This window comes from Pristiophorus japonicus, chromosome 8, assembly GCF_044704955.1.
Source record: "Pristiophorus japonicus isolate sPriJap1 chromosome 8, sPriJap1.hap1, whole genome shotgun sequence".
Taxonomy (NCBI): Eukaryota; Metazoa; Chordata; class Chondrichthyes; family Pristiophoridae; genus Pristiophorus; species Pristiophorus japonicus.
In genome coordinates this window covers 64,479,518-64,551,606 of record NC_091984.1, presented here as the reverse complement: position 1 = coordinate 64,551,606, position 72,089 = coordinate 64,479,518, and the positions used below count along the sequence as shown (strand labels likewise).

At 46.1% G+C, this 72,089-nt stretch overlaps 1 protein-coding gene across 3 annotated transcripts; it reads right to left on the bottom strand.

The window, feature by feature from the left end:
* Nucleotides 1–11,662: 11,662 nt before the first annotated feature.
* LOC139268558 (calreticulin-like) lies at nt 11,663–40,461 on the bottom strand. Of its 3 annotated transcripts, none has more exons than XM_070886879.1 (9): nt 40,227–40,461; nt 34,070–34,171; nt 32,628–32,831; nt 24,428–24,522; nt 15,641–15,850; nt 14,068–14,181; nt 13,204–13,347; nt 13,020–13,112; nt 11,663–12,050 (listed from the first exon to the last, which is right to left on the bottom strand). In XM_070886879.1, the coding sequence occupies exons 1-9, from the start codon at nt 40,315–40,317 to the stop codon at nt 11,919–11,921; spliced, it is 1,185 nt and encodes a 394-aa protein (XP_070742980.1). In that variant the 5' UTR covers nt 40,318–40,461; the 3' UTR covers nt 11,663–11,918. The 3 variants fall into 3 exon arrangements, with proteins under 3 accessions (XP_070742980.1, XP_070742982.1, XP_070742981.1); XM_070886881.1 differs by lacking the exon at nt 40,227–40,461 and adding an exon at nt 36,872–38,567; XM_070886880.1 differs by lacking the exon at nt 40,227–40,461 and adding an exon at nt 34,431–34,569.
* Between the last annotated feature and the right edge of the window lie 31,628 nt (nt 40,462–72,089).

The window sequence follows — 72,089 nt, the reverse complement described above, 5'->3', positions numbered from 1 at the left end:
TTGTTCTGTAGCCGTTGCATGCATAGTGCTTGAAGCGGCATTAATGGGCCCGATGATTACCTTCACAACGCCAACAAGGTGTTAACTGCCTCTCATTAACGATTGATGGCGGACTCTGGGTCATCTGACGTTGTGCAGCAGCCGCCGGCGTGTACGTTCTGCCATGTATACTCCTGCTCGAAAACGACGTAACGAAAACATAGTACTGGCCGACACCTCTTTACTCTGCAAAATCTTTTTGATGTTGTCGCTGGTGGACATAAATGCCTGGGCTATCGTTATGGCTTTGCTTAAATTCGGAGTTTCAACAGTCAATAGTTTGCGAAGGATTACCTCATGGCCAATGCCCAGTACAAAAAAGTCTCTTAGCATTTGTTCTAGGAATCCCTCAAATTCGCAATGTCCTGCGAGGCACCTTAGTTCGGCGACCTAGCTCACCACTTCCTGGCCCTCCGACCGTTGACACATATAGAACCGATATCTCGCCATCAAAATGCTTTCCTTAGGATTTATGTGCTCCCGGACCAGTGTACACAATTCCTCATAGGATTTAGTTGTTGGTTTTACCGGAGCTAGAAGATTTTTCATGAGGCCATAAGTTGTTGCCCCACAGACAGTAAGGAGGATCGCCCTTCGTTTGGCAGCGTTCTCGTCCCCTTGCAGCTCGTTGGCCACAAAGTATTGGTCGAGTCTCTCCACGAAGGCCTCCCAATCGTCCCCTTCTGAGAACTTCTCCAGGATACCAACTGTTCTTTGTATTTTCGCGCGGTTGTTCGTTACCTCGTCGCCAATTGATACACTCATAATAAAGGATGAAACTGAGTACTGTGAACAATGAGCAAGTGTGACCTTAGCTCCTTTAATAAGACTCCTCAGAGTGCAGGTACCTTATGGGTGGCCTGCTTGTATACCGTGCTCCCAAGGAATGCTTGGATCCCTTGGGACTCCAACAGGTAGGCCCTCTGGTGGTGGTGTGATACAGGTTGTAAAGGGTTAAATACATAACAAAAGGTGTCTTTGACAGTGATATCAAGTGGCACTTACTCCCTAAAGCCTTTGCACCATCCACAAGACACAAGTCAGGAGTGTGATGAAATACTCTCCACTTGCCTGGATGACTGCAACTCCAGCAACACTCAAGAAGCTCGACACCATCAAGGCCAAAGCAGCCCGCTTGATTGTCACCCCATCCACCACCTTAACCATTCACTCCCTCTACCACTGGAGCATGTGGCTGCAGTGTGTACCATCTATAAGATGCACTGCAGCAACTCGCCAAGGCTTCTTCAGCAGCACCTCCCAAACCCACGACCTCTACCACCTAGAAGGACAAGGGCAGCAGGCGCATGGGAACACCACCACCTCCACATTCCCCTCCAAGTCACACACCATCCTGCATCCTGGCCTAGAAGTATATCGCTATTCCTTCATCGTCACTGGGTCACAATCCTGGAATTCCCTCCCAAACAGCACTGTGAGAGTACCTTCACCACACGGACTGCAGCAGTTCAAGAAGGCGTCTCACCACCATCTTCTCAAGGGGAATTAGGGGTGGGCAATAAAATGCTGGCCTTGTTAGCGATGTCCATAGCCCATAAACAAATAAAAAAGTGAATCTTTAAGGTGGTGGATGGGGTGCCAATCGAGCGGGCTGCTTTGTCCTGGATGGTGTCGAGCTTCTTGAGTGTTGTTAGAGCTGCACTTATCCAGGCAAATGGAGCGTATTCCATCACACTCCTGACTTGTGCCTTGCAGATGGTGAAAAGGCTTTGGGGAGTCAGGAGGTGAGACACTCACCACAGAATACCCAGCCTCTGAACTTCTCTTGTTGCCACAGTATTTATGTAGCTGATCCAGTTAAGTTTCTGGTCAATGGTGACCCCCCAGAATGTTAGTGGTGGGGGATTTGGCGATGGTAATGCCATTGAATGTCAAGGGCTGGTGGTTGGAATCTCACTTATTGGAGATAGTCATTGCCTGGCACTTGTGTGGGGCAAATGTTACTTGCCATTTATCAGCCAAGCCTGAATGTCCTTCAGGTCTTTCTAAGTGCCAGCATGGACTGCTCCATTACCTGAGGAGTTGCGAATGGCACTGAACACAGTGCAATCATCAGCGAATATCCCCACTTCTAACCTTAAGATGGAGAGAAGTTCACTGATGAAGCAGCTGATGATAGTTGAGCCTAGGACACTGCCCTTAGGAACTCCTGCAGTGATGTCCTGGGGTTGCGATGATTGACATCCAACCAGGACAGCCATCTTCCTTTGTGCTAGGTATGACTCCAGCCAGTGGAGAGTTTTCCCCCTGATTCCCATTGACTTCAATTTTACTCGGGCTCCTTGATACCTTTGCACTTGGTCAAATACTGCCTTGATGTCAAGGGCAGTCACTTTCACCTCACCTCTGGAATTCAGCTCTTTTGTCTATGTTTGGACCAAGGCTGAAATGAGGTCTGGAGCTGAGTGGGCGTGGCGGAACCGAAACTGGGCATCGGTGAGCAGGTTATTGGTCAATAAGTGCCACTTGATAGCACTGTTAATGACACCTTCCATCACTTTGCTGATGATTGAGCAGTAATTGTCCGGATTAGATTTGTCCTGCTTTGTGGACAGGACATTCCTGGGCAGTTTTCCACATTGTTGGATAGATGCCAGTGTTGTAGCTGTACTGGAACAGCTTGGCTAGAGGCCAGCTAGTTCTGGAGCACAAGTCGTCAGCTCGTAACCTTTGCTGTATCCAGTGCTGTCAGCCATTTATGATATCACATGAAGTGAATAAAATTGGCTGAAGACCGGCTGCTGTGATGGTGGAGACCTCAGGAGGAGGCCGATATGGATCATCCACTCGTCACTTCTGGCTGAAGATGGTTGTAAATGCTTTCGCCTTATCTTTTGTACTCGTGCTGGGCTCCGCCATCATTGAGGATGGGGTTATTTATGGAGCCTCCTCCTCCCGGTAGTTGTTTAATGGTCCACCACCATTCACAACTGAATGTGGCAGAACTACAGAGCTTTAATCTGATCTGTTGGTTGTGCTATTGCTTAGTCTTATCTATAGCATGCTGCTTCTGCTTTTTAGGATGCATGTAGTCCTGTGTTGCAACTTCCCCAGGTTGGCACCTAATTTTTAGGTATGCCTGGTGCTGCTCCTGACATGCTTTTCTCCACTTTTCATTGACCCAGGGTTGATCCCCTGGCTTAATGGTAATGGTAGAATGAGGGATTTGCCGGGCCATGAGGTTACAGATTGTAGTGAAATACAATTCTGCTGATGATCCACAGCACCTCATGGATGCCCAGTTTTGAGCTGCTGGATCTGTTCGGAACCTATCCCATTTAGCACGGTGGTAGTGCCACACAGCACGATGGATGGTATCTTCAGTGTGAAGACGGGACTTCATCTCCACAACAACTGTGTGGTGGTCGCTGCTACCAATGCTGTCATGGACAGATGCATCTGCGACAGGTAGATTGGTGAGGACAAAGTCAAGTAGGTTTTTCTCTCACCACCTGCTGCAGGTCCAGTCTAGGAGTTACGTCCTTCAGGACTCGGCCAGCTTGGTCAGTAGTGATGCTACCAAGCCCACTCTTGATGATGGGCATTGAAGTCCCCCACCCAGTGTACATTCTGTGCCCTTGCTACTCTCAGTGTTTCCTCCAAGTGGTGTTCAGCATGGAGGAGTACTGATTCATCAGCTGAGGGATTGCGGTAGGTGGTAATCAGCAGGAAGTTTCCTCACCCGTGCTTGACCAGAAGCCATGAGACTTCATGGGGTCCGGAGTCAATGTTGAGGACTCCCAAGGCCACTCCCTCCCGACTGTATACCAATGTGCCACCACCCCTGATGGGTCTGTCCTGCTGCTGGGACAGGACATACCCAGGGATTTTGATGGAGGAGTCTGGGACATTAGCTGAAAGGTATGATTCCATGAGTATGACGATGTCAGGCTGTTGCTTGATTAGTCTGTGGGACAGCTCTCCCAATTTTGGCACAAGTCTCCAGATGTTGGTGCGGAGGACTTTGCAGGGTCGACTGGGCTGCATGTGCTGTTGTGTCCATAGACGGTGCTGAGGTCAATGCCTGGTGTTTTGTCTGGTTTTATTCTTATTGTTTCTCGTCGTGGTTTTTGTTACAACTGAGTGGCTTGTGAGGCCATTTCAGAGGCAGTTATGAGTCAACTACATTGCTGCAGGATTGGAGTCACATATAGGCCAGACCGGGTAAGCACGGCAGATTTCCTTCCCTAACGGACATTAGTGAACCAGATGGGGTTTTACGACAATTTGGTAGTTCTGTGGTCACCGTTACTGATACGAGCTTTTTATTCCAGATTTATTTAATTAACTGAATTTAAATTCCCCAGCTGTCGTGGTGGGATTTGAACTCATGTTTCTGGATCATTAGTCCAGTAACATTACCACTGTGCTACTGTTCTGTTCAGCACATAGATGTACAGCTTGTAGAATTATCTGACAATTAAAGGATCCATCATTGGATGGTATATCTTGATGGAGCAGAGGTATTAAGGCCAAATACTGGCCCAGAACTAATTTTGAAAAGGTATTCAGATGAGAGAGCTCCAAATGGCAACATCGCAGAAGAATATGGAGGAAGGTTGCTAGTTTTGTTCCAGTGAGTTTCTGCCATGTCAACCTACTCTGCTAACTATACCTAACCTTTGCCTAACATTTTGCAAAGTGGCAACGCATCTGAATGTTACCAGCCTGCACATTTTAATGGGGATTGTTAATGGCCTGATGAATTTGAGGTATAGGGGCCAAAATGCCCCTTTGCGCAAGGTCAGTTAGCGCCGACGATAAGGGTGTGCTAAAGAGTTTTCGCCTGAGCGCTGCGCACAGAGCACTCCCCCCGGAATTGCCCCCAGAGATCGGCGGGCGAAAAGGGGTTTGCACTGCGCCACAGTGATGATGTCATCGCCGTGTGTGCCGACCCCTTTGCGCCCGAGGTCTGCACTAGGCGATGCCACCAACAGCTTCGATGTCTCTGGCGAACCGGTCACCCTTAAAGGGGAGGTTCCGCTGTGGTGGCCGCCATCTTTTTTGTGTTGGCCCGTCAATGGCGGCCGCTGGGTCAGCCATCGCCTACCTTGGTGGCCCAGTGGGCGGCACAAAAAGTGCTGCTCAGATTGCAGCGGCCCTCCCCTTTAAAAGAGGGACGTTGCGATGCGGCGCTATGCTGATGTGAGTAGCGTGGCGCTGCACCACACGAGCGCCCTGGGAGCACTGCAAGAACGCACGGATACTGCCCCCACCATTTTTTTTCCTAAATGAGGGCAAATCCTGTGCCGATGGAAAACGAATCTCTAATTCGAATTATGTGCTGCAAATCCAGCGCGGGGCAATTTCGGCCCCGTACTATTTGGAGTCCAGGAACCATACTCCAGCACAAATAAGTGCCTGCAAAATAATTGGAAGAACAAAATAAAGGTTTAAAAATCTGTCTCTGTGGCGCAGCATGCTCCAATGTAATTTGATACAGGGTAAGAATAGGCTGACTAGGTTGTAAGCCCACAAATATTCACATGGAATATTCTATAACTTCAGCCAGGCAAAGAGAAAGAAAACAGAAAGTAAATCAAACTTGTATTTTTGTGAACTTCTATTATTTGTTGAGTACAGATTGGTATTGGCAAGGCCAGTTGCTCCCAGTCAGGAAAAGATAAATGCACAGCAGGATCAAAAGATGTGCAGAACTTGGGAATAATGTTGGCTGCAAAGGGAGTGAATTTTAAAGCTGGATGATTTTTTTTCTTTTTAATTTTCAGAGTTTTCATTTGTTCGCTATTGCAAGGTAATTGGCATCAGTGTTATACAGGTAGTGGTTTAAAGGAGCTTTTTGCATCTATTTTCTCTGATGATCTTGTGATATATTTATCTTATTCCTCATCATCTATTAGTTGGAATATCAATTTAGCGCAAACATTCAACCCTTGATGCTTTAGTCTAGTCAACTAAACTGTTGGTGTATAGAGCAGTCGTTCTCTCATCTCTCCTTTATGGATGTGAGACCTGGACACCCTACAGGTGTCACATCAAAAAGTTGGAAGCTTTCCATATGCGCAGTCTCAGACTATACTCCACATACGCTGGCAAGACCGGGTGTCAAACTTTGAGGTTCTGGAGAGAGCTCAATCAACTAGCATCAAGGTGATGATCATGCGAGCCCAGTTCCGGTGGGCTGGACATGTCATCCGCATGGATGAGTCAAGGATCCCTCATCAGCTTCTTCACGGCGAGCTCTGTGAAGGTCGAAGACACCAGGGGCGCCCCCGCAAGCGCTACAAAGATTGCATCAAGGCTAACCTCCAGTACTGTGGCATCCGACCAAAGGACCTCGAGAATACAGCAGCTAATAAAATCCAGTGGTGAACCCTCACGAGGACTGCCTGCCAGACCTTCGAAGAAAGGCGATGTCAACGCCTGCAGGACACTAGAGATAGACGACATCAGGTGGCAGTACTGTCAGCATCAGGCACATCGAACTTCCCTTGTCCGACGTGCAAGAGACTATGTGCATCCAGAATTGGCCCATACAGCCACTTGAAGACACATGCCATTGATGATTAGCACATCAACATCTTTGTTGGATACGACAGACTACCAATAAAGGAAGTGTCCATGTTCCTGGCAGTTTAATGAAGGCTGTAATTCTGATAACCCAGCAGGATTTAATGAAATATAAAATCTTCCCATATGATTAGGAAGACCAAATATATCCATATCTCTGCGACTTTTCTATAGTGAAGCGAAGTGGCATAAATTTCTAGTATTTAGCTAATGGCTGCTCCCTAGTGTTTGACCAAAATAGCTGGGCATAAGTATTGACCAACAAATAGCATAAGCAATTTGTTACATTACAGGAAAAATTGCAGTTCTCCCCTGCGCCCTTGGTCCCCATTTTGAAATTTTTTTTTTCTTCCCACTTAAATCTCCTCGAGTTATATCGAATTACTTGAACCATTAAATATATAATTTGTTTCCATAACTCTAAAAAAAAACCTGCCATTAGGAAGTGTTATACCTCTGCTTTTGTCTCGATAGTCGCTGTTTTTTCACTGGGTCAAAATCCTGGCATTCCCTACCTAACAGCACTGTAGGAGTACCTTCCTTCACCACATGGACCAGCGATGCTCACATCCTGTAAATAAATAAAATAAAACATCTTCTCCAGGCCTGTGATCTTGATGGCTTGACTTAGTACAGAATGTTTTATTTGTGTGAGCTTCCATGGTTTAATCAGCATTAGTTAACCCTTTCCTTTCATCGGAGTCGGTGGCTAGACTGAATCCTAAGACACATTTAATGCAACTCTTAAGGCATTTCTCCTACATTCATGTGTAATCTTCAACAGCAAATGTTCGGCTATTTCACCACAGGAGCATCACAACGAAGGTCAATCCTGTCCTCATCTGATGTCCACATGTGGATTTATACCAAATTATTGCCGTGCAGCAAATGTATGAACATAACCAGCCTACATGGCTCACCCATTCACTGCATAAACTCAACCATCAGGGAAAGGGGGAAGCCTAAGGTGACAAATTTGTTGCAAGTTTTTTGTTAAATCCTAATCAGAGGCTGCCAACTCATAAGAACATAAGAAATAGGAGCAGTAGGCCATTCGGCCCCTCGAACCTCTCCGCCATTTAATACGATCATGTCTGATCCGATCATGGACTCAGGTCCACTTCTTTGCCCACTCCCCATAACCCCTTATTCCCTTATCGTTTAAGAAACTGTCTATCTCTGTCTTAAATTTATTCAATGTCTCAGCTTCCACAGCTCTCTGAGGCAGCGAATTCCACAGATCCACAACCGTCAGAGAAGAAATTCCTCCTCATCTATTTGAAATGGGTGACCCCTTATTCTAAGATTATGCCCTCTAGTTCTAGTCTCCCCTATCAGTGGAAACATCCTCTCTGCATCCATCTTGTCAAGCCCCCTCATAATCTTATACATTTCAATAAGATCACCTCTCACTCTTCTGACTTCCAATGAGTCGAGGCCCAACCTACTCAACTTTTCCTCATAAGTCAACCCCCTCATCTCTGGAATCAACCTTGTGAACCTTCTCTGAACTGCCTCCAAAGCAAGTATATCCTTTCGTAAATATGTAAACCAAAACTGCACACAGTATTCCAGGTATAGCCTCACCAATACCCTGTACAACTGTAGCAAGACTGCCCTGCTTTTATATTCCATCCCCTTTGCAATAAAGGCCAAGATTCCATTGGCCTTCCTGATCACTTGCTGTACCTGCATACTATCCTTTTGTGTTTCATGCACAAGTACCCCCAGGTCCTGCTGTACTGCAGCACTTTGCAATTATTCTCCATTTAAATAATAACTTGCTCTTTGATTTTTCTTCTGCCAAAGTGCATGACCTCACACTTTCCAACATTATACTCCATCTGCCAAATTTTTGCCCACTCACTTAGCCTGTCTATGTCCTTTTGCAGATTTTGTGTGTCCTTCTCACACATTGCTTTTCCTCCTATCTTTGTACCGTCAGCAAACCTGGCTATGTTACACTCAGTCCCTTCCTCCAAGTCCAATATAGATTGTAAATAGTTGGGGTCCCAGCACTGATCCTTGCGGCACCCCACTGCTTACTGATTACCAACCCGAGAATGAACCATGTATCCCGACTCTGTTTGCTGTTCGTTAGCCAATCCTCTATCCATGCTAATATATTACCCCCAACCCAGTGATCTTTTATCTTGTGCAGTAACCTTTTATGTGGCACCTTGTCAAATGCCTTCTGGAAGTCCAAATACACCACATCCACTGGTTCCCCTTTATCCACCCTGTTCGTTACATCCACAACAAATTCTAGCAAATTTTTCAAACATTTGTCAAACAGTCATGCTGGGGTATTGTACTGCAGGCACCAGCTACTTTGCCCAAGTGGTCTTTTACATGTATAAGCCGAGTATAGCATTACACTATTCAATCACAGCAAAGCCAAATTTGGTCTTCACCTGAAAACATACACTTTCTAATAGGAGTTTGACAGTGCTGATGAGCAGTAGCCTTTGCTGATTTATCTCTCTAACCTAGCATAATACTAGCACCTCTACTGAGAGTGCAAACTCAGTACAGGTTAAGCATCCGAAATCCGGAATGTTCTGGAATCTGGACCGATCCGCATAAGGGTTGTCCGGAAAATGTTCCAGAATCCGGACCCGCCGCTGCCTCTCCCCTGCCTCGGGCTACTGACAACCTCTCCCCCTCCGACCTCTCTCCTGCCTCCGGCTACCGCCGACCTCTCCCCCGCCTCGGGCCGTCGCCGACCTCTCCCCCGCCTCGGGCCGTCGCCGACCTCTCCCCCGCCTCGGGCCGCCGCCGACCTCTCCCCCGCCTCGGGCCGCCGCCGACCTCTCCCCCGCCTCGGGCCGTCGCCGACCTCTCCCCCGCCTCGGGCCGTCGCCGACCTCTCCCCCGCCTCGGGCCGTCGCCAACCTCTCCCCCGCCTCGGGCCGTCGCCAACCTCTCCCCCGCCTCGGGCCGTCGCCAACCTCTCCCCCGCCTCGGGCCGTCGCCGACCTCTCCCCCGCCTCGGGCCGTCGCCGACCTCTCCCCCGCCTCGGGCCGTCGCCGACCTCTCCCCCGCCTCGGGCCGTCGCCGACCTCTCCCCCGCCTCGGGTCGCCGCCGACCTCTCCCCAGTTTCCGGCCGTCGCCGACCTCTTCCCCCGCCTCGGACTACCGCCGACCTCTCTGCCGCCGCCGACCTCTCCCCAGTCTCCGGCCGCCGCCGATCTCTCCCCCGCCTCAGGCCGCCGCCGACCTCTCCCCAGTCTCCGGCCGCCGCCGATCTCTCCCCCGCCTCGGGCCGCCGCCGACCTCTCCCCCGCCTCGGGCCCCCGCCGACCTCTCTGCCGCCTCAGGCCGCCGCCGACCTCTCCCCCGCCTCGGGCCCCCGCCGACCTCTCTGCCGCCTCAGGCCGCCGCCGACTTCTCCCCCGCCTCGGGCCGCCGCCGACCTCTCCCCCGCCTCGGGCCGCCGCCGACCTCTCCCCCGCCGCCGACCTCTCCCCCGCCTCGGGCCGCCGCCGACCTCTCCCCCGCCGCCGACCTCTCCCCCGCCTCGGGCCGCCGCCGACCTCTCCCCCGCCGCCGACCTCTCCCCCGCCTCGGGCCGCCGCCGACCTCTCCCCCGCCGCCGACCTCTCCCCCGCCTCGGGCCGCCGCCGATCTCTCCCCCGCCTCGGGCCGCCGCCGATCTCTCCCCCGCCTTGGGCCGTCGCCGACCTCTCCCCCACCTCGGGCCGCCGCCGACCTCTCCCCAGTCTCCGGCCGCCGCCGATCTCTCCCCCGCCTCGGGCCGTCGCCGACCTCTCCCCCACCTCGGGCCGCCGCCGACCTCTCCCCTGCCTCTGGCCGTCACCGACCTCCCCCGCCTCGGGCCGTCGCCGATCTCTCCCCCGCCTCTGGCCGTCACCGACCTCTCCCCCGCCTCGGGCCGTCGCCATTCTCTCCCCCGCCTCGGGCCGTCGCCATTCTCTCCCCCTCCTCAGACCGCCGCCGACCTCTCCCCCCCGCCTCTGGCCGTCACCGACCTCTCCCCCGCCTCAGACCGCCGCCGACCTCTCCCCCCCGCCTCTGGCCGTCACCGACCTCTCCCCCGCCTCGGGCCGTCGCCGACCTCTCCCCCTCCTCAGACCGCCGCCGACCTCTCCCCCCCGCCTCGGGCCGTCGCCGACCTCTCCCCCTCCTCGGGCCGTCGCCGATCTCTCCCCCTCCTCGGGCCGCCGCCGACCTCTCCCCAGTCTCCGGCCGTCGCCGACCTCTCCCCCGCCTCGGACCACCGCCGACCTCTCTGCCGCCGCCGACCTCTCCCCAGTCTCCGGCCGTCGCCGACCTCTCCCCCACCTCGGACCACCGCCGCCGACCTCTCCCCAGTCTCCGGCCGCCGCCGACCTCTCCCCCGCCTCGGACCACCGCCGACCTCTCTGCCGCCGCCGACCTCTCCCCAGTCTCCGGCCGTCGCCGACCTCTCCCCCGCCTCGGACCACCGCCGACCTCTCTGCCGCCGCCGACCTCTCCCCAGTCTCCGGCCGTCGCCGACCTCTCCCCCACCTCGGACCACCGCCGCCGACCTCTCCCCAGTCTCCGGCCGCCGCCGACCTCTCCCCCGCCTCGGAACACCGCCGACCTCTCTGCCGCATCGGGCTGCCACCACAAACCTTGCCCCTGCCTTGGACCTCTGCCTCGGGCCAACCCCCTCCTGCCGCCGCCACTTAGCCGCCCAACCTCCCATCCCCCCATCCCCTCCCCCACCTACCTACCTAGGCCCAGGCGTTTCCGGACTCCGGATGTCAGAAAGACGTTCCGAAGTCCGGAAATACCCGAACCTGGGCTCGGGTGTTTCCGGATTCGGGATATCAAAAAGAAGTTCTGAAGTCTGGAAATACTCAGAATGCGGAACGGCCTCGGTCCCAAGATTTCCGTATTTTCGACGTTGTACCTGTACAGACAAACCTAGAACTTTATGGACTGTTCAGGTCAGTTTCATACTGGCCAGCAATATTAACACTTTTAACAGGTATTGCATCGGTGATTGACCACAAAGAAACTGTCTATTCCAATGAACTTCTGAAAATCTATCCAATAACCACAAATTACCAAATGACATCTTAAATCAAAACTCTGGTTTATTTAATACTGTACATCAGAGTTCCAGATCTTTTGGTTGTGCATTTACTGCAAAAGGTTAAATTCCACCATCCCCACAAATATTATAGTACAAAATATATTAAAAAAATTAACGCTACCCTTCCATCTTTAAGACACGTTTTGTTTATGAAGGTACAACAGTGCAATTGTTTGAGATACAAGATGATCAATCTAAATGCAGACAAACTGTCGAGCTAAACATTCAAAATGATTGATTTACAATTCATCTTTAGCTGTATCCTTCTCCACGGTTTTTTCTTGTTTTTCCTCTTTTTCTTCTACCTCTTCAGTTTTTTCCTCTTTTTGATTCTTCAGTTCTTCCTGTTTTTTCATTTCCTTCTCACCAATCTATTATGAAACAGCTTAATGTGTTATTTTGTAAAATAAACTTTGCATTACAACTGTTGGTTATCAAAATCAATGCTGCTTCATTGTTTACAAGCTTATATCTTGCCAACACACACACACCAGTTGTTTATACACCAGGCATTTTGTAGTTCAGGAGACTGTATAAATCGGACAGTGGCGTCTACCTACACAATTATTCTAAAGCTGCTTTGATGTTTAAAAATGGCCAGTTGACTGCACAGTACTGGACAGTGTACAACTAATTGAAACTTATGTCGTGTGATGAACACCGTACATCCCAATATATGTAAGACAAACAGCTAAAACAATAATGTCAAGAATTAGTGCAACAGAAGATGCTGCAATTGAATTAACGTTAAACTGAAGAGTTCAGCAGTTTATCATCTAAACTGCTTGAATTATAGCTTTTCAACTCTTCAATGTTAATATATTTTCAGCAAAGCTTATTCAGTATAGGCTGAGGGATTGAGGTGAGGTGACATGGAATCATGGCCATATATGTTTGTGACATCTGATCTGAAGCATAATAGCATTATGTGACCAGTATAATACTGGGTTATACTTATGCTATTTCCTCCAACCCTACAACCTTCTGAGAATTTGGCATTACTCCAATTCTGGCCTCTTGTGCATCCCCAACTTCCTTTGCTCCACAACTGGTGGCTGTGCCTTTGGCGTTCTAGGCCTTAAGCTCTAGAATTCCCTGCCTAAAACCTCTCCACTTCTCCCTCCTCACTCCTCAAAACCTACTTCTTTGACCAAGCTTTTGGTCACCTGTCCTGATGTCTCCTTTGACTCGGTGTCAATTTTTATCCAATTATGCTCCTGTGAAGTGCCTTGGGACATTTTACAATATTAGAGGTGCTGTATAAATCCAACTTGTTGCTGTTTTTGATGGAAATCAGGCACTGGCCACAGTTTTTTTTTAAATTAAAATAAATCAGCTACCTTGGTTATTCCCCATGTTTGATTGCCGTATTCTTCTGCATATTTCGAATCATTTGTTATAAGGAAGTTGTCAAAGATTGTACCAGATTTCACCTGTGACAAGACAAAAGTTTAGAAAAAGTACAACGAATAATTTCTAGTTGGCTCACATCAATAAACTAGCAGTGATTCCTAACACACATACCTGCCACAGATCAAGACCAAGAGCACCAATGTTATCATACTTGTACAAGTTGGCGTCTGGTGTGTATTCAGGATTATCGATTTCTGGATGGACCCAATTTCCTTTGAAGTTAGGGTTGTTAATCTGTCGAGATTTCCATTCACCCTGAGCACAAGAATATTTATTTTTATTATTTTGAAGTTCATTTGGTCATTAAGACAATTGCAGCAGTTACAAATAGCAACAAAATAAATTATTTGCAGACAAACTGAATATTTATCCAAAAGGCAGAGCGAGAAAGAAAAACCTGGTAGCTCTCGCCTTAACAGATTCCTGAGAAGGAAAAATATTTTGCTGGACAATATATTGTTGCAAAACTAGTCAGCTAACTGATCAACAATTATCAAGCAATCCTACCAGTCAGCAGACTGCAAGATTAGAACAGCATACACAAATATATGTATAGAAAAAAAAAGTAATCAAATTTGTTTCTCAATGCATGCTGCTCTACTGAAAACAGTAGATTGCTGGAATTTTTTTCTGGGAATCCCTGTATATGTTTGGTAAAGATATATTCAACTTGCCACAGGAATATACTTTAACCCTTTTAGTTTATACATCCACATTTGTAGGCTTTCTGGAATAAATGTTTCATAGCTTCACTAATACAGTTATGAACCTATTTCCCTGGAAAACACCACCATACTGTTATGGTCTGGGATTGTGTTAACAGCCAATTTCTCTCTGAGCAATGTTTCAATTGTTGGTGACACATGCATCATAAATTGGTAAACAAGTTATTAAAAAATAAAGTAATTTAGAGATAGTGTAGCATGAAGGAAACATTCACCATGAAAAATAAATTGCAACATTTCCAATTTTCACCTTGTACTGTGGATTCCGAATCATAGGAGGCTCCCATTCACCATCCATCTCATTTTCCCAGTCATCTGGTTTCTTGGCATCAGGATCTGGAATATTTTCTGGCTTGTCCCAGCCCTCAAATAGGAAAGAAGGAAAAAAACTTTCTGAAAGTGTGTCCGGAGCCCAAGGATTGTAGACATAAACAAAATCCCCAGGTTTCTTTTGTTCGATTACAGAGCATTTCCCAAATAGCTCCTTCCCTGAAATACATGTTCAGAAGTAGATATTTGCCACTCACTGATCACAACACGTTTGTAGCTGCACCCTTCCATCACCAAATATTACATGGCTTGTTACTGTTAACTATCTGTGATCAGTCATATCAGCCTCAACCAGGAACTCATTCAGCTCCCTTTTGAAAGCTTGCAGCAAATATGCATTGACTGCACAAGCCACAACTTGTTCCAGACCAATGACCCTCTGCAAAAAGAGCATCCTGATAGCTAAACTAGCTCTATGCTAATGTGATTTATGCATGTCCCCTGGTTCTCCTCAACCTATCGAATTCAAATAGTCTATCCACAGATACAATCTAGTTCCATTATTTTTAAATACTTCAAATCAAATCTCCTAAAACTCTTTGTTTTTCTAAAGTAAAAATCTCCACACCTATTGTGATAACTATAGGCTTTTACGCTAGATATCAATCTTGTGGCCCACTTCTGAACTTTCTCCAGGGCCTTTACATCACCATGTAAGGGGTCCAAAGCTGGACACGCCCATAAAATGATTAGGTATACGAGTCTGCCACATGGTTAAAGGAGACGGATTTAGTAGTGTAAACCCCAGAACTGGCTTCAATTAACACACATTGAAGAAAGTGCATCCCCTCAGCTCTGGCACAATTAGACAATAAATGCAGACAAAGAACCAACAACAACTTACATGTAAGTAGCGCCTTTAACGTCCCAAGGAACTTCACAGAAGCGTTATCAGACAAAATTTGACGCCGAGCCACTTAGAGACATTAGGATAGGTGACCAAAAGCTCAGTCAAAGATGTAGGTTTTAAGAAGTGAGGTAAAGAGGAAGAGAGGTTTCGGGAGGGAATTACAGAGCCTAGGGCCTAGACAGCTGAATGCATGGACACCATTGGTGGAGTAAAGGAAATCAGGGATGTCAAAATTAGAGGAGCGCAGAGATCTGGGAGGGTTGTAGGGCTGGAGGAGGTTACAGAGATAGGGAAGGCCTTGCCATGGAGGGATTTGAAAACTAGGATGAAAATTTTAAAATCGAGGCATTTGCAGCTGGGAAGTTACCCAGAGCCAGTTTGAAAGGTGAAGCAAAGAATCATATTACTATAGTGATGACAGGAAGTGAACAGGCTTGAGTGGTTCATTAAGTTGTCCTGTCCTTGCTCACACAGTCCATCCATAACTTGTAAGCTCAGTCCCGAAGGAAACCTTAGTACAGTAACGGCATTCAAAATTTGAATGGCCTACTCAGTAGAATGCTGTTACATTTATTCAATTACTAAAAATTTGCCACTAGTTTTAAATTATTTAAAGTTTTTGGAATTAGTGATGTCCACTTACTTCTGGTTTTACATCATCAGGGTCATTAATCTTCTCTCGATCATCCCAGTCTTCAGGTTTCTTAGCATTTGGGTCCTTAAATGTTTTAGCACGCAGTAAGTCCCAGTCATCCTCCAGAGTCCCAGATTCAACTTTTTTGTTATCAATCTTCACTTCGTAAGTGTTATCAGAACGAAGTACTAGGGTGTAGAGATGCGTGTACTCATCGTCCTACGAGCAATATGTGATTTCAATTCAAAAAAAGCCATGACTTCTTCAATGAACAACCCCCACCCCAACTACAAAATAATCACCTCAACACATATAGTTTCCTTATATTTAGTAATATTACCACTGTTAGCAGAGCAAACCTTTGGCTTAGTGGTAGCAATTCCTTCTTCCGCCCCCCCCACCCTGGAGTCAGAAGGTGCAGGGTGTGAACCCCGCCCCAGACAATCTCGGTGAGTGGAGATTGAAGCTCCAGTTCTGAATTCCGGGTTGACAACCAGCAGGATACTCGCGTCTGGTGGATGTGGGTGGTCCCGCTTATTTGTATGGCTCATGGGAGCCCATAAGACCCTCCTGCCCTATAGGACTAACCACCCCATTGACTCATATAAAGATGGTTATGCTCATGAAAATAGCATTCACGTCACGGCCTGTCAGACTGTTTATCAGCCTGCAAATCCTTCTATTGCTTCATACTATTCTCCGAGGCAAGAGTGAAGATACAAAAACAACCACCACTGTTAGTGCACACAGATTTTTGGGGACATCTTAAAAAGGCAAGTAGAACTTTCCTGTACAAATCAATTCTGTTCTTTATTAACTTTTATGCTCAAAATGAAAGATCAGGAATGGAATACTTTTACATCTGGAGATCTGGTATCAGAACCAAGCACTCCTTGATCAGATAGAACATTGTCAATTTCAAGCAAAGTTCCTCCTCTACCCTATCTCAGAAGAGCACCATCTATTCTACCAGAATAAATTCTCCTTTCCCCCAATGTAGCTAGTTATGCCCAAGAGAGACTACAAGTTTAGAACAGTGGGCTTCTACTGAATTGCAATTGGGTAGCAATTTAGCCCAAACTAGTTTTACACAGAAACCCCAAGAGCCAGCAGAGTTGAATTCACCCTATCGGTCTGGACTAAATTCAAACCCAGATCTGTAAGATAGTATGCTGAGACACTGTCACCTGGCCCCCACTTACATAATGGAAACTATAACCATACCAATTTCAAACATGAACATAGAAGTGCACTGCAAGAAAAATCTGCATATACCAAGTTATTTTTAGAAGCAAATGATTTACCAAATATTTAAATAACAAATATGCTAATACTTGAGAACGGTTTTAAAGTTATATTTTTTCTGGTCAACAAAAATAAATCCTAGTACCCCCTTTAAGGTCTGCATTTCCTGTCAAAGTGTGGCATGCAACTTGATCCAAATTATATATCACTGATGCATCAATTGCTGGGATCTGCATAGGTGGAATCTGAAGTGACTCACCCATCTTTTTTTGGAGAAACATCTCTCAACATCAGCATGGCAGACATATTTTAATAACAGGCTAAATTATTAAGCAGGTTTATAAGAATTACGTAGAGGTAAACAGTATATGCAAGTTATTGAACAGTCCAATACAGTGCTGAAATACTCTCCGAATAAGCAATTTTGTTCCTCGACAAAAACAGAAGAGTCTTTGTAGGAAATACATAAGCATAAGACTCTGAAAGTACTCCATGGTAAGAGAAACCAAAATATTAATTCCTTTCAACAACAAACACTTGTTTTGAAATCCAGTCTGACCGAGGACAGTGATCAGCTAAACAATACCAACCTTTAAAACCAAAGACAAGGCAGGATTATGAGGACTGGGATTTTGGATGCATTGGTTGTAATTTACCAAAATTCCCTGGATTCTGGGGTGGTCCCAGCAGATTGGAAAACTGCAAATGTAACGCCCCTATTTAAAACAAAAAAGGAGGCAGACAAAAAGCAGGAAACTATAGACCAGTTAGCCGAACATCTATCTGTGGTTGGGAAAATGTTGGAGTCCATTATTAAAGAGGCAGTAGCAGAACATTTGAAAAAGCAAAATTTGGTCAGGCAGAGTCAGCGTGGATTTATGAAGGGGAAGTCATGTTTGACAAATTTGCTGGAATTCTTTGAGGATGTAACAAACAGGGTGGATAAAGGGGAACCAGTGGATGTGGTGTATTTGGACTTCCAGAAGGCATTTGACAAGGTGCCACATAAAAGGTTACTGCACAAGATAAAAGTTCACAGAGTTGGGGGTAATATATTAGCATGGATAGAGGATTGGCTAACGAACAGAAAACAGAGTCGGGATAAATGGTTCATTCTCTGGTTGGCAACCAGTAACTAGTGGGGTGCCGCAGGGATCAGTGCTGGGACCCCAACTATTTACAATCTATATTAACGATTTGGAAGAAGGGACTGAGTGTAACGTAGCCAAGTTTGCTGATGATATAAAGATGGGAGGAAAAGCAATGTGTGAGGAGGACACAAAAAATCTGCAAAAGGACATAGACAGGCTAAGTGAGTGGGCAAAAATTTGGCAGATGGTGTATAGAAACATAGAAAATAGGTGCAGGAGTAGGCCATTCGGCCCTTCGAGCCTGCACCGCCATTCAATGAGTTCATGGCTGAACATGCAACTTCAGTACCCCATTCCTGCTTTCTCGCCATACCCCTTAATGTTGGAAAGTGTGAGGTCATGCACTTTGGCAGAAAAAATCAAAAAGCAAGTTATTATTTAAATGGAGAAAGATTCCAAAGTGCCGCAGTACAGTGGGACCTGGGGGTACTTGTGCATGAAACACAAAAGGATAGTGTTATAGATGTGGACTTGTATTAACTCTGTACAGCCACCAGAGGGCTCATTCCCCGGAGTCCCAAGGGATCCCATAATCCCTTGGGAGCGCAGATATTTAAGGAGGCTTCACAGGTTGGAGAGGCACTCTGGAGACCTGCAATAAAAGGCTAAGATCACACTTTACTTTGAGCTCACAGTGTTCAGTCTGACTCTTTTTCCATACACTACAACTGGCGATGAGATACAGATAGCGAACCCAAAGATGCAGCGAACAGTGGGCATCCTGGAGAAACTTTCGGAGGGAGATGATTGGGAAACTTTTGTGGAGCGACTCGACCAATACTTCGTGCCAACGAGCTAGATGGGGAAGAGAGCGCTGCCAAACGTAGAACAATCCTCCTCACCGTCTGTGGGGCACCAACGTATGGCCTCATGAAGAATCTGCTCACTCCAGCGAAACCCACGGAGAAATCGTACGACGATTTGTGCACACTGGTCCGAGAGCACTTGAACCCGAAGGAAAGTGTTCTGATGGCGTGGTATCGGTTCTACACCTACAAAAGGTCTGAAGGCCAGGAAGTGGCGAGTTATGTCGCCGAGCTGAGACGCCTTGCAGGACATTGCGAATTTGAAGGACATTTGGAGCACATGCTCAGAGACTTTTTCGTACTTGGCATTGACCACGAAACCATACTTTGCAAGCTTTTGACTGTAGAGACCCCAACCTTGAGTAAGACCATAGCGATAGCCCAGGCGTTCATTGCCACCAGTGACAATACAAAGCAAACCTCTCAGCACACAAGTGCTGCTACAAGTACTGTGAACAAAGTGATGTTGTTTTCAAATCATAACGTACAGGGCAGGTCACACATACCTGCAGCTACACGTCCGTAGATGTCTCAGAGTCCACCATCAAGGGTGATGAATGCAAGGCCATTAACACCTTGTTGGCGCTGCGGGAGTGATCATCGTTTCCATTCATGCCAATTCAAAGGATACATTTGCAAGGACTGTGGAACAATGGGACACCTCCAACGAGTGTGCTGGTGAGCTGATAAGACTGTTGAACCTGCAAACCACCACGTTGCAGAGGAGGACAGATCCACGGAGGATCACTACGAACCAGAGCCTCAGATAGAGGAGGCAGAGGTACATGCGGTGCACACATTCACCAGGAATTGTCCCCCGATAATGCTGAATGTTGAACTAAATGGACTCCCGGTGTCAATGGAGCTGGACACGGGCGCGAGCCAGTCCATTATGGGCAAAAAGACGTTCGAAAGATTGTGGCACAACAAGGCCTCAAGGCCAGTCTTAACTCCAGTTCGCACGAGACTAAGAACTTACACAAAATAACTGATTCCTGCAATCGGCAGTGCTACCGTAAAGGTCTGTTACGATGGAGCGGTGCACAAGCTACCACTCTGGGTGGTACCGGGCGATGGACCCACATTGCTTGGCAGGAGCTGGCTGGGAAAGATACACTGGAACTGGGATGACGTCCGAGCGCTATCGCCCGCTGACGACACTTCGTGTGCCCAGGTCTTAAATAAATTTCCTTCACTGTTCGAACCAGGCAGTGGGAAATTCCAAGGAGCAAAAGTGCAGATCCACCTAATTCCGGGGGCGCGACCCATCCATCACAAGGCGAGAGCAGTACCGTACATGATGAGAGAAAGGGTAGAGATCGAGCTAGACCGGCTGCAACGAGAGGACATCATTTCACCGATCGAGTTCAGCGAGTGGGCCAGTCCTATTGTCCCAGTCCTCAAGGGAGATGGCACCGTCAGAATCTGCGGTTATTACAAAGTAACTATCAATCGTTTCTCCCTGCAGGACCAATACTCACTACCAAAAGCCAACAACCTTTTTGCAACGCTGGCGGGAGGAAAGACGTTCACGAAGCTGGATCTGACTTCAGCCTACATGACGCAGGAACTGGAGGAATCATCGAAGGCCCTCACCTGCATCAACACGCACAAAGGTCCTTTTGTTTATAACAGATGCCCATTTGGAATCTGATCAGCGGCAGTGATATTCCAGAGAAACATGGAAAGTTTACTGAAGTTGGTCCCGCACACCGTGGTCTTCCAGGACGATATCTTGGTCACAGGTTGGAACACAGTCGAGCACCTGCAGAACCTGGAGGAGGTTCTTAGTTGACTCAGCCGCGTGGGGCTCAGGTTAAAATGCTCGAAGTGCGTTTTCCTGGCGCCTGAAGTGGAGTTCCTGGGAAGGAGGATTGCGGCGGATGGCATCAGGCCCACCAACGCGAAGACGGAGGCAATCGAGAACGCACCGAGGCCACAGAACGTGACAGAGCTGCGGTCGTTTCTGGGACACCCGAACTACTTCGGTAACTTCTTACCGGGTCTCAGCACACTGTTAGAACCACTACATGTCTTACTACGAAAAGAGGGCGAATGGGTTTGGGGCAAAAGCCAAGAAAATGCTTTGTAAAAGCGAGAAAATTGTTATGCTCAAACAAATTGCTTGTGTTGTATGATCCATGTAAGCGTTTGGTACTAGCATGTGACGCATCGTCATATGGCGTCGGGTGTGTATTGCAACAATCTAATGATTTCGGGAAACTGCAACCGGTTGCTTATGCATCCAGAAGTCTGTCTAAGGCCGAGAGAGCTTACAGCATGATTGAAAAAGAAGCATTAATGTGTGTCTATGAGGTAAAGAAAATGCATCAATACCTGTTTGGGCTAAAATTCGAATTGGAAACTGACCATAAGCCACTTGTATCCCTGTTTTCCGAGAGTAAAAGGATAAATACCAACGCATCGGCCCGCATCCAGGGATGGGCGCTCACGTTGTCCGCATACAACTACGCCATCCGCCACAGAAAACTGCGCCGATGCTCTCAGTAGGCTGCCATTGCCCACCACGGGGGTGGGAATGGCGCAGCCTGCAGATCCAGCCATGGTTATGAAAGCATTTGAGAGTGAGCAATCACCCGTCACTGCTCGGCAGATCAAAACCTGGACAAGCCAGGACCCCTTATTATCTCGAGTCAAAAGCTGTGTGCTTCACAGGAGCTGGTCCAGTGTCCCAGTGGAAATGCAGGAAGAGATAAAGCCGTTCCAGCGGCGCAAAGATGAAATGTCTATACAGGCAGACTGCCTTCTGTGGGGCAATCAAGTAGTGGTCCCCAAGAAGGGCAGAGACACCTTCATCAATGACCTCCACAGTACCCACCCAGGCATCGTAATGATGAAAGCGATAGCCAGATCCCACGTGTGGTAGCCCGGTATCGATGCGGACTTAGAGTCCTGCGTTCACAGATGTAACACATGCTCGCAGTTAAGCAACATGCCCAGGGAGGCGCCGCAAAGTTTATGGTCTTGGCCCTGCAAACCGTGGACTAGGGTACACGTCGACTATGCAGGCCCGTTCTTGTGGTTGTAGACAAGTACTCCAAATGGATTGAACGTGAGAAAATGTTGGCTAGCACGTCCGCTTGCCACCACTGAAAGCCTGCGGCCCATGTTTGCCACACACGGCTTACCCGATGTCCTGGTGAGCGACAACGGGCCATGTTATACCAGTGCCGAGTTCAAAGAATTCATGACCCGTAATGGGATCAAACATGTCACATCTGCCCCGTTTAAACCAGGTTCCAATGTTCAGGCAGAGAGAGCAGTGCAAACCATCAAGCAAGGCTTGAAGAGGGTAACTGAAGGCTTACTGCTGACTCGCTTATCCCGAGTCCTGCTTAGATACTGCACTAGACCCCACTCACTCACTGGGATCCCACCTGCTGAACTGCTCATGAAAAGAGCACTTAAAACAAGGCTCTCGTTAGTTCACCCTGATCTACATGAACAGGTAGAGAGCAGGCGGCTTCAACAAAGTGCATACCATGATAGCACAAATGTGTCACGCGTGATTGAAGTCAATGATCCTGTATTTGTATTAAATAATGGACAAGGTCCCAAGTGGCTTCCCAGCACTGTCATGGCCAAAGAGGGGAGCAGGGTGTTTCGGGTCAAACTTTCAAATGAACGGAAACACTTGGACCAAATCAAACTCAGATTCACGGACTATCCTGAGCAACCCACCTTGGACCCTACCTTTTTTGATCCCCCAACACACACACCAGTGGCAACCGACACCATAGTTGACCACAAAGCAGAACCCATCATCCACAGCAGCCCTGCAGGGCCCAACACACCAGGCAGCCCAGCAAGGCCAGCTGCACAGCAGCCCAGCGAGGGCCCAACAAATGATTCAACAACACCAGCTTTCACACCGAGACGATCAACCAGGGCAAGAAGGGCCCCAGATCGACTCACATTGTAAATAGTTGCACTACTGACTTTGGGGCAAGGGGGGCAGGGGGGTGGGGGGAAAGTGTTGTTATATATGTGGACTTGTATTTACTCTGGGGACTCATTCCCTGGGAGCACAGGTATTTAAGGCGGCTTCACAGGTTGGAGAGGCACTCTGGAGACCTGCAATAAAAGACTAAGGTCACACTTTACTTTGAGCTCACAGTGTTCAGTCTGACTCTTTCTCCATACACTACAGATAGTATGCAGGTACAGCAAGTGATCAGGAAGGCCAATGGTATCTTGGCCTTTATTGCAAAGGGGATGGAGTGTAAAAGCAGGGAAGTCTTGCTACAGCTATATAAGGTATTGGTGAGGCCACACCTGGAATATTGCGCGTGGTTTGGTTTTCATATTTACGAAAAGATATACTTGCTTTCGAAGCAGTTCAGAGAAGGTTCACGAAGTTGATTCCGGGGATGAGGGGGTTAACTTACGAGGAAAGGTTGAGTAGGTTGGGCCTCTACTCATTGGAATTCAGAAGAATGAGAGGTGATCTTATCGAAACGTATAAGATTATGAGGGGGCTTGACAAGGTGGATGCAGAGAGGCTGTTTCCATTGATAGGGGAGACTAGAACTAGAGGGCACGATCTTAGAATAAGGGGCCGCCCTTTTAAAACAGAGATGAGGAGAAATTTCTTCTCTCAGAGAGCTGTGGAAGCTGGGACATTGAATAAATTTAAGACAGAAATAGACAGTTTCTTAAACAATAAGGGGATAAGGGATTATGAGAAGTGGACAGAGAAGAGGAGCTGAGTCCTTGATCAGATCAGCCATGGTCTTATTGAATGGCGGAGCAGGCTCGAGGCCTACTCCTGTTCCTATTTCTTATGTTCTTACAGATATACATGGTCTTCTGGGTTTGGACAGTTTGACCATTTCAGTCACAACAGATGTTTAGATACATTGCACACTGGGTTCAAAATATATTTTTTTAACTTAATTGATTTTCTCATTAGAAACAAGCAGGCAGCCACCCTCCAGCAGCCTGGCCATCTGGGATTACAGGAATGTTCTTCTGGACATGATCCTTAACAATTTATCAATCAAAATATTAGTGTGCCAAAATACTTTGTCCCCTTCAACAAAGTATTGTGGCAGTAAACAAAATATCTTGTCTACAAACAAACATGCTGACTTTTAACCTTCATTTTAAGCTGTGATCTTTAAAACTGCAATTTATATATTAAACAAAAATTTTAAAAAACAAAAAAAATTCAAATTTTGTCACACCTTCAACCTACAATGCGAAGCTATCTCAGCACACAATTTTAAGTCAGCAGTTAAACAAAAAAAACCCTGAATTGGTTAATAGCACACGAATGCAATGCTCGAGTCATTAATTGTGCAAAGCACAATGGGGGTCAAATTTGTACTGATGAAAGCAAACCGACAGCCTGTTGTACACTCCACACGATTTTCTTTCCAATTGAATTCAATGGAAAATACAAGTCGAACAGAGTGTAAAACGGGCTGACAATTCACTATTATTCGTTTTGCGTTACTGCCAAAGATGCATTTCACCCCCAATGCATTCGACATATCTAATTTTACCAGTTAGCTAATGAGATCTGAAGTGTTGTAAAACTCAAGCTCAATGAAGTTTGAAAAAATAATTACCTTGCATCTAATATCTTTTTTAATTAAGTAATTCTTTCCTTTGTAGTTGAAGATCACATGAACTTTTTTGGTTCCTGGTCCGCAAATATCTGGGCCTGAGGAATGTAATGACATTAAGAGTTTGCTATTGAATTCTTAAGCAAATTATAAACCTTTTGACGTTTGTCTGTTTATTTTATTAATTTAAACTTAACCTTACTGAAACTGTGGAAAAGATCAACAGAAAAATCTGTTCCCTTAAAAGCTTCCAAAGACTGGGCATGCACCCTGAATTCCCACGATATTTTAACATGGACCACATTGTAGCCCTCTGTTTAGTTCATTAAATAATATTAACAGAACTTTTCTTGTTCCCGAAAGAATTTCGATTCCCGTTTGGGAGGATAAATTCTAAATTTTTCAGCACACTAATTTACTCATTACAGTTCAATAACTCTGAACACGTTAGAGTTGACAAAGATCAAGGCCCAGAATTTCCTGTGAATTTGCACCCAAAGACATGTGCACTCGTGACATAAAACCAATTTCCAGTGTAAAAGATCGAGGAAATTCAGGCACAAGTGCATTACCGACATACTTCTAATACACCCGAATTTCTCCAATATTTTATGCCTGTTCACAAAGACCTTCGCATGGACAAATCAGGACTCATTATCATGGCTCTGTCCATCCATGATCGAAAGTGGTACCTTTGAATTTTCTGCAATTACACTGGTCCAAAATGGGTGTAAATTTAAGTCCAAAATTTTAGACACAGTGGGACCCAAAGTTATTTTTATGGTTTTTGTTTTCTCCTCAGAGTTGTGCACTGTATTTTCTGTTTCTTGGAATGGGTTTTTAATGCACCAGAATGAGTTGCATTAAAAACTGAAAAGCTTCCATGATTGCATTTACTTAATGTGCATAAATGACAGTTGTATGGCTTCAAACTTGAAATTCATAGTTAAAGAAGGAATGCAGGGTGTGGGCTTCGCTGATGGTTTATGCTGATTTTGACATTCTGGCATATCTTCATGATGGGCAGAAAATTTCGGCACCAATTACCATCGGCAAATTGGGTGTGAATTTTGCATACAATGTTAGCGTAACTTTCTGATTTTGGCGCCACAGGAAATTCCAGACCCAACTCTTAGAGAAGGCCAATTCTATAAAAATACCAATAAATGCTCACCACCAAATTTCTCTAAACCAAATGGACTCAGATTTTGTTAAGTTAGATTAACACAAAATTGAATGTAGTGAAAAAATCTCACTTACTATTTTCCAACCTGCTCTTAAAAAAAAAATCCTTTCTTCTTCTTTCTTCTTATTCACCTTCCCTAAAAGGGAATGATCTGATAAAGGACATCTAATCTATTTCCATAATTTCACTCGTGCTTGGTGAGTTTCAGGTACATCGAGTGACATACTAAGTGGTACAATTTTAAAGACAGGGGAAAGAGCAGTGGAGTGGGACCAATTGGATAGCTGTTTCAAGGAGCTAGCACAGGCACGATTGTTCGAATGGCTTCCTTCTGTGCTGTATGAATCTAATGCTTTAGTCCAATGATACTAAAAACTAATTGCAGGCAAGGGAGCAGCCATACCATCAGGGACTTGCCTTTTGGGCATACAGCAAATTGAAACTCTCCAACAATCTACATTAACAACTTGGAAGAAGGGACCGAATGTAACATAGCCAAGTTTGCTGACGATACAAAGATGGGAGGAAAAGCAATGTGTGAGGAGGTCACAAAGAATCTGCAAAAGGACATAGCCAGGCTAAGTGAGTGGGCAAAAATTTGGCAGATGGAGTATAATGTTGGAAAGAAGGAGGTCATGCACTTTGGCAGAAAAAAAATCAAAGAGCAAGTTATTATTTAAATGGAGAAAGATTGCAAAGTGCTGCAGTACAGCGGGACTTGGGAGTACTTGTGCATGAAACACAAAAGGTTAGTATGCAGGTACAGCAAGTGATTAGGAAGGCCAATGGAATCTTGGCCTTTGTTGCAAAGGGGATGGAGTATAAAAGCAGAGAAGTCTTGCTACAGTTGTACAGGATATTGGTGAGGCCACACCTGGAATACTGCATGCAGTTTTGGTTTCCATATTTACGAAAGAATATATTTGCTTTGGAGGCAGTTCAGAGAAAGTTCACTATGTTGATTCCAGAGATGAGGGGGTTGACTTCTGAGGAAAGGTTGAGTAGGTTGGGCCTCTACTCATTTGGAATTCAGAAGAATGAGAGGTGATCTTATCGAAACGTGTAAGATTATGAGGGGGCTTGACAAGGTGGATGCAGAGAGGATGTTTCCACTGATGGGAGAGACTAGAACGAGAGGGCATAATCTTAGAATAAGGGGCCACCCATTTAAAACTGAGATGAGGAGAAATTTCTTCTCTCAGAGGGTTGTGGATCTGTGGAATACGCTGCCTCAGAGAGCTGTAGAAACTGGGACATTGAATAAATTTAAGACAGAAATAGACAGTTTCTTCAACGATAAGGGAATCATCAGATCATAGATCATAGGCGGTCCCTCGAAACAAAGATTACTTGCTTCCACACCAAAAAGGGCCGAGTTCACAGGTGTTTCAATGAAGGACCCGAACTACATCCTGAAGGGTGGAAGATGCCTGTGCGTGAATTTTTTTAACGTGGAGTGGCCGTTGCACACCAGCAACCACACGGACTTGATAAAGCTAGATCTTAGTCCAATGGCAAGGATAAGGGAATAAGGGGTTGTGGAGAGCGGGTAGGGAAGTGGACCCGAGTCCATGATCTGATCAGCCATGATCATGTTGAATGGCGGAGGCTCAAGGGGCCGTATGGCCTACTCCTGCTCCTATTTCTTATGTTCTTATAACTTGTAAAAAAAAATAACTTTTACAGAAGTGTACTTGTACTCTCGAATGTTACTTTTCCTTTGGAAACTAAGATAAGCATTTTAAATGCACACAGCGTTTATACACAGCTACAGAACTTTCAAAAGTGAGTTGTGAAGTGGTGCTGAAAGTGAAGATTTGTTTTAAATTCAGGAAAACAGCAGAAGAGAAACTGAAAAGGTGCAGTAGATTAGTAATCTGTCCTTTCTTCTCTGGGAGTTGGATTCAAATTTAATTCATTCATCAAAGTCTCCTCTCTACCAAATATAAGGATCTCAAGTAGAATAATTTGGACAACTTCAAACTTAGATTCGAATGAACCCAAGTCCAGTCATAACATTTTCAGTAACTTATTTTTGGCATCCAATGCTTATTACCTTGCATATTCCACATGACATATTATTGAGTAAGTAACCAAGGTATTACCATTCAAAGGTTCATAGGATGTGCCTGTCCTGTGCAGTTGATGCATCTTAATAAAGCATATTTATATTCCAGATTAATTTTTTTAAAAATCATTGAGGGTTTCAGTTTTTTTTTTAAATATATTTGTTCAGGGAAAAACAGATAGGGATACAGAAGACATCACTTGTTGATTATGTTGATTTGTTGATTGCAAGCGCAAGTTTTTCTTCATGTTGTGTCACCTCATCCCCCAATGTATCCTTGCAGTAGAATTTCCCGGTTACCAATCACGGATTGCATTTCCCACAGGTGATGTATTGATTCTGAGGGAAACATAGAAACATAGAAAATAGGTGCAGGTGTAGGCCATTCAGCCCTTCGAGCCTGCACCACCATTCAATAAGATCATGGCTGATCATTCCCTCATTACCCCTTTCCTGCTTTCTCACTATACCCCTTGATTTCCTTAGCTGTAAGGGCCATATCTAACTCCCTCTTGAATATACCCAATGAACTGGCATCAACAACTCTCTGCGGCAGGGAATTCCACAGGTTAACAACTCTGAGTGAAGAAGTTTCTCTTCATCTCAGTCCTAAATGGCCTACTCCTTATCCTAAGACCATGTCCCCTGGTTCTGGACTTCTCCAACATCAGGAACATTCTTCCCGTATCTAACCTGTCCAGTCCCATCAGAATCTTATACGTTTCTATTAGATCCCCTCTCATCCTTCTAAACTCCAGTGAATAAAAGCTCAGTTGATCCAGTCTCTCCTCATATGTCAGTCCAGCCATCCCGGGAATCAGTCTGGTGAACCTTCGCTGCACTCCCTCAATAGCAAGAACGTCCTTCCTCAGCTTAGGAGACCAAAACTGAACACAATATTTCAGGTGAGGCCTCACCAAGGCCCTGTACAACTGCAGTGAGACCTCCCTGCTCCTATACTCAAATCCTCTCGCTATGAAGCCCAACATACCATTTGCCTTCTTCACCGCCTGCTGTACCTGTATGCCAACTTTCAATGACTGATGAACCCATGACACCCAGGTCTCGTTGCACCACCCCTTTTTCCTAATCTGCCGCCATTCAGATAATATTCTGCCTTCGTGTTTTTGCCCCCAAAATGGATAACCTCACATTTATCCACATTATACTGCATCTACCATGCATTTGTCCACTCAACTAACCTGTCCAAGTCACCTTGCAGCCTCTTAGCATCCTCCTCACAGCTCACACCGCCACCCAGTTTAGTGTCATCTGCAAACTTGGAGATATTACACTCAATTCCTTCATCTAAATCGTTAATGTATATTGTATAGAGCTGGGGTCCCAGCACTAAGCCCTGCGGCACTCCACTAGTCACTGCCTGCCATTCTGAAAAGGACCCGTTTATCCCGACTCTCTGCCTTCTGTCTGCCAACCAATTCTCTATCCACGTCAGTACATGACCCCTAATAACATGTGCTTTGATTTTGCACACCAATCTCATGTGCGGGACCTTGTCAAAAGCCTTTTGAAAGTCCAAATACGCCACATCCACTGGTTCTCTCTTGTCCACTCTGCTAGTTACATCCTCAAAAAATTCCATAAGATTCGTCAAGCATGATTTCCCTTTCATAAATCCATGCTGACTTAGACCGATCCTGTCCCTGCTTTCCAAATGCACTGCTATTTCATCTTAATGATTGCTTACAACATTTCCCCAGTCTATAATTACCCGTTTTCTCTCTCCTTTCTTTTTTAAAAAGTGGTGCTATATTAGCTACCCTCCAGTCCATAGGAACTGATCCAGAGTCGATAGACTGTTGGAAAATGATCACCAATGCATCCACTATTTCTAGGGCCACTTCCTTAAGTACTCTGGGATGCAGACTATCAGGCCCTGGGGATTTATCTGCCTTCAATCCCATCAATTTCCCTTACACAATTTCCTGCCTAATAAGGATATCCTTCAGTTCCTCCTTCTCACTAGACCCACTGTCTCCTAGTACATCCGGAAGGTTATTTGTGTCTTCCTTCGTGAAGACAGAACCAAAGTATTTGTTCAATTAGTCTGCCATTTCGTTGTTCCCCATTATAAATTCACCTGAATCCGACTGCAAGGGACCTACGTTTGTCTTCACTAATCTTTTTCTCTTCACATATTTATCGAAGCTTTTGCAGTCAGTTTTTATGTTCCCTGCAAGCTTACTCTCCTACTCTATTTTCCCCCTCCTCATTAAACCCTTTGTCCTCCTCTGTTGAATTCTAACCAATTTTTCTAGCCAATTTATATGCCTCTTCCTTAATTTCCCTTGTTAGCCACAGTTGAGCCACCTTCCCCGTTTTATTTTTACTCCAGACAGGGATTTACAATTGCTGAAGTTCATCCATGTGATCTTTAAATGTTTGCCATTGCTTATCCAGCATCAACCCTTTAAGTATCCTTTGCCAGTCTATTCTAGCCAATTCACGCCTCATACCATCGAAATTACCTTTTCTTAAGTTCAGGACCCTAGTTTCCGGATTAACTGTGTCACTCTCCATCTTAATAAAGAATTCTACTATATTATGGTCACTCTTCCCCAAGGGGCCTCGCACAACAAGATTGCTAATTAGTCCCTTCTCATTACACATCACCCAGTCTAGAATGGCCAGCCCTCTAGTTGGTTCCTCGACATATTGGTCTAGAAAATCATCCCTAATACACTCCAGGAAGTCCTCCTCCACCGCATTGCTATCAGTTTGGTTAGCGCAATCAATATGTAGATTAAAGCCGCCCATGATAACTGCTGTACCTTTATTGCACACATCCCTTATTTCTTGTTTGATGCTGTCCCCAACCTCACTACTACTGTTTAGTGGTCTGTACACAACTCCCACTAGCGTTTTCTGCCCTTTGGTATTCCGCAGCTCCACACATACCAATTCCACATCATCCAGGCTAATATCCCTCCTTACTATTGCATTAATTTCCTCTTTAACCAGCAACGCCACCCCGCCTCCTTTTCCTCTCTGTCTATCCTTCCTAAATGTTGAATACCCCTGGATGTTGAGTTCCCAGCCTTGGTCACCCTGGAGCCATGTCTCCTGATGCCAATTACATCATATCTGTTAACTGCTATCTGCGCAGTTAATTCATCCAACTTATTCCGAATACTCCTCGCATTGAGGCACAGAGCCTTCAGGCTTGCCTTTTTAACACACCTTTAGAATTTTGCTGTAATGTGGCCCTTTTTGTTTTTTGCCTTGGGTTTCTCTGCCCTCTACTTTTACTATTTTCCTTTATATATTTTGCTTCTGCCTCCATTTTATTTCCCTCTGTCTCCCTGCATAGGTTCCCATCCCCCTGCTATGTTAGTTAACTCCTCCCCAACAGCACTAGCAAACACTCCCCCTAGGACATTAGTTCCGGTCCTGCCCAGCTGTAGATCGTCCGGTTTGTACTGGTCCCACCACCCCTAGAACCGGTTCCAATGTCCCAGGAATTTGAATCCCTCCCTTCTGCACCACTTCTCAAGCCACGTATTCATCTGAGCTATACTGCGATTCCTACTCTGACTAGCACATGGCACTGGTAGCAATCCTGAGATTACTACTTTTGAGGTCCTACTTTTTAAATTTAGTTCCTAGCTCCCTAAATTCGTCTCGTCGGACCTCATCCCATTTTTTACCTATATCGTTGGTACCTAAATGCACCCTCCCTTTTCAGAATGTCCTGCACCCGCTCCGAGACATCCTTGACCCTTGCACCAGGGAGGCAACATACCATCCTGGAGTCTCGGTTGCGGCCGCAGAAACGCCTATCTATTCCCCTTACAATCGAATCCCCTATCACTATCGCTCTCCCACTCTTTTTCTTGCCCTCCTGTGCAGCAGAGCCACCCACGGTGCCATGAACTTGGCTGCTGCTGCTCTCCCCTGATGAGTCATCCCCCTCAACAGTACCCAAAGCGGTGTATCTGTTTTGCAGGGGGATAACCGCAGGGGACCCCTGCACTACCTTCCTTGCACTGCTCTTCCTGTTGGTCACCCATTCTCTATCTGGCTGTGTACCCTTTACCTGCGGCAAGACCAACTTGCTAAACGTGCTATTCACGTCATTCTCAGCATTGTGGATGCTCCAGAGTGAATCCACCCGCAGCTCCAGTGCCGCAATGCGGTCCGTCACGAGCTGCAGGCGGATACACTTCCCGCACACGTAGTCGTCAGGGACACTGGAAGCGTCCCTGACTTCCCACATAGTACAGGAGGAGCACGACATGTGTTCGAGCTCTCCTGCCATGTCTTAACCCTTAGATTAGCTTAATTTGGCAACAACAATGTTAAAGGTTACTTACTGAGGGAGGCATTGTCATGCATGTGTCACAGTCAGGCAGCAGTTGCTGCTGCTATAAAGTGATGCATTTAATATGTTGATAGAATTAGATGAATCCTAATTCATCTGATTCATCTAATTCATCTGCGAGGAGGCTCGTGTGGAGCATAAACACCAGCTTTGACCCATTGAGCCAAATGGCCACTTTCTGTGCTGTAAATACTTTGTAATACCACTAATCTTGCCTGGACTGAATTCCTGAGAAGAGAAATTAAGTATATATCTTTAAAGTCTTTTTGAGACCAAGGACTTCTAAATCAAATAGCAACTCCAAGACACTTGCTACATTGGGGCGAGTTTTGTCTATTGACTTTAACTTTTGCATGCACCACATGTGAATGTTGGAAGGCAGGAAATGGAGTTCATTGCTATGGGAAATAAAGAGCGGGGAGGTGCTCAAGCACATTGTTGAGGCAGGGAATAGAATTTTACTCTACATCCATATGTGCTAAAGTTGTTCTGGGAGTACTTGATGCTAAAAAGTAGAAGCATCTTGGTTCCCAAGCACTGTCTGTCCTAATTTTAAGTACAAGAAATCAACAATATTAACTAAAAAAAAGTTAATGTCACTACTTACCGAACATTATATAATAAGGAGAATCTCCATACATATCGTCTTGGTTCAGATCAACAGGAAAGAGCTTAATGTATCCTCCACCACAGTCAATATTTTGTTCGTGTTTTACAGTGAACTGTATGACTAGAGTTTGTCCTTCATTGTTGAATTGATTAAATCTAATTGATCTTGCATAGAACTTGGCATTCTGACTTGTCTGGATTCCTGAGAGGAGAAATAACGCATATATTTTCAGATCCTTTGGAGAGCAGACCGAAAATTTACTACAAGGAATTCTAAATCAAATAGGCATTCCAAGACACTGCTTCATTGAGTTTTATCGGCTGACCTTACTCCCTGGGAGAACACATGAAAAGTTGCGGGGGCCAAGGGCAGAGAAGGCAGGAAACAAACAGGTCATGTGACTGCACATAAGTCAGCCATATCATCTAACTCCTAAATGAAGGCCAGAGGCACAGAGATTTAGGGCAAGTTGTCATTCTTTTTTTTTTTAAAAAAGAGTTTTTTGTGTAGGAATATTTGTGATGGATGGATATCACTATTAGAAAATGGAATATTTCAGATCCTGGACAAGTTGTTCGGGTAAGGGACATTTCAGAAGGGCTGGAAAAGAATATAGAAGGAGAGGGAGAAGAACCAATGTGGTCCATGAGAGAGCTAAAGATATAGGAAGGCCTGAAATTCTGCAGAACAAATTTAGGAAGCAGGCTTTGGAGCAGAATACTTTTGATTACTTTCCCCATCACATGCTAGAATAGGGAAGGATAGAAGATTAGGGAACTCAACATGTGGCTAAAGGAGTGATACCAGGAAAAGGGTTTCTGTTTTGTGGTACACCGGCACCAGTTCTGGGGAAGATGGAGCTATTCCGTAAGGATACACTAGATCTGAATGGGAAGGGAGCTGATGAACTGGCAAAGTTAATAGGGAAGTAAAGAGTCATTTAAACTAAGAAGGAAGGGGGCAGGGGAAATAAAAGCAATTAGAAAGAGCAAGTAGAGAAATTGGAAATAGATGAGATTGATATACAAATAAAAAGAAATAAATAGTATGCAGAACTAAAGGAAGTACAGGCAGAAAAATCAAATCGACCAGTTATAAGCAAGAAAAAGAGATAACGGAACAAGGTGATAGCTTGATTAAAATATCAAGGGAAAAGGAGTCGCATTAAATATGAATAAAAGTAAAGTGGGTTTTAGGAAGGACTGAATATATAAGAAAGGAGGAAAAGTAGCAACATTGGTGAGGGAAGGAAAGCTACAGTTAGAGTCAATATGGTTAAGAGACCAAAGATTTTAAAAAAGGTTGTTGCACAAGTAGGATTGTACTACACACACCCTCATTATGGGGAGAGGAGGGAAAAGGAAGAGGAAATCTGTAAACAGATCAGGGAGATGAGTTAATGTACATTCACTTTTTCTTAATCTATTTTCATTGTTTACCTTTGTCCTTCTCAGAATCTCCATAAAAATTTCCAGCAGTGAGTATGAATTTACCATAGTCAGACATGTGTTTTGATTCTATCCATCTACTTTCCCAAGCATCTGAAAAGAAAAATTTGGAAAGGTATCACAATTCTTCTTAAAGACCATGTACCGTATATACTCGCGTATCCTATGATCTCGCGTATCATGCGGCCCCTAAATTTTCGTCCCCAAAACATGATTTTATCATATATCTCATGTATCATGCGAGTCACTTTTTTGAGATACCAGATGCCACTAGGCTAGGCTTTCAAACAAGTTTAACAAGTACCCAACACGTAACAAGTACCCTAACACATAACAACGATCGAATACAGACCTTAACAACCGAATCATGAAACATCGAGTGGATTCTGTTGTGAAAGCTGTTCGCGAATCGAACACCGATATAGCAATCGTTCCAGCTGGCTTGACTAGCGTCGTTCAGCCACTTGACGTATCCATTAATAAGCCATTTAAAGACAATATAAGAAAGAAATGGAATGACTGGATGATGGAAGGAGAGAAATCATTTACGAAGGGAGGGAATATGAAGGCTCCGGATTTGCCTCTACTGTGTTTGCGGGTAAAAGAAGCATGGGCTGAGATAGATGGAGATTTGATTGTTAAAGCCTCTAATAATGCAGCAAACTTCAGAGGGAGTTGTGGGTGGCGATCTCTAGACCACAGCAAAGATACAGTACAAGTGACAATAGAGGCTGCAATCCAGCCCAGGAGATACCTGCCGAGATTCAGCGTGGATACGGTCTGCTTAACAGCCTAACAGCCTAATCTTGGCCAGCACTTCACACCCGCAAATTTTGTATCTCGCGTATCATGCTACCCCCCAAATTTAGGTTACAATTTAGGTCTTCAAAAGTCGCATGATACGCGAGTATATACGGTATGTATTATTGCATGATCTAGATAAAAGCTCTGAAACTGCATAACAGCTGTTACAAGTTAAAACTAGACACTATAATACATTTCCTTTTCTGATGTTCCAATCCACCTAATGGACAAAACTAGATTTGCAGTAAGAACAGTTCAAGCGGCCCAAGAGTGAAGACAGTTTTAAAACTGATTCTCCAGACAGCGTAATGCTTTACTGTTACAACTAGACTATTTGAAATTGGTCGCTCTCTAAACCTTTAGAATATAATAATCTGTGCTGTAATCCTTAAACTGACTAATTTTAGCAGCAATTTCATTTTAAAATCAGGTACTATTCAAAGATTAGAGGTTTCATCGACTAAACTAAATATCCATTTTGCTATACTATAATAAATAGGATGTTAAAAAGGCCATAACTGGACAGATCATGATGCTAAGGAGAAATTCAGATCTCTGTTTGTCCATCTTTGGACAATTCCATTGTTAGAAACGATATACTTCTCAAATTTGTTTTAAACATCTAGTGATATACTTTATTTCTTAACCCATCGACATAAACACCCAGCAGAGACCTTTGGATCTAATCTACCATAAAATCTGAAGTCCCTTTCTTTGTATTACCCATTAATAACTTCAAACTCCATCTATTAAAATTATAGAACTAGTGGTGAGTGAGGGGGTGGGGGAAATATACAAAAGAAGAATAAGAATGATAGAATGATACAGCACAGAAGGCTGTGACCCATCGTGCCTATGCCGGCCCTTTGGTAGAGCTGTCCAATTAATTCCACTTCCTTGCTCTTTCCCCATAGTCCTGTATTTTTTTTCCTTCAAGTATTTATCCAATTCTCTTCTGAATGTTATTATTAAATCTACTTCCACCCTTTCAGGCAGTGCATTCCAGATCATAACACCTTGCTATGTAAAAAAAATATTTCCTCATGTCACCTGTGGTTTGTTTGCCAATCACCATAAATCTGTGTCCTTGGGTTACCGACCCTTCTGCCACTGAAAACAGTTTCTCCTTATTTACCCCATTAAAACCAGTCATGATTTTGAACACCTATATCGAATCTTCTCTTAACCTTCTCTGCTCTAAGGAGAACAACCCAGCTTCTCCACATAACTGAAGCCCTTCATCCCTGGTACCATTCTAGTAAATCTCTTCTGCACTCTCTCCAAGGCCTTGACATTTTTCCCAAAGTGTGGTGCCCAGAATTGAACACAATACTCCAGCTGGGGCCTAACCAGTGTTTTGTAAAGGGTTACCATAACTTCCTTGCTTTTGTACTCTCTTCCTCTATTAGTAAAGCCAAGAACCCCGTATGTTTTTTCAACTGCTTTCACAACTCGTCCTGCCACCTTCAAAGATTTGTGTACACACCCCCAAGATTTCTCTATTCTTGCATTCCCTTTAAAATTGAACCATTTAGTTAATATTTCCTCTCCTCATTCTTCCAACCAAAATGTATCACATCACACTTCTCTGCGTCAGATTACATCTGCCTGTTACTGCCCGTTTCACCAGTCTCTCTATGTCATCCTGAAGTCTGTTGCTATCCTCAATGTTTACTACATTTTCGAGTTTCATGTCATCTGCAAACTTTGAAATGATACCCTATATATCCAAGTCCAGGTCATTAATATATATCAAAAAGAGCAGTGGTCCTAATGCCGAGTCCTGGGGACACCACTGTATACTTCACTTCAGTCTGAAAAATAACCGTTCACCATAGTCTCTGCTTTCTGTCCCTTAGCCAATTTTGTATCCACACTGCTACAGTCCTACATGGTTTTATTTTGTTAACAAGTCTATTATGTGGTACTTTGTCAACATATACACAACATGGACAGGAAGTTTCTGGAAATGCAGTAGAATCCACGTACTTTCAAGTCACCCCGATCAGTGCTTCTCAAACTGGGGTCCGTGGAGACTTTCCAGGCAGTCGGCAAAATAATGTGATAATATTTGTTGCTCAAACTGTTCCCGAACCAGTTGTGTGGGATAATCTTCGATCATTAATGTTAACGAGTTGAAACATCCACTGGGCCAAATTGAGCCAAAATCCTGTTGCTGCTTTGATGTGGATGTCAGCGGACGGGTGTGAAGCAGTACACCCCAATCACTCGAGCACTGTGTGTTTTGGGAGGTTTTATTTGTCTTGAACTTTTTTTATCGTCACTTCTTTAGATCTTTAGCATTGAATTAAAATTGGTGTTTCTGCTAATTTCAAATTATACTTAAAAAAAAGGTACGCACTGTAATTAAAATTCGTAGATCAGCAGTAGTTTTTAGGACAGTACGTAAAATTAATGTAACAAGTAGGAAAGTAGACAGCCGACAGAGCTCTAAATAAATTGTCAAACATCACCCCAAGGACAGACAGACTCTGCAGTGAGAAGGAGGCACACCCATCTCACTGATATCTGTAAGTAAATATCTGTTTTCTTAAAAGCATTATTAAAACACTCTACATTCAGCACTTTCATATTCCAGCTGGAGGTCCCGGTGAAAAGCTGCTCACCGGCTTTAAATGTAAATAAACGCTCATGCGCGGAAAATTGAATGGGCCACAAAACCAGTTAAAGGGCCCATGCATCAATATAATTTTTACAGGGAACATTGATGATGAGTATTGTATAGTATTATCACTTAGATCAGGGTCAGTGATTACTAATCTATTTGAAAAAGGGTCCTTCAACCAAAAAAGTTTGAGACCCACTGGCCTAGACAAACATAGGAACAGGAGTACGCCATTTAGGCCCTCGAACCTGTACTGCCATTCAATGAGATCATGGCTTATCTGCGACCTTAACTCCATGTACCCGCCTTTGGCCCATATCTCTTAATACCTTTGGTGAACAAAAGATCTATCAATCCAAACTTCTACCACCCTTTGCATGTAGAAATGTTTCCTAATTTCACTCCTGAAAGGTCTGGCTCTAATTTTTAAGACTATTCCCCATAGTCCTAGACTCCACAAACTCTTTCTTATCTGGAAGGAGGAGAGTATGCCAGGGGATCTCAGAGACACCGTAATCATGACCATCTTCAAGAAAGGTGACAAGTCCGACTGCGGTAATTACAGAGGAGTTTCTCTGCTGTCTGCCGCAGGGCAAGTCATCGCAAGAATCCTCCTCAATCATCTTCTCCCAGTGGCTATAGAGCTCCTCCCATAGTCGCAATGCGGATTCCACCCACTAAGGGGCACAACGGATATGATCTTCACCACACAACAAATCCAAGAAAAATGTAGGGAGCAGCATCAACCTCTGTACATGGCTTTCTTTGACTTCACAAAGGCCTTCGACTCTGTCAACCGTGAGGGATTATGGAGTGTCCGTCTCAAATCCAGCTATCCTCAAAAAGTTGTCACGATGATATGCAAGCCGTGATTCTTCCCAACAGATCCAGCACAGACCCAATACAAGTGCAGACCGGGATCAAGCAAAGTTGTGTCATCGCAGCAAGGCTTTTCTCAATCTTCCTCACTGCAATGCTTCCTCTTACCTTTAACATGCTCCCTGCTGGAGTGGAGTTAATTTACAGGACAAGCAGGAAATTGTTCAACCTCTGACGCCTCCAGTCCAGATCCAAGGTTATTCCAACCTCAGTCACTGGATATGCAGACGACGCTTGCCTTTGTACACATTCGGAGTCCGAACTCCAAACCATCATTGACACCTTCACTGAAGTGTACGAGAGTCTTGGCCTTACATTAAACATCAGTAAGACAAAGGTACTTACATTAAACATCAGTAAGACAAAGGTATTCTACCAGCCTACCCCCGCCACACAGTACTGCTTCCCAATTATCAAGATTCATAACGAGACCTTGGACAATGTGGACCACTTCCCATATCTTGGGAGCCTACTATCAGCAAAAACAGATATCGATGACGAAGTCCAACACTGCCTTCAGTGGGCCAGTGCAGCCTTCGGCTGCCTGAGTGTTCGAAGACCAGGATCTCAAACCCAGCACCAAACTCATGGTCTACAGAGCTGTAGTGATACCCACCCTGCTATAAGCTTCAGAGACATGGACTATGTACAGTAGACACCTCAAAGCACTGGAGAAATACCAACAACGCTGCCCCTGCAAAATCCTGCAAATTTATTGGCAGGATAGGCGCACCATCAGTGTTCTCTCTCAGGCCAACATCGAGGCATTGACCATGCTTAATCAGCTCCGTTCGACGGGCCACATTGTCCGCATGCCCGATACTAGATTCCCGAAACAAGCTCTCTACTCTGAGCTACGTCTTGGCAGGCGAGTTCCAGGAGGACAGATAAAATACTTGAAGGACACCCTCAAAGCCTCCTTGAAAAAATGTAATGTCCCCACCAACTCCTGGGAATCCCTGGCCCAAAGCCACTCAAAGTGGAGGAGAAGCATCCAAGAAGGCACCGAACACTTCAAGTCCCTTCGCCGGGAGCACGTGGAAATAGCGGAAGGAGCGTATGACAAATCAAGCACCCTACCCACCCGTCCCTCCAACCACATCTGCCCCATCTGCGACAGAGACTGTAGATCCTGCACTGGTCTCATCAGTCACCTTAGAACTAATTTTTAGTGTGGAAGCAAGTCATCTTCGACTCCAGGGGACTGGTAAGAATCATAGAAAATAGGTGCAGGAGTAGGCCATTCGGCCTTTCGAGCCTGCACCACCATTCAATAAGATCATGGCTGATCATTCCCTCAGTACCCCTTTCCTGCTTTCTCTACATACCCCTTGATTCCTTTAGCCATAAAGGCCATATCTAACACCTTCTTGAATATATCCAATGAACTGACATCAACAACTCTCTGCGGCAGGGAATTCCACAGTTTAACAACTCTCCGAGTGAAGAAGTTTCTCCTCATGAGACTCCCCAAACCGCAGAAATAGTTTCTCTCCATCTACCCTGTTCCCCTTAATATCTTGAAAACTTCGATCAGATCACCCCTTAACCTTCTAAATTCTAGAGAATACAACCCTAATTTGTGTGACGAGTCTGGGAGGGCGGGAGGGATAACTAAGATTCAAAATGTTCCGCCGGCAAGGTTCAACCGCAAGAATACAAACGTCAAGAGAGTAACTGGATTTAAAATAAACTCAGGACAGGCGTGAATAATTGGCGGTAACTATTCATCGGTAACCCCGCCCTGCACACTGAGTGGAGACCAATGAATAAACCCGTGTCCCTGCCAGCTGCCGCCGGGCACCGCCTCCCACCTCAAGCACCAACCCTGCCCCTTACCGCCGTCCATGAACTCTTCCTTCAGATAGACCAGGGGATCCGCCAGCGATTGGGCGGCCAAGGCGGCCAGCAGCATCACTGCTACCTTCATGTCACCACTGTTAGTTGTTTTTTTTCTGGGAGCCGGTTAATGGTTTATTCTTCGCTTTCTGTCTCTGATAACAGCACAAACCTGCCGTTTGCCTCCCCCACAACAAAATTGTTGCCCACCGGCCAAATGGCCTCACGCCATTGGGTGGACAATGTCAGGTGACGGAGAGCCGACCAGCAGCCAATGGGGCGGGCCCACGCAGTGGGCGGGCACTGTGAAGTCATGGCGAGGTTCACAATGGGAGAGGGACAGGATATTGATAAACAGCAAAGTAACATTTCTCATTTGCCAATACATGAAATTAGTTTTTAAAAAGCCATCAAACACATGTGCGAAAGCCCAGATAATAAATTATAGAAACACAAGAATTGGGTCAAATCACCTCACTCCACACCCCGATGTCATTGATCCACAGATCAGCAATGTACCACGATTAATTCCTGTGTCGCGCTCGCTGATTTTATCCACGGGAAGACTCTAGTGACTGACGACAGCGCCACTGAGTTCAAGCTTGTGTTCTCGCTCGGGTTTATTGGGATGTGTGGATGCTGAATGGGACTCGGCTGTGATGTCCCACATAGCTAGCCGACTAGCTTTCCTGCATTAGCTCAAGTCTCATTCCTCAAGTTGCGATCTCATACTTTTTTGACAGGGCACATAAAAAGCTTTATCTGAGGAAACTGAGTAGCACAGAGGCTTGTATGGTAAAGGTGAGCAATTGCAGTCTCTGGGAAATCTTTGTATCTGTGCCTATGCATAGAAAGAAAGATTTGCATTTATATAGTGCCATTTGTGACCTCATGACATCCCAAACCACTTCACACCCAATGAAGTATTTTTTGAAGTGTAGTCACTGTTTTAATGTCGGAAACACAGCAGCCAATTGCACACAGCAAACAGCAATGTGATAATGACCAGATAATTTGTTTTTGTTTGATTGAGGGATAAATAATGGCCAGTGTTGTGTATCTGTAGAGCATGCACTCCTATGTTCCGCCACCAGGGAGCGCATTCCCTGAAGTCCCAAGGGATCCCAGCATCCCTTGGGAGCACTGTATATAAGCCGGCCCCGAAAGATAGAGGTCACTGTTAATTTAACCTCCTTATGTGCAGTCTCATCTGTGTTAGGAACACAATAACTGGCGACGCGTATACGAATCCAATGCAAAGATGCAGCAAATGATGGGCATCCTGGAGAAGTTCTCGGAGGGTGAGGACTGGGAAGTCTATGTCAAACGGCTAGACCAGTACTTTGTAGCCAACGAGCTGGACGGAGAAGGAAACGCTGCAAAAAGGAGAGCGGTCCCCCTCTCAGTCTGCGGGGCACCGACCTACAGCCTCATGAAGAATCTTCTGGCTCCGGTGAAACCCACAGATAAGTCGTATGAGGAGCTGTGTACACTGGTTCGGGAGCATCTTAACCCAAGGGAAAGCGTGCTGATGGCGAGGTATCGGTTCTACATGTGCCAGCGATCTGAAGGTCAGGAAGTGGCGAGCGACGTCGCCGAGCTAAGGCGACTTGCAGGACAATGTGAGTTTGATGGCTACCTGGAGCAGATGCTCAGAAACTTTTTTGTACTGGGCATTGGCCACGAGACCATCCTACGAAAACTTTTGACTGTAGAGACACCGACCCTCAGTAAGGCCATTGCGATAGCACAGGCGTTTATGTCCACCAGTGACAACACCAAACAAATCTCTCAGCACACAAGTGTGAGCAATGTTCATAAATTAACTGGAACTGTGTTTGCGAGCAGAAATGTACAGGGCAGAAACCATGAGTCTTCAACTGCCAGCAGGCCTCAGGTGACCCAGATGACTCAGAGTTCACAACAAAGGATGAATGCAAGGCAATTCACACCTTGTTGGCGTTGTGGAGGCTTCCATTCAGCCTATTCATGCTGCTTCAAAGGGTATGTTTGCAAGAGCTGTGGAACAATAGGGCATCCCCAACGAGCTTGCAGATGAGCTCCAAGCTCTGCAAAACCTGCTAACCACCACGTGGCAGAGGAAGATCGGTCCATGGTGGATCAAAGCAATTTCGAGCCTCAGAGAGAGGAGCAGATGCTGACGTACACGGGGTGCACACATTTTCGACGAAATGTCCACCTATAATGCTAAATGTAAAATTGAATGGCTTACCCGTAGCCATGGAACTAGACACTGGCACTAGCCAATTCATCATGAGTAAAAAGATGTTTGAGAGACTGTGGTGCAACAAGGCATTCAGACCAGCCCTGAGCCCCATCCACACAAAACTGAGAACATACACCAAAGAGCTCATCACTGTCCTGGGCAGCGCCATGGTCAAGGTCACCTACGAGGGCACGATGCACGAACTGCCACTCTGGATTGTCTCGGGCGATGGACCCACACTGCTTGGAAGGAGATGGCTGGACAAAATCCGCTGGAACTGGGATGACATTCGAGCGCTATCACATGTCGCTGAGGCCTCATGTACCCAGGTTCTCAACAAATTTCCTTCCTTTTTTGAGCCAGGCATGGAAACTTTTCCGGGGCGAAGGTGCAGATCCACTTGGTCCCAGAGGCATGACACATTCACCACAAGGCGCGAGCGGTACCTCACATGATGAGAGAGAGAGTGGAAATTGAGTTGGATAGGCTGCAACGTGTGGGCATCATCTTCCCAGTGGAATTCAGCGAGTGGGCCAGCCCGATTGTTCCAGTACTCAAAAGTGATGACATGGTCAGGATTTGCGGCGATTATACAGTAACTATTAATCGTTTCTCGCTACAGGACCAATACCCGCTACCTAAGACAGATGACCTATTTGCGACGCTGGTAGGAGGCAAGACATTCACCAAGCTCGACCTGACTTCGGCCTACATGACACAGGAGCTGGAGGAGTCTTTGAAGGGCCTCACCTGCATCAACACACACAAGGGACTGTTCATCTGCAACAGATGCCCGTTTGGAATTCGGTCGGCTGCAGCGATCTTCCAGAGAAACATGGAAAGCCTACTCAAGTCGGTACCACGCACGGTGGTTTTTCAGGACGACATATTGGTCACGGGTCAGGACACCGTCAAGCACCTACAAAACCTGGAGGAGATCCTCCAACGACTGGATCACGTAGGGCTGCGGCTGAAGAGGTCGAAATGTGCCTTCATGGCAACAGACGTGGAGTTTTGGGGAAGAAAGATCGTGGCGGGTGGCATTCAGCCCACAGACGCCAAGACAGAGGCTATCAGGAACGCGCCCAGGCCACAGAACATCATGGAGCTGCGGTCGTTCCTGGGACTCCTCAACTATTTTGGTAACTTCCCACCGGGATTAAGCACCCTCTTAGAGTCCCTACATGTGTTATTGCGTAAAGGTGAGAACTGGGTATGGGGGAAAAAAACCAAGTAATTGCTTTTGAGAAAGCCAGAAACATTTTATGTTCCAACAAGCTTCTTGCATTGTATAACCCGTGTAAAAGACTTGTACTAGCATGTGATGCGTCGTCGTACGGAGTCGGGTGTGTATTACAACAAGCTAACGTTGTGGGGAAGTTGCAACCTGTCGCTTATGCCTCCAGGAGCTTGTCTAAGGCCGAGAGGGCCTACAGCATGATTGAGAAAGAGGCATTAGCGTGTGTGTTCGGGGTAAAGAGAATGCATCAGTACCTGTTTGGCCTCAAATTTGAGCTGGAAACCGATCACAAGCCCCTCATATCCCTGATCGCTGAAAACAAGGGGATAAATACTAATGTTTCAGCCCGCATACAAAGATGGGCACTCGCGCTATCAGCGTATTACTATACCATCCGCCATAGGCCAGGCACCGAGAACTGTGCGGATGCTCTCAGTTGGCTACCATTGCCCACCACGGGGGTGGAAATGGCGCAGCCTGCAAACTTGTTGATGGTGGTGCAGCCCGCAGACTTGTTGATGGTCATGGAAGCGTTTGAAAATGATAAATCACCTGTCATGGCCCGCCAGATTAGGACTTGGACCAGCTAAGATCCTCTGCTGTGCCTCGTAAAAAAACTGTGTACTGCATGGGAGCTGGGCCAGCATCCCCGTTGTAATGCAAGAGCGAATCAAGCTGTTCCAGCGGTGAAAGGACAAGCTGTCCATTCAGACAGACTGCCTGTTGTGGGGTAACCACGTAGTGCTACCCAAAAAGTGCAGAGAGACGTTCATCTCGGATCTCCTCAGCACACACCCGGGTATAGTAATGATGAAAGCGATAGCCAGATCCCACGTGTGGTGGCCTGGTATTGACTCTGACTTAGAGTCCTGTGTACGGCAATGCAGCATGTGTGCTCAGTTGAGCAACACGCCCAGAGAGGCACCACTAAGTTTGTGGTCCTGACCCTCCAGACCATGGTCGAGGATCCATGTCGACTATGCGGGCCCGTTTCTCGTTAAAATGTTCCTGGTGGTGGTGGATGCTTTTTCAAAATGGATTGAATGTGAAATAATGTCGGGAAGCACCGCCGCTGCCACCATTGAAAGCCTGAAGGCCATGTTTGCCACCCACGGCTGCCTGACATACTGGTCAGTGACAACGGGCCATGTTTCACCAGTGCCAAATTTAAAGAAATCATGACCCGCAATGGGATCAAACATGTCACCTCGGACCCGTTTAAACCAGTCTCCAATGGGCAGGCAGAGCGGGCAGTACAAACCATCAAACAGAGCCTTAAACAACTCATAGAAGGCTCACTCCAAACCCGCCTGTCCCAAGTACTGCTCAGCTACCGCACGAGACCCCACTCGCTCACAAGGGTGCCCCGGCTGAGCTACTCATGAAAAGGACACTTAAAACCAGACTCTCGCTGGTTCACCCCAACCTGCATGATCAGGTAGAGAGCAGGCGGCAGCAACAAAATGTAAACGATGGTCGCGCCACTGTGTCACGGGAAATTGATCTGAATGACCCTGTGTATGTGCTAAACTATTGACATGGTCCCAAGTGGATCGCGGGCACGGTGATAGCTAAAGAAGGGAGTAGGGTGTTTGTAGTCAAATTAGACAATGGACGAATTTGCAGAAAGCACCTGGACCAAACGAGGCTGCGGTTCACAGACTGCCCTGAACAACCCACAGCAGACACCACCTTTTTCGAGCCCACAACACACACCCAAAGGATCAACGACACCACCCTGGACCAGGAAATTGAACCCATCACGCCCAACAGCCCAGCAAGGCCAGGCTCACCTGGCAGCCCTGCAGGGCCAACAACACGCCAGCCCAGCAAGGGCACAGCCAACACACCAGAACAGACATTTGTACCGAGGTGGTCCACCAGGGAAAGAAAGGCTCCCGACCGCCTCACCTTGGAAATAGTTTTCATTTTGACTTTGCGGGGGAGTGATATTGTGTACCTGTAAAGCATGCACTCCCATGTTCCGCCACCAGGGAGCGCATCCCCTGAAGTCCCAAGGGATCCCAGCATCCCTTGGGAGCACTGTATATAAGCCGGCCCCTAAGGTCATTTCCTCACTCTGGAGTGCCTTAATAAAGACTGAGGTCACTGTTACTTTAACCTCCCTGTGTGCAGTCGCATCTGTGTTAGGAACACAATAGCCAGGACACCGGGATAACTTCCCAGCTCTTCCTTGAAATAGTGCCATGGGATCTTTTACATCCACCTGAGAGAGCAGACGGACCTTCGGTTTAATATCTCATCCGAAAGTCGGCAGCTCCGACAGTGCAGGACTCCCTCAGCCTAGACTTTTGTGCTCAAGTCTCGGGAGTGGGACTATGAACCTACAAGCTTCTGACTCAGAGGCGAAAATGCTACCATTGAACCACAGCTGACATTGTTAGGGGTATCACCCTGAGAGGTGCACGTGCACAGTAACAAAGCAAACTATCCTGGTGGTAGTACAGCATCAGGTGGAAGTGTTTTCAATATTTACTTCCCTCTAGTGACCCCAGTCCTAATCCTCTGTTGCCTCAAGACTCCACACTCTACTGCCACTTCCAGCCTCCAGTTCTGGTGCTCATACCTCTCCTAAGTCCCAGTGTTCTGCTGCATCTCCTTACCATGATTCCTGATACTCTGCCAAGTCTTCCTACCTTAAGTCCTGATGCCCTACTGCCTTCTTCCCTGCTTCTGCATACCCCAAGTCTCTTCTTCCTAAGTCTTAAAACTGCTGCCATCTCTTCTCCCTGCCCTGCATTCCAATGTTAGTGTGTCTATTTGCGTGTGCACTTTGGCTGCCGTTCCAGACCCAAGCCATTCATGACTTTTCCACTTTTACCCCCTCTTTCCTTTTCTGTTTATCCCTCCCTGACCATTCTCTCCTGTCATCATGCCTCCTTTCATCTCTCCTCTCTTGGATACTCTGCCTTCCCAAATCCCTATCCCAATCCTTCATTTCTCTTTGACATTCCTACTCTCCTGCCACCGTCCCAGACTTGAGTCCCTCCTAAATAAGCCCAAAGCTTTCCTTTGTGTCTCTCTTGGCATCCTGCAAAGGGTCCATCGACGCACTCGTCGCTGCCTCCTTACGAGAAGCAACCCTAACTGTCCCATCCTATTCTCTTGCTGACTTCCTGCCCAGCACGCACACTGGGGGCTAATTTTGTAAATCTCCTCCCCAGCCAACTCATTGCCGCAGCACTGATCCAGTGGACGCTGGCAACCAACCCTTTCCACATCTCCCTCCAGAATGTCCATTCGCTTGTGAACAAGGTCTTTGCTATCCATGAGCTTATCGTGGATGATTGCATCAACATTATGCCCATGACGGAAAGTTAGTTGAGGAGCGATGACACATTACCCTTAAATGAAGCTTCCCTGCCTGGCTATACCTACCACCCCTTGCCCCTCTCAAACTGCCGTGGTGGCGGTGTGGCTCTCATCAGAAGATCATATCTTGGCCTGTCCCCCTACTCCTCTGGTACTTTCTCTTCCTTTGAGCATCTCAACATATTCCACCCCTCTCATCTCTCATTTAAAATTCTGGTCTCTACCGCCCACCTAAGTACCATAAAAATTTTATTACCGATTTTTCTTCACTGCTTTCTTCCCTCAGCCTCTGCACCAAATGACTTCTCATCCTCATCATGATTTCAAACTCCATCTCAATTCACCATGCTCTCTCTCCTCTGAGTTCACTAGCCTGCTATCCCCCATTAATCTCTCTCTTCATGTAAACTCTCCAACCCATGTTCATGGCCACCCCTTCAACCTTGCCATCTCGCGTGGCCTCGCTATTCCTATCATGTCAATCGCAGATAAGGCCATCTCTGACCACGTCCTTGTATTGCTCTCCACCCACATCCCACTTCCACACCCCCCGACGTATCCCCTCCCCCCCCAACCCTACCTCCTTCTGTGTCCGCCCCTGGAAAAAACTCTCTCCCGACTCTCTTACAAATGTACTTATAAACTCCCAACTGTCCAGCCTTTGGCCCTCCATTCACCATGACATTCCTGTTGCGACCAATTTGCTCAACCACAACCTCACCGTCACCTTTAATGCCCTAGTTCCTATTCAAACAATTACTCTCTCTCACCCTGGCCATTCCCCTAGGTACAGCCCTGATCTTCGCTCCCTTAAGTCCAATGGATGCAGACTTGAACGGATATGGCGGACAACTGGTTTAGCCATTCATCGCCAGATCTGGCTGGATCAGATAAAGCATTATTGGGTCCTGCTTTCTGCCAAAATTGCTCACTACTCCAAAATCATTCTGGAATGCAAAGATAATCCCAGGCTTCTATTCTCCACTGCTAACCGTCTTCTTAAACCCCTCTCCCCAGCAGGGATGGATTAAGGGTACCTTGGGCCCTGGGCAGTACCCCGGCCATGGGTCCCCTACTCTCATTCACATCCTGCAGTAAATGACATTAGTGAGCTAAGTTACAGGGCACTATACTGATTATGCATCAAGTCAAGGTCAGGTCAGGTCTACATTTCAAGTTATGTTCTCATTGATACTATGATGACACTCATTTAATATTTTATTATGTTTCCAAACAATCAAACTGATACCTTGATGAAATCCTGTATAAACTGTAAACAACGATGCTTTAATAAAAAAAATTCCTTACATTTTGAAACTAAATCAATAATGACAACAATTTAGAACAAAACAGCGCATTATTTTTGGAAGACCATCATTTGTCAGTTGCATTCCATTTTCACCACAGAGGCAACTACAAGTATAACAGAGTACTTAAGGAGGTGGCCTTGGAAATAGCGACTGCATTGACAGTCATTTTCCAACATTCCATAGACTCTGGATCAGTTCCTATGGAGTGGAGGGTAGCCAATGTAACCCCACTTTTTAAAAAAGGAGGGAGAGAGAAAACAGGGAATTATAGAACGGTCAGCCTGACATCGGTAGTGGATAAAATGATGGAATCAATTATTAAGGATGTCATAGCAGTGCATTTGGAAAGAGGTGACATGATAGGTCCAAGTCAGCATGGATTTGTGAAAGGGAAATCATGCTTGACAAATCTTCTGGAATTTTTTGAGGATGTTCCCAGTAGAGTGGACAAGGGAGAACCAGTTGATGTGGTGTATTTGGACTTTCAGAAGGCTTTCGACAAGGTCCCACACAAGAGATTAATGTGCAAAGTTAAAGCACATGGGATTGGGGGTAGTGTGCTGATGTGGATTGAGAACTGGTTGTCAGACAGGAAGCAAAGAGTAGGAGTAAATGGGTACTTTTCAGAATGGCAGGCAGTGACTAGTGGGGTACCGCAAGGTTCTGTGCTGGGGCCCCAGCTGTTTACATTGTACATTAATGATTTAGACAAGGGGATTAAATGTAATATCTCCAAATTTGCGGATGACACTAAGTTGGGTGGCAGTGTGAGCTGCGAGGAGGATGCTATGAGGCTGCAGAGTGATTTGGATAGGTTAGGTGAGTGGGCAAATGCATGGCAGATGAAGTATAATGTGGATAAATGTGAGGTTATCCACTTTGGTGGTAAAAACAGAGACACAGACTATTATCTGAATGGTGACGGATTAGGAAAAGGGGAGGTGCAACGAGACCTGGGTGTCATGGTACATCAGTCATTGAAGGTTGGCATGCAGGTACAGCAGGCGGTTAAGAAAGCAAATGGCATGTTGGCCTTCATAGCGAGGGGATTTGAGTACAGGGGCAGGGAGGTGTTGCTACAGTTGTACAGGGCCTTGGTGAGGCCACACCTGGAGTATTGTGTACAGTTTTGGTCTCCTAACTTGAGGAAGGACATTCTTGCTATTGAGGGAGTGCGGCGAAGGTTCACCAGATTGATTCCCGGGATGGCGGGACTGACATATCAAGAAAGACTGGATCAACTGGGCTTGTATTCACTGGAGTTCAGAAGAATGAGAGGGGATCTCATAGAAACATTTAAAATTCTGATGGGTTTAGACAGGTTAGATGCAGGAAGAATGTTCTCAATGTTGGGGAAGTCCAGAACCAGGGGTCACAGTCTAAGGATAAGGGGTAAGCCATTTAGGACCGAGATGAGGAGAAACTTCTTCACCCAGAGAGTGGTGAACCTGTGGAATTCTCTACCACAGAAAGTTGTTGAGGCCAATTCACTAAATATATTCAAAAAGAAGTTAGATGTAGTCCTTACTACTAGGGGGATCAAGGGGTATGGTGAGAAAGCAGGAATGGGGTACTGAAGTTGCATGTTCAGCCATGAACTCATTGAATGGCGGTGCAGGCTCGAAGGGCCAAATGGCCTACTCCTGCACCTATTTTCTATGTTTCTATGTTTCTATAACATCACATTGGTCTTTTCCTAGATTTTTGTTGGCTAAACTCATCAATGATTTTTGAGAAGTCAAGTCCTCTCAGTACTTCGCTCTTGATGCTTATGATTGAAAGACTATTAAGTCGATCTTGTCCCATTCGGTTCCTGACCTCATCCTTGATGCGTTTTAGTTTCGAGAAGGACCGCTCACCACTGCAATTTGATACCATCATCGACAGATATATCTGAAGAGCTATTTCAATGTTAGAAAAGATTTGGGTGAGGGCGTGTATATGGAGGAATTGGTACATTCTCAGCTCTGCTGACTTAGTTTGTTTGACACAAATTGAGGTTTGAAGTTCTATTGAGGATGCCACCAAGTTAGAAAACTGGATGAATTCACTTTCAATCATAGGTTCCACATCTTTGGGATAGGAGCGGGCAAGATTTGCTGTGGCTTGCTTGATTTCATGAGTCGAGAGAACGGCTAACTTACATGCTTACATGATTTCCTTATATGCTTCAAGGCGGTCTTTCAAGGTACTGATTAGTTGATCAATGATAACAAGGAACACTTCAGTGTTGAATTTGTTATATATGTATACTATAGATATATTCTCTGCGTAGTCACTGTATAGTTGCATAAGATGGAGACTTGTTTACCGGAGGTACCATCAACAAGGTTCACACTGTATACATTATGCTGGCACCACCAGAGGGTGCAACTGGTGGAGACCCAGGGGTCACCTGTACACCACAGGTACCCAGGTATAAAAGGGAATCCACCATGTGGTATCCTCACTCAGGAGTTATATTAAATGGACTAAGGTCACTACAGTTCAAGTACAATACTTTGCCTCGTGGAGTCATTATCAGAGCATCTAAAGACATGACAATTGGCGAAGAGATTACGGACTTTCACGCGAAAATGACTAACCTTGGTACCTTGCAGCAGTTCGCCGATAGGGATGATTGGGATGCCTTTGTGGAGAGGCTCGACCAATTCTTCACAGCAAATGACTAGCAGGCGATGATCCGGCCATGCTAGCTGATAAGCGCAGAGCTATCCTGCTCACCAGTTGTGGGCCCACCGTCTATGGCCTCGTCAGGGACTTGCTGGCACCAGCGAAGACAACGACCAAGACGTACGAGGAGCTTGTAACGCTGATCCAAGAACAACTCAAGCCCAAAGATAGCATCCTCCCAGCCAGACACCGGTTTTACACCCACCGACGGCCCGAAGGCTAGGAAATCACGAAATATGCTTCAGACCTCAGGAGGCTGGTGGCACCTTGTGATTTCGGCGAACACCTCACCAAAGTGCTGTGGGATATCTTTGTCATCGGAATCAGCAGCGAGGGCCTTCTTCACAGGCTACTATCTGCAGATACCACAGTCACACTGCAGAAGGTCATCACCATGAACCAGGCATTCATGACCTCGACCTGCTGCTCTAGGCGGATGACTCATCCTCAGGACTCAAACCCAGCAAGTACTGTACACAGACTGGCGCCTTTTAGAGGCTGGACTGTAGAACATGAATCTCCTCAGGGGAGAGAGAACAGACCCCCAAGTCCCTTAACTCTGAGTCTGCCGAGGGGGGCTAATCGGTTAGCACCATGCTGGCATTGCAAAGGAAATCACCAGGCTCATCAGTGCCCTTTTAAGGACTGTGTGTGCAACGGGTGCAGCACAAAGGGCCACCTCCAGCGAATTTGTAAAACAAAAAGGACTCACCATGTTGATGTAGAGTCTGCAGAGGACCATGAAACCTGCGTGGATTATAAAGAGGTGATCAGAGAGGCAGCTCAGCCCCGCGATGAGGTGTACGGAATGTTTACCTGCACCACAGAATGTTCCCCATTGAGAATGGAAATCAAGATAAATGGCGTTCCAGTCTTCATGGAGGTGGACACGGGGGCGAGCCAGTCAGTAATGAATCAAGACGCCTTTGAGAGGCTATGAGACGATCAAACTGAACGACCCAAGTTGGTCCCGGTTCAAGCAAAGCTGCACACCTACACCAATGAACTTATCCCAGTCGTTGGTAGTGCGAATGTTAAGGTACTCCATGATGGCGCGGTGCACAAGTTACCACTGTGGATTGTTGCAGGTGATGGACCAACGCTATTCGAAGGAAGGTGGATGGAGAAGATCCATTGGAACTGGGAAGATTTCATCCCTCCAGTGATCGGCGTCCCCCGTGCTCAGAGGCAAAGCAAGCCCCCACCTGAGGTTGGATCCGGCACCAGAGAGCAGACCAGCACAGCACCCGAGGCACAGACCGCTCAGCACGACTGCGCGGCGATGATCCAGTTGAGACGACCCAAACGCACATTCCAGGCTCCAGTGTCAGGACTCCGGAGGAAGAAAATCAGATCCAAAGGCGACTTCCCAGCTTCGGTGGCAGAACCCGGGGAGAAGAGGATCACAGCAGTCGACATCGTGGATGGAAGAAAGATGGCGCCCAAACCACGAGGTGCAGCGCTGCTGGAGCAACATGTGGTACCAAGCGAAGAAGAGGATTGGGGTAAAAATAGCAAGGCTCTCTTAAACGAGGCCAGCAACCCATCACACTTAAAGGGACAGTCCCACATTCTCACTCAATGTAATAACAACTGTGAGCTAAATGCAAAGCTTGTAATTGATGATCAGAGTTTTATACATGTAATAAGCAAAGAAAAGTCGGGCGATTGTGATCGGAGCTACAGTTTATCTACAATAAGCAATGAAACGTTGTGTGATGCAGGACTTCAACTGTATTCTGATAATGTAGCGGGCAAACACCCATCGGAAGCACACAGGTCCAGCGGGCTACCTGATGCTGTAGCCTGCGCCCCTGGGACCAGAGTGATGCACCACGGAGTGTGACCACAAGCAGTTAAAATAGACAAGCTGCAGAGCAAGCGATCTCAGGAGGGCAAGGGCACCGGTATCGATACCCTGCCCCTGATCGGCTCCACCTCTCAGGCACCCGATGACACCAACTGCCATGAACCTGAAAGAGCAAACTGCGCGAAGGCACAGCCCCCAGACCCCATCGCCACCAAGGCTACACCCGGGAACGAAGGGTCACCCGCAATGGTTCTCCCAATTGGGACCAGGACCAGCCAGGATCCCAAACCAAATAACACCCAGGCAAGCGAGTCAGCAGTTCCCTGTGCACCGCTAGACCACTGCTCCTCTGGGAGCAGCAGCAACCCGGGCCGCAAGGAGAGGACAGGGAGGTCACAGGCATCTGTGAACCTGGCCGACACTAGGAGCAACGGCAAAGGCCCCGAGAGCAGGCAACTTGAGCCAACCAGGTTCCCACTGCCAGCACCGGGCAACGCGCTGCCACCAGATTACCTGGACACCATCCAGCAGCTATGGAACTAGCTTGTCCTCACGCACCGGTGCTGATCCCAAAGATGTACCATCAATGTATCTCACCAGTCAAATGTACTTGCCTCACAACTGTACCACAAATGCAATGATGTAAATACAAATTTCCTTTTCTGTACTTGAATGTATATGAATGTATATGAATGTGATGAGCCACCGGCATGATCTACATGTAGGAGGGGAAATGGATGTATGTAGCCATGGACACACACATGGATCACACCCAGAACCCACTGAAGCTCCACTGCATCATCCTAACTGGTAACCACTACCCAACGTTGTGGCAATAAGGACTTGGGGGTTAAAAGGGAGAGAGCCAAGCCAAAGCATAGCCAAGGTGCAAGGGCTATTGGCACTTAAGTCTGGGGAGAGCTAAGCCAGAGCACATAGTCTCTGTGTAGTCACTGTATCGTTGCATAAGATGGAGACTTGTTTACCGGAGGTATCATCAACAAGTTCACACTGTACACACTATGCTGGCACCACTAGAGGGTGCAACTGGTGGAGGCCCAAGGGTCACCTGTACACCACAGGTGCCCAGGGTATAAAAGGGAGTCCACCATGTGGTATCCTCACTCAGGAGTTATATTAAATGGACAACAGTCACTACAGTTCAAGTACAATACTTTGCCTCATGGAGTCATTATCAGATCATCTAAAAACAGAATTTCTTCTTGGGTGACAGCACAATGTTTTCAGCACCTCCATCATCATAGCAGTGCTTGGGTACCCAGACGCGCCCCTGAGTTGAATTGTACTTGTTGTGGCCACACAGTTTAATCCTTAGGCCTTCGAAGTCCTCAAACTCTGTCCACTGGGTCTTGACAAAATCGACAAGGGACTCAAGTAAGGACACCATGACATTCAGATTCAAACCAGTCTCTTGAAGCGAGAGATTGGTCAGGTGAAAGCGCTTCAAGACTGTGTTCCAAATAACAATGAGAATAGCTGAATCCAGTTCACCCAGTTTGTCAAGAATCAATTGAGCTTCATTTCGGCATTCAACTTTCTGTTCCACTTCAGATGCCAGGGATTCCAACACTTTGCATATGGGAGTGTAACCTTTGAGCAGGGCTGACTGCTTCATAGCTTGCTGACCATCGAGTAGCAGAAAGCTGTTTGGCCATAGACAGCCCCAAAAGCTTTAGTTTTTCATAAAGCAGTCGCCAGTGATACATCGATGCAGAGAGAACCGTGCTTTTGTACAATGTCAAAAAATCTGACGATCACTGGGCTGCATTTGGCACTGTTTTTCCCCACAAGGTTGAGTGAGTGCACTGCGCATGGTATAAACGTCGCATATGAGCATTGCTCTTTGATGATAGTTTGGACACCAATGTATTTCCCACCCATATTTGAAGCATTATCATAAGATTGTCCGCGACAATTTTGTACGTCGATCCCGTTCTCATCCAGAAGGGCCAGTATTATTTCTGCTATTTCTTGTCCAGTATGACCGATTATCGGCAAGAACTTTAGGAACCTTTCCTCAGGTCCAGTCGGTAGAACATAGCAGACGACAAATGTCAGCTGATCTGAGTGTGTGACATCTGGCGTTGAATCAATAGATATTGAATAGAACTTTGCTGATTTCACTTTCTGGATAATCGTCTCAAGTACTTTGCCACCTATCAGACTAATCAGTTTTTTCTGAAGTGGTGGAAGACCACTTCTGAAGTATGCCCCTTGCCTTTGTTGGTGAACCGCTTGATGTGTTCAGCATGAAATGCATCATAATTTGCGAGAATCTCCAACACACCCAAATAATTACCATTACTTAGAGACCCAACGATTTTGTCTCTGCCTCGCAATGAAAGACCTCGTTCACAGAGAAACGTTATCACACAGAGAGCCTGCTCTAGCACCTTGCACCAGTACTGCCGTCCATTTTCAAACTAGAAGACAATATGACCATCAACACAACCAGTGCCTACTTGTCTAGTGCACATTACTACCATGGCTGCTCTATGCTGGTGGCTGTTTTTGTGAGATGAAATCCTCTCATCTCCATGCTTCTAGTCAGTAAACCCATGAGTAAAGTAACTACTTGTTCATGCTGTGACCTTGGAAGCAAAGCAGGATACTCTAACTTTTGAAGGTAAATAACAGAGCCACGTTCGCTCCACCCCTGTCAGCAGGTGCACACGTGTGAAGAAGGACTTCGAGCAGTATCTGCGACATCCTTCCTTGGAGTGAATCATGCCGGAGTTTTGGAAATCTTTATCACAGTTTCGGCAGTCCTCACTATCTTTTGCAATTTAATGGCTTTGCATATCTTCTGAGATATTGTCTCCCTACAGCCCAATATCACTCATAATTTGCGTCTCTTTCAGCTCAGTATGCAGCAGTTGGTTATCATCTTCTTCAACATTTTGGACTTGGAGCTCCAACACAGCCAACTCCAGGTTCGGAGTGGCACTAGTGGTTTCATTGTTGAAGTTCATTACACAGCTTCATCTTGGCCTTCATCTTCATGATTTGGAGTTTTTAGTTGGAGCAAATTATCTAATTTAAACAGTTTTGCTACTTCTCGTCTCTTTTGCTCCTTGCATAGCTGATGCTCCTTTCTTTTTTTCGCCCATGATTTGTGTGTAGAATGCATCTCTAGAAAAAGGGCATCTAGAGTCTGTTTACACCAAGTCGAGAATAACATGCACCTGAGCCCTCGCAGCTTCACTCCGCTCTTGCTATGTCACTTATGTTAATACTGTTTAGCCTTACCCTTAATCTGACCCTGTATGGGCCCCACTCTAGGTTTGGGCCCTGGGTGACTGCCCCATCTGCTCCCCGCACCCCCCCTTAACCCTGCTCCACAGTCTCTATCCTCACCTCCGACAATAAGTGTGAGGAGCTCATGGAGGTCTTTGCCTCCAAGATTGAGATCATCCATTCAACCACCTCTGCCTCTACCATTCCTTCCCTTACCCAACTGGGCCAAACTTCCTCTAAGGATCCCCTCTTTCCTAGCTGTAACCTCACATCTTTCTCCAGTGTCTCCCCGATCTCCCCTCATGACCTCTCTTCCTGCTCCCTTACCTTATTTCCACCAAACTGCTGATCACCCAACTTTCTTTTCTAGCTCCCATGTTAGCTGACATTGTTAATGGTTCTTACTCCTCAGGTACTGTCTCCCTCTCCCTCAAATCTGCCATCATCACCTTTTTCCTCAAAAAATTTTTTTTACCCCACTGTCCTTGCAAACTACGGCCCCAACTCCAACCCCTCTTTCCTCTCCAAAGTCCTTGAACATGTTGTCGCCTCCAAAATCTGTGCCCATCTTTCCTGCAACTCCATGTTTGAATCCCTCCAATCCGGTTTCTGCGCCTGCCACATTACCAAAACCGTTCTCATCAAATTCACAAATGACATCCTTTGTGACTGTTACAAAGGCAAACTATTCCCTCCTCGTCCTTCTTGACTTGTCTGCAGCCTTTGACATGGTTGACCTCTCTATCCTTCTCCAACGCCTCTCCACCATCGTCCAGCTGGGTGGGACTGCACTCACCTGGTTCCATTCCTATCTATCAATCGTAGCCAGAAAATCTCCTGCAATGGCTTCTCTTCCCACTCCCACATCGTTACCTTGGTGTCCCTCAAGGATCTATCCTTGGCCCCCTCCTATTTCTCATCTACATGTTGCCCCTTGGTAACATCATCCGAAAGCACAGCTTCCATTTCCACATGTACGCTGATGACACCCAGCTCTACCTCACTACCACCTCTCTCGACCTCTTCACAGTCTCTAAATTGCCAGACTACTTGTCCAACATCGAGTTCTGGATGAGCAGAAATTTTCTCCAATTAAATATTGGGAAGACCTAAGCCACTGTTTTCGGTCTCTGCCACAAACTCTGTTCCTTAATTACTGACTCCATCCCTCACCCCATAATCTGTCTGAAGCTGAACCACACAGTTCGCAACCTTGGTGTCATATTTGACCCTGAAATAAGCTTTCGACCACATATCCACAGCATAACTAACACCGCTTACTTCCACCTCCAGAATATTGCCCGTCTCCGCCCTTACCTCAGCTCATCTGCTGCTGAAACCTTCTTTGTTACCTCTGGAACTTGACTTTTCCATCGCACTCCTGGCTGGCCTCCCACATTCTACCCTATGTAAACTAGAGGTGATCCAAAACTTGGCTGCCCATATCTTAACTCGTACCAAATCCCATTCACCCATTGCCCCCGTGCTCGCTGACCTACATTGTCACCCGGTTAAAATGCCTCGATTTCAAAATTCTCATCCTTGTTTTCAAATCCCTCCACGGCCTCATCTCTCTCTATCTCTGTAATCTCCGTCAGCCCCACAACCCCTTGAGATATCTGCGCTCCTCTAATTCTGGCCTCTTGAGCATCCCTGATTATAATCACTCAACCATTGATGGCCGTGCCTTCTGTTGCCTAGATCCTAAGCTCTGGAATTCCCTGCTTAAACCTCTCCGCCTCTCTACCTCTCCTTCCTCCTTCAAGACGCTCCTTAAAACCTACTGTCATGTATCCAAACATGTTTACTGCTTGTACTATTATATATGATGTGCCACCAGAGGGCACTACTATGGGAAACTTGTACACCAGCTGTATGGTCACTAAGGTGTGCCACTAGAGGGCACTGCAGGGGAGACTTGTAGGTTACCTGTACAGGTATGCCAGACCTAGTATAAAAGGCAGGCCACCATGTGTGATTCTCACTCTGGAGTTACATTAAATGGACTAAGGTCATTACAGTTCAAGTATAATACATTGCCTCATAGAGTAATTATCAGAGCATCTAAAGACATAACACCTACCTCTTTGACCAAGCTTTCGGTCACCTGCCTTATGTGGCTCGGTGTCAAACCTTTTGTCTCATAATGCTCCTGTGAAGTGCCTTGCGACGTTTCACTACGTTAAAGGCGCTATATAGTTTTTAATTGTAATTAAATTACAGTCAAGCCAAACAGTACAAAGAGAGAAAAATCACAATTTGTCTCCTTCTCAGAAAGCACCAACAAAGCTAGCTCTCCTCCCAACTGTGGTTCCAGATTAGCCCTAAAGATAAAAGAGGTAAAATAAGAGAAGAGAAAAATTACTCGAGGATACAGTATTGGCTCTATTTTGATGGCGATGCACACAGTAAGTGCTTGCTTGCTTCATTGTGAAGTTGGAGATGGTAGAGCTCTGCATGTGATACTTAAATACATGCATTCCGATTACCAAACGCATTTGTTCCTAAACTCTTGACAAATGTGTCTTTCATAACTTTCTCCTTCTGTCTTGATAGAACAGTTACTAGCTCTCTTAAAATTAAAAGTGATCTCTTTACCTCATTTTTTCTCGACAATACTTGAAGTCTTGGTAAAGTGCGTTGCTTTACTGTTCCATTCTGTTCTATTATTACGATCAACATCAAATTTAATCCTGCTAGGTCTGTTGGTGCCTGCATTCTTTAGGCTCTGATAAGACCTTTGGTTTTGATGGTATCCATCCCATAATCCTCCAAGCTCAGCCTTGTTTTATGTAAGCTCTTCAGAGTCTTCCCCATCAGTCTCTTTTATTCCTGACTCCATCTTCCCTTCTTGCGGGGAGGCAGGGAAATAGTTTACCCTATCCCTGAGAAATGTGATCCCTGTTATCCTTCTAATTAGCACTCGGATTGTCCTGCATTGGTACTTTCTAAAGAAGTGGAAGCTGCTGTTACCTCTCAAATTATCCATCACCTAGACAGTTCCAATCCAATCCAAAATCAATAGTATAATTTTGGCATTGCCGTTCCAGTAGCGATCTGTTGGCTATGTTATGAACCTCTGAAATGCCGCATTTGAATTTTCTGATGAATCCCTTGTTTTTGGCTTTGATAACTCCAAGCCTGGCACTCATTACTTCTAAACAGGTTACCATTATATAACCTCCCACCAAAGTTATGTTCATGGCTATTAGGTTTACTGTCAATTTGCTTTATCTGTGCTATACACGAGCCCATTACTTCTAGCTCGTTTTTCTTCATTTGGGTGCTTTTCTCCTGTCTCCTCCCCCTCCTGTCATCCAGTCATCCTATTTTCATTTCTTTCCTCTCAAGCGCTTTGCCCCCCAATTCTTACCCCAACCTATCACGACTCTTCTGCAACCATTTCCAGGCTTGAATCCTCCTTTAATATGCACACAGCTATCCTTTTGCCTTTCTCAGCATTCTCTGGCAACTCGCCAATAATAATCAAATGAGACATGTTCTTCAATTTTGCTGTGCGTCTTGCTGACATCATTGGGCATGTGTTCCAATCATGTTGCTTATTTTGCGCTGGTTTCCAATGTGAGTTGGATTTCTCTGCCTATGAGTCAAAAATAGGCATTCAGCAACTTATAGAAATAAAGAAGGATCTTGTACATATAGCATATTTTGTGTTTCTGGGACATCCCACGCACTTTGATAGCCAATGAATTACTTTTGAAGTGTAGTTACTGTTGTTCTGTAGACAAATGCAGCAATAAATTTGAACACAAGATCCCACAAACAGCAGTGAGATAAATGATCAGTTTATTTGTTTTGTGCTGATGACTGAGGGAAAAGTGTTGGTCAGGAAATCAAGAAAACTTCCTGCTCTTCTTTGAATAGTGCATGGGATCTTTTACATCCACCTGAACTGGTAGATGGGCCCTCAATTTAATGTCTCATCTGAAAGACAGCACCTGCAACAATATGCAGCTCTCCCTGAGCACTCCACTGTTAGCCTAGATTATAAGAACATATGAACATGAGAAGTAGGAGCAGGAGTAGGCCATACGGCCTCTCGAGCCTGCTCTGCCATTCAGTAAGATCATGGCTGATCTGATCATGGACTCAGCTCCACTTCCCTGCTCGCTCCCCATAACCCTTCATCGTTTAAGAAACTGTCTATTTCTGTCAAATTTATTCAATGGCCCAGCTTCCACAGCTCTCTGAGGCAGTGAATTCCACAGATTTACAACCCTCTGAGAGAAGACATTTCTCCTCAGCTCAGTTTTAAATGGGCAGCCCTTTATTCTAAGATCATGCCCTCTAGTTCTAGTCTCCCCCATCAGTGGAAACATCCTCTCTGCATCCACCATGTCAAGCCCTCTCATAATCTTATACGTTTCGATAAGATCACCTCTCATTCTTCTGAATTCCAATGAGTAGAGGCCCAACCTACTCAACCTTTCCTCATAAGTCAACCCCCTCATCTCCGGAATCAACCTAGTGAACCTTCTCTGAACTGCCTCCAAAGCAAGTATATCCTTTCATAAATATGGAAACCAAAACTGCATGCAGTATTCCAGGTGTGGCTTCACCAATATCTTATATAGCTGTAGCAAGACTTCCCTGCTTTTATACTCCATTTCCTTTGCTGATCATTTGCTGTCCCTGCATACTATCCTTTTGTATTTCATGCACAAGTACCCCCAGGTCCCACTGTACTGCAGCACTTTGCAATCTTTCTCCATTTAAATAATAACTTTCTCTTTGATTTTTTCTGCCAAAGTGCATGACCTCACACTTTCCAACATTATACTCCATCTGCCAAACTTTTGCCCACTCACTTAGCCTGTCTATGTCCTTTTGCAGATTTTTTGTGTCCTCCTCACACATTGCCTTTCCTCCCATCTTTGTATTGTCAGCAAACTTGGCTATGTTACACTCAGTCCCTTCCTCCAAGTCGTTAATATAGATTGTAAATAGTTGGAGTCCCAGCACTGATCCCTGCAGCACCCCACTAGTTACTGGTTGCCAACCAGTGAATGAACCATTTATCCCGACTCCCTGTTTTCTGTTAGTTAGCCAATCCACTATCCATGCTAATATATTACCCCCAACCCCGTGAACTTTTATCTACTATGTATGAACTATTATGTACTTAAATCCTGGAGTGGAATTTGAACCCATGACCTTCTGACACAGAGATGAGAACACTACTGCACCTAAAAATTCTTAGGGCTAGAGCCTCTACTTTTGTGATTATTGCCCAAAAATGGGCGATATTTCCGGCGTGGGCAGTCAAAAAAGATTTTCAGATCGCCAATTTCTCGCCCATTCTCAAACCACCTATTCTCCACTTTTGAAAATGGGCATTACTGCAAGTAATATCAAATGGGTGGTAGCGTTAAATTTTTTTGACCTTCTGCCATAAAGTGTGGTCATCCTTAGCAATGGCATGGTAACGCTTGATTCCCACGATTCTGGAGGTCAAGAGTCACCATGACATGTGCAAAAGAGGAGACAGAGAGAGGGAGCTCAGAGAGATTGAAGGCGTGTCTGGGTGTGGTGTGGCTGCTTTGGGAGGAAGGAGGGAGACTTTAGAGCTTCACAGCAAGTAGGCAAACAAAATGTAGGTGTTACCAGCCACATTTTTGCCCGAATTTGGCCTATAATGGGGAGAGAGGAGGAGGCATCATAGCACGCTGTGGAGACTGATGTTGGAGAGAGCAGTGAGGTGGGAGAGGAGCACATTGGAGGCCGCAAAAGAGCCAGGTGGTTCTCGGACGAGGCAAATGCCTCCCTCCTGCAGGAAGTCAAGTTATGCTGGGGTGATTTGACACAGGGAGGGCGTGGGAAGCCCACCCCAAAGGCCGACCAGAAGATATGGAACGAGATAGCAGAGGTGGTCTCATCGGCGACCAACGAGGTGCGTGAAGGCAACCAATGCCGCAAACGAGGGAACGACCTTGTGAGATCCGCAAGAGTAAGTATTACATTGATTTACATGGACTTATGTATTTATATAATTTGATTTGTAACAGTCATGAGTGACTATCAGCAGATGCGAGGTCTTGCACTTTTAGTGGGAATGTTTTACTCAAAGCCTGCGTTCACGGTGTACGTCTTTAGGTAAAGAGTGATAATAATCATAAAAATCATGATTACATCTGTCGGTTATGTGTTGTATCAGTCTCTGTGACAGTACCTAGCAATGATATCATGCAATGATCTCATGCCATGTCGTCCTGTCACCTTTTACAGAAGAAGCTATCGACAATGAGGTCCATGCAGAGGCGAACTGTTGAGGGGGCCACCAGTCCCCAGTGACATCACAGAGATGGAGGAGTGAGTGCTCACACTCGTGGGTAAGCACCCCGAACAGGCACGGACACATCTGCAGACCCTGAAGTGATGCCACGTGAGTAAAGCTTACACCATTGCGTCATGTAAAGTCTATAGGTCACACCCACTCATATCCGAACAATCATATATGATAGATGATTTCTAAAAGTGTCATAGAAATAATGCTGGCCTAATGAAAATCATTGCAATGCACAATGTGTTGCTGGTCATGAAATGTGATGTCTGTGATGATTTTGATAGCGGTGGTGCTTTTGTCGTGCATATGCTGTGTGTAGCGCTGGACTCACCTTGTCACCCTAGTACCCCCTTCTCCTCTAATAACCTCATTTGTGTTTTGCAGCTCAGCCAGCAGCGCGGCCCCAGGCAAGACCACAGAGGCCAGAAGGTGGGGGCACGGGACAGGAATCGGCGGACGATTCTACTACATCTGGTGCTGAGGAGCTCCGATTCTCACCCGTCAATCCATTGGGTCGGTTCTCCACGAATGAAAGCGCGGACTTCGAACAACCTGCATCGCCAAGCTCCAGAAGCCATGCCACCCCAAGGCCATCTAGTGGTCCTCCGGTCATTCTGGCCTCCACTCTGGAGGCACCAGCCCCAAGCATCTCTCCACAGGGCACCCCATTTGTCCCCAGGACAGCGCCAACCCTGCGGAGGCCTCGAGGACGCGGCAGATCTGTTCCACAAGTGCGACATGACAGCGGAGAGATGGTACAGTTGTCCAGGAGGACTGTAGACATTAGCGAGCAGCTCATCGACGCATTGGGGGGCATATCCCGACAGCTGGCCACAATGACCGAGTACTTTCCGCGCATGGCAGAGTCCCTGAATACGATAGCCAGGGACACTGCTGGTCCCCGAGCGCGGCACTCCACCCCAAGGTTCCGCACCACCACTGCGAACCACAGATGAGAGCAAGGACCAAGAGAATGTTTCCCCCTTGGAAACCCCCCCACTCCTGTACCTGTGCAACGACCGCATCTGCCTTCATTCTCCCCATGAGGCACCAACTGAGGAGCTCCTTGGCCAGGCGCCATGGAGCGAGGAGGGAAGGGGTAGAGGTACGGAGAAGAAGGAGAGGGGGAAAGGAAAGTGAGGTGCATGTCCGCAGGTGATAACTGTGTTATATCTCCATCTGGGTGTATGCAATTTGTTGTAATGTACAGGAGGAGGGGACCACCTTCCTGCTTTGCTTTTGTATTCTGTGTTGCTGGACATGTTGAACATTTGATTGATATCAATGGTGGAAAAAGTGGGGTATGGGCGGGGGTTGGGTGGTATTGCCTGTGATACTTATGATTTCAGACCAATGTTGGTATCATTTTTTAAAAATTCAACATAACCTTGTTGCGCATTGTCTCAGCTAGCTGGAACGTTACACACTGGTGATTCCTTACCATGAAAGGGTTAAATACAATTTAACTTCAATCAACGTAAACTTTAACTGGCACCAAGGTGATGGGCACCATTGATGTCTGAGCTGCACACACACAGCAGTGCGTCAGCATTGTCACTCACATCAACGATCTTTCAGGCAAATCGCTCAGATATCAGCTCCTGGCGTAAGAGTCTTGCAGCTATGTAGCCACCACGGGCCCTTTCCTGCGGTCTGGAGGGGATCGTGGGCATGGTTGCATAGCCAGCCTGATTGTCTGGCCCTAGGTCAGCATCCAGCCCCTCTTCGTCCTCTTCCTCTCTCTCCTGAAGTGGCGCATCGGTGCCTTCTGGCAATTCTTGGCCCCCCCTGATAGCCAGGTTGTGCAGCATCGAGCACACGGCCACGAATGTACTTACTTGCTCATTGTATTGTAGCTCCCCTCCTGAGTGGTCCAGACATCTGTAGCGCTGCTTAAGCACTGTTATTGTTTTCTGGACCACATTGCGTGTGTCTCTGTGGCTCCGGTTGTATGACTTCTCGGCCTCGGTGTGGGTGTCACGCAGCAGGGTCATCAACCGGGTGGCTAGGCCATATCGGTTGTCACCAAGCATCCAGCATTGTCCTTGTAGTTGACTCTTAAAGATGTCAGAGACAGCACTCTCATGCAGGATGTGAGGCTCATTGAAGGTGCCCGGACATTTGGTATTCACTGCCAGTATGATCTGGTTGTGGTCAACAACTAGTTGGACCTTCAGGGAATGAAATCCTTTGCTGTTACGAAAACGCTCCGGGTCCTGAGAAGGTGGTCGCATGGCGATGTGAGTGCACTGTATAGCTCCTGCACCCTGGGGAACTTAGCAATGCGGTAGAATGCTCCAGCCCTGTCAGTCTGAGCCTCCGTGGTCATGGGGAAGCTGATAAAGTCCATCCTTCTCAAGTACAGTGCCTCCGTGACCTGTCTAATGCAGCAATGGGTTGCACGGTGAGAAAGAGGGAAAATCTCGACTGAGGAGGCCCGAAAGGAACCGGACATGTAGAAAGACAGTGCCACGGTAACCTTGACCTCGACCGACACTGATGTCCTGATGGCAGGCTGCATATGTGGCCTGATGAGCTCACATATTTCATTGATCACCACCTTGTGGAAGCACAGTCTCCGAATGCAGATGTGGTCGGACACGTCGAGGTAAGACCTCTTTTCCCTGTACGTGCGGGGTGTGTATGGTCTGGCCCTCCTCCTCAGTCTTGCACATCTTAAATTGGGGACATAATGATGTGCATCACACATTGAGCCATCTGCACTCTGCAGCATCTGCGTATTAATCAATGCAGGCTGAGAAATGGTTGGCCCCATTGCAATTAAAGTATAAAAGCGTTTGATCAGAAGCAATGATTTCCTCACTAAAATACACTTAGAGTAAACCCCCAATAGTCCAGAGTCAGAAAATATGTCTGCTGAGATGGTCACTTCACCCGAGAAGAACTCCAGAGACAATGCAAACTCCCCCGAAGTTGAAGCAGCCTTTTGAATGAAGCAACCTGCGATTTTAAAATTGGCAGTTCCACTTTTTCTGGCCGTTTTTTTGGGTGAGCGATATTGTGGGCGATATGTGTGCGAGGTGCTGAAAGTGACGGTGGGCGATCTCCTGGGCATTAGTTTCGCCAAATGTGCTCTTTACAATAAAAAAAAGTGGGTGGACGGTATTATTGAATCTCAGCGTTAATTTCATGCGGGAAATAACTCTGGGCGAGATTATGGGCATTGATTTTGCCAATTCTGATGATTCCGCCCAAAAAAAGTGGGCGTGCAGTAATATTTTTTCCCAGCGTTAAGCTGGGGAAAGTAACGCTCGGCGATAAGTTTCCTAAAAATGCCCGTCAGTTTCCATTTTGTGCCAAAATGGGCGATATATGGGCGTTATACGTCATTTCAGCAGTAAAATGGGCGTTAAGTGGGTGTTAAGCATGCAACAAAAGTGGAAGTTCTAGCCCAAAGTCTTACAATAAGGGACCGTCCATTTAAAACTGAGATGAAGAGAAATTTCTTCTCTCAGAAGGTTGTAAATCTATGGAATTCTCTGCCCCAGAGAGCTGTGGAGGCTGGGTCATTGAATATGTTTATAGCGGAGAAAAAGCAGATTTTTGAGCAATAGAGGAATAAAGGGTTATGGGGAGCGGGCAGGGAAGTGGAGCTGAGTCCATGATCAGATCAGCCATGATCTTATTGACTGGCAGAACAGGCTCGTGGGGCCAAATGGCCTACTCCTGCTCCTATTTCTTATGTTCTTAGGTGCATTGTAGGTAAGTTTTAACTTTTCTCAGTTTAATTATTTCTTCCCCTGCCATTCAGTCTCTGGCCCAATGCTTCTCACTGCTGGCTCAGCCACTGTCAGCCTTAGTCCGTTCCTCTTCCTACTGTATCCCCTTCCAGGCTCTGGGCTACCCATCCTTAACACCTTGGCTGCTCTTTGCCAGTTACTCATCACTGAGCTGAGAAACTGTCTGTTTAGTTTGCACAACACTTATTGCGCCTTTAATGTATTTTCCAACTGTACAGTTAGCAATTAAATTATAAGCTCAGTGTTTCAAAAGACAACAGTCTGTTACACCTATTTCCATTATACTTTTTCCATCATGCTACCTCCATCACACCTTTAAGCCAGTTCCCAGCAATGGGTTGGAATGCAATTTATGTGATTTAATTCAGTACCTCCAAAGCTGACTTCATAAATAAATAATGAATCATGTTACAGCATCAAAATATTATGTTTAATATTTTCAATCTTTTTGTAGCTACTTACATTCAGACTTCCATTGACTATTATTATCTATTAACAGATGTTTAATTTACCAGAACTGGCAAATTTATAAACCTCCCAACAAATGCAGGCATCCATCATGAAAGGATTGTGGCGTTCTCCCAAATAGCTGAATTCCCCAGGGTCTAGGAGTAATTGATGAGACCCACAGAGCCATTGAGCCGCCTTCCTTGATGCAGATTCATAAATAAACCATTCCTAAAATTCAGATACCCAGGAACTAACTGTTATGTATGTAAACTTGTATATACGCTATACAGCCACCAGGGAGCTCATTCCCTGGAATCCCAAGGGATCCCATAATCCCTTGGGAACACAAGTATTTAAGGAGGCCTCACAGGTTGGAGAGGCACTCTGGAGACCTGCAATAAAAGACTACGGTCACACCTCACTTTGAGCTCAAAGTGTTCAGTCTGATTCTTTCTCCATATATAACACTAACATCCATGACTCTTTTCTGTTGAGGCAGTCTGGCATTCCTGACATATTCCAGGGCCAGGCAACAGATGGATTCTTGGGATGCTTTCTGTTTCAGTGGCTAATGACCGCTGTGCAGTTCCCTAAAAGTCCAGGAGAGAAACATTACAATGTGGTACATTCAATTACTTCAGTTATCATGGAACATACTAATGGCACCTTGAAGTATTGATTCCAATACCTAGATAGGTCAGGGCTTGGGCTTCAACATGCTCCTAAGAGGATCCTGAAAATAGCTGCAGTCTGCTGCATGCTCCACAATTTAGCACTGGCCAGAGAACCAATTTCAGCAAGCTCAGGAGCACCCAGATCTAACAGCACTTGAGGAAGAAGATACCTCTTCAGAAAATACATCAGTCGCAGAAGGCAATACCCTTCCTGTTAGCAGAAACATTAGGAATAACCTTGTCATGTATTTATGCTTGGGGTCACCTGACACCAGGGGGCGCCACTGTCGGAGGTCATCGGGCTGTACGCGCGCATGCGCGGTCACTTGTATATAAGCGCGGGTACCATGTCAAGCGGGTTATTTTTGGCGCGAATAAAGTTGGATCGGATTTGCACCTGCATCAGTTTACAGTAACAAGTCTTTTGAGTCATTGTATTCATTACATTTGGCGACGAGGTAACTTAAGAACCTTTGCATGTACAATGGGCACTATTGGAATTCTGGAGAGATTTGCAGATGGCGAGGATTGGGCGGATTTTATCGACCGCCTGGATCAGTATTTTGTGGCCAACAAAATGGAGGAAGACACTGAAGCAGTTCGGCACAGCATGGTTTTCCTCACCGTTTGTGGTCCAAAAATTTATGGCCTCATGAAGAATCTTCTCTCACCTTTACGTCCAATGGACAAAGAATATGGGGATTTGTGTGCTTTGGTGCATGACCATCTCAAGCCAAAAGTGGGGATCATCATCTCACTCTGTCGCTTCTACATGCATGTTCGTGCTGAGGGCCAGGATGTGTCGGGATTCATCGCCGACCTGTGACGTCCTACTGAGCCGTATAATTCTGGAAACATGTTGGAAGACATGCTGCAAGATTTCTTTGTGATAGGCATCAGCCATAATGTGATTCTTTGGAAGTTATTGGCCGAAGAGAAGCTGGATTTGAGCAAGATCATCGTGACTGCCCAGGCATGCATGACGACTGATGATAATTTGAGGCAGATATCATCGAAGAGTCGGTGCTCCTCGGCAAGTTCTGTAAACAAGATTGTGTCGTCGTTTGGCAGAGCTGCTTATGGCAGGGCCTACTCAACTGCTTATGTGAAACCTGTAGCTGCTCAAAGTCCGTCAACTGGTACGAATCCGATTTCACCCTGTTGGCGCTGTGGAGGCAATCATCAGCCTCATCAGTGTCTGTTTAAACAGTACTCCTGTAATGGCTGTTCGAAAGTGGGGCATCTTCAGATGCCCACAACTGAGCAGGCATGCTGCCGCTCATCACATTGCTGATGATGACCAGTCCAATGCTGGCCTGGATACACAACCGGAGGAGAAAGTGTATGGTCTGTATTCATTCTTGGGAAAGAGCCAGCCGATAATTGTTAATGTGAAGCTGAATGGCGCGCCTGTATCAATGGAGCTGCACACAGGTGCGAGTCAGTCGATAATGAGCCAAAGGACATTCGACAAGTTGTGGGACACTGAGGCTGTGAAGCCTAAGCTGAGTCCAGTCAATGCCAAGTTGCGTACTTACACTAAGGAACTCATACCGGTGATTGGCAGTGCAGTAATCAAGGTGTCATATGATGGTGTGGTTCATGATCTACCATTATGGATCATCCCAGGTAATGGTCCAATGCTGTTCAGCAGGAATTGGCTCGAGAAAATCAAGTGGAATTGGAATGATGGATGACACTTCGTGTGCTCAAGTGTTGAAGAAGTTTCCTTCTTTGTTTGAACCGGGTATTGGCAATTTTACTGGAGCCAAGGTGCAGATTCACCTGGATTTTGATGCAAGGCCTGTCTATCATAAAGCTTGGTCTGTTCCTTACATGATGAGGGAGAAGGTTGAAATTGAGCTTGACAGACTCCAACGTGAAGGGGTCATATCACCGATCGAGTTTAACGAGTGGGCCAATCCTATTGTTCCTGTGTAGAAGAGTGATGGCACTGTCAGGATTTGTGGAGACTACAAGGTAACGATTAACCGATTTTCGAAACAGGATCAGTACCAGTTACCGAAGGCTGATGACCTGTTCGCCATGCTAGCTGGTGGAAAGTCGTTCACTAAACTGGATCTGACGTCGGCCTATATGACACAGGAGCTTGTTGACACTTCGAAGAAACTCACCTGCATCAACACCCATAAAGGACTGTTTGTCCTTTTGGAATTCGTTCGACTGCAGCCATATTTCAAAGGAATATGGAGAGTCTACTGAAGTACATCCCTAGAACTGTCGTGTTTCAAGATGACATTCTGGTCACAGGTCGCGACACTACTGAACATCTGAACAATCTTGAAGAAGTCCTGCATCGTCTGGACAAAGTGGGACTCAGGCTGAAACGTTCAAAGTGTGTCTTCATGGCACCTGAAGTCGAATTCCTCGGGAGGAAGATTGCTGCTGATGGCATCAGACCTACTGATTCAAAAACCAAGGCCATCAAAAATGCACCCAGGCCTCAGAATGTGACGGAGCTGCGTTCATTCCTTGGGCTACTCAATTACTTTGGTAATTTCTTACCCAGATTGAGCACTTTTTTAGAGCCACTGCACGTGCTACTCAGAAAAGGCGACAACTGGGTCTGGGGTTTCTCTCAAGATAGAGCCTTTGAGAAAGCCAAGAATCCGTTCTGTTCAAACAAGTTGCTTGTTCATTATGATCCATGTAAGCTTCTTGTATTGGCCTGTGGTGCTTCATTATATGGGGTTGGCTGTGTACTCCAACAAGCAAATGAGTCAGGTAAGCTACAACCTGTTGCGTATGCTTCGAGAAGTTTGTCAAAGGTGGAAAGAGCTTACAGCATGGTCGAAAAAGAAGCTTTGAAATGTGTATATGGGGTCAAAAAGATGCATCAGTATCTGTTTGGTCTTCGTTTTGAACTCGAAACAGATCACAAGCCACTCATTCCATTGTTTTCAGAAAACAAAGGTATTAATACCACTGCATCGTCCCGTATCCAGAGGTGGGCGTTGACACTGTCTGCCTATGATTATGTTATTCGTCATAGACCTGGCACTGAGAATTGTGCCGATGCACTGAGTCGTCTGCCGTTGCCCACACCTGAGGTGGAGACGCCTAAACCTGCAGATCTACTGTTAGTAATGGATGCTTTGAGAGTGAAGGAACTCCTGTCACTGCTCAACAAGTTAGGATCTGGACCAGCCATGACCCTATTTTATCGGTTGTGAAACGTTGTGTCCTCAGTGGTGATTGGTCTGCAGTACCTATGGAAATGTGTGATGAGACCAAACTTTACAATCATCGCAAAGATGAACTGTCCATTCAGTCAGATTGTTTACTGTGGGGTAATCGTGTTGTTCTGCCTAAGAAAGGCAGAGAAAAATTTATACGTGAACTACATAGCACTCATCCTGGTATTGTCATGATGAAAGCCATTGCTAGGACTCATATATGGTGGCCTGGAATTGGCTCTGATCTGGAATCATGTGTGCATCAGTGCAATACTTGCATGCAGCTAAGTAAAGTACCAGCGGAATCTCCGCTGAGTCTTTGGTCATGGCCATCCAAACCATGGTCGAGGATCCAAATCAATTTTGCGGGTCTTTTCCTGCGAAAGATGTTTTTTGTTGTGGTGGATGCATATTCAAAGTGGATAGAGTGTATTGTTATGTCATCCAGTACGTCTACAGCTACTATTGGGAGCCTTCGTGTCATGTTTGCTACTCATGGTTTGCCTGACATTGTTGTGAGCGACAATGGATCTTGTTTCACAAATCTGGAGTTTCAAGAGTTCATGAAACTCAATGGTATTAAACATGTGAGGTCAGTCCCATTCAAACCTGCTTCTAATGGTCAAGCAGGACATGCTGTTCAAACGATCAAGCAGAGTATGAAATGTGTAATTCAAGGTTCACTGCAGACTCGCTTGCCCTGTATACTGCTCAGCTACAGGACCAGACCTCATACGCTTACCGGGGTCCCCCCTGCTGAAATAATGATGAAGACAAATCTCAAGCCAAGCTCTCTCTTGTTCATCCCGATTTGAATGATCGTGATGATCGTGTTGCTGTGTCACATAACATCTCTCAACGATCCTGTTTATGTACTGAACTATGGTCAAGGTCCAAAGTGGATCGCCGGCAATGTTACAGCCAAGAAGGCTAACAGAGTGTTTATTGTCGTGCTCAAGAATGGGCAAGCATGCAGGAAACTTGTTGATCAGATAAAACTGCGGCACACGGATGAACTGGAACCGCTTGAGGAAGATGCAGTCAGTAACCAACCAACAAATGTTCATTCATCAGAGGACTTTGCTGTCATTATTGAAACTGGACCTCCAGTCCCTGATGTGGTAATTACCACTCCCATCAGGGCGGTTACTCAGCCTTTAGTCACAACTGACTCAGAATGCTCGCCGAGAATTGAAGTTGAACTGAGACGATTAACCCGTGAGCGGAAAGTTCAGACCGTCTTAATTTGTAAAAAGACTGATATTAAGATCTTGAGTAGGCGAGAGGCCTACTAAAGGCTCAGCAGTGTCGGGAGCAGCAGTCGGGAGGCAGAGCAGCGAGCGGCGAGAGGCCTACTAAAGGCCCAGCAGCAAGCTACTACAGGCAGAAATGGCAAAAAAGAAGTAAATAGAAATCGAAAGGTGACATCACAGCCAAGGGGGTAAGTGATTGGCTGGTGATTGGTGAGTTGTTTTTCCTTATCTTTATCTTTTTCTTTTTCTTATCAGCAAGTGACCTTTGGCATAGTTGCCAAATTTAATTAATTTAAGGGTTAAGTCATGGCAGGAGAGCCCAGTCCCGTGTCATGCTCCTCCTGTGCTATGTGGGAAATCAAGGACAGTGTCT

Coding starts and splice junctions, on each gene's coding strand:
- LOC139268558 (XM_070886879.1), bottom strand. CDS start 40,317: ATGAAGGTAGCAGTGATGCTGCTGGCCGCCTTGGCCGCCCAATCGCTG. Junction 24,523..32,627: donor TCCTTATTATATAATGTTCG/GTAAGTAGTGAC, acceptor TACATTCCTCAG/GCCCAGATATTTGCGGACCA. Junction 13,113..13,203: donor TTGGTCTTGATCTGTGGCAG/GTATGTGTGTTA, acceptor GTCTTGTCACAG/GTGAAATCTGGTACAATCTT.